This window comes from Citrus sinensis, chromosome 2 (assembly GCF_022201045.2).
Source record: "Citrus sinensis cultivar Valencia sweet orange chromosome 2, DVS_A1.0, whole genome shotgun sequence".
NCBI lineage: Eukaryota > Viridiplantae > Streptophyta > Magnoliopsida > Sapindales > Rutaceae > Citrus > Citrus sinensis.
In genome coordinates, this window is record NC_068557.1 from 24,009,906 (window position 1) to 24,081,994 (window position 72,089).

The 72,089-nt window shown below is 33.4% G+C and overlaps 4 protein-coding genes and 2 pseudogenes across 8 annotated transcripts in view; 4 read left to right on the plus strand and 2 right to left on the minus strand.

The window, feature by feature from the left end:
* Positions 1-3,661: 3,661 nt before the first annotated feature.
* Positions 3,662-7,166, minus strand: LOC102624942 (cullin-1-like; annotated as a pseudogene).
* LOC102626360 (1-aminocyclopropane-1-carboxylate oxidase homolog 4-like) lies at positions 6,830-9,251 on the minus strand (annotated as a pseudogene).
* A 22,561-nt stretch (positions 9,252-31,812) lies between these two features.
* Positions 31,813-36,157, plus strand: LOC102626070 (ubiquitin-conjugating enzyme E2 variant 1B-like). The gene is made up of 5 exons (XM_006469176.4): positions 31,813-31,978; positions 34,925-35,064; positions 35,346-35,471; positions 35,558-35,684; positions 35,930-36,157. The coding sequence occupies exons 1-5, from the start codon at positions 31,951-31,953 to the stop codon at positions 35,986-35,988; spliced, it is 480 nt and encodes a 159-aa protein (XP_006469239.1). The 5' UTR covers positions 31,813-31,950; the 3' UTR covers positions 35,989-36,157.
* A 9,000-nt stretch (positions 36,158-45,157) lies between these two features.
* On the plus strand, positions 45,158-48,247 carry LOC102625577 (probable peroxygenase 4). Of its 2 annotated transcripts, none has more exons than XM_006469174.4 (7): positions 45,158-45,483; positions 45,615-45,719; positions 45,885-45,970; positions 46,823-46,917; positions 47,453-47,578; positions 47,707-47,853; positions 48,007-48,247. In XM_006469174.4, the coding sequence occupies exons 1-7, from the start codon at positions 45,435-45,437 to the stop codon at positions 48,017-48,019; spliced, it is 621 nt and encodes a 206-aa protein (XP_006469237.1). In that variant the 5' UTR covers positions 45,158-45,434; the 3' UTR covers positions 48,020-48,247. The 2 variants fall into 2 exon arrangements, with proteins under 2 accessions (XP_006469237.1, XP_006469238.1); XM_006469175.4 differs by having other exon boundaries at positions 45,159-45,483; positions 48,010-48,247.
* Positions 48,248-55,864: 7,617 nt separating this feature from the next.
* LOC102625312 (plasmodesmata-located protein 6) lies at positions 55,865-59,006 on the plus strand. Its single transcript, XM_006469173.4, has 3 exons — positions 55,865-56,791; positions 58,264-58,392; positions 58,483-59,006. Exons 1-3 carry the CDS (start codon positions 56,062-56,064, stop codon positions 58,491-58,493), a joined length of 870 nt encoding a protein of 289 aa, XP_006469236.1. The 5' UTR covers positions 55,865-56,061; the 3' UTR covers positions 58,494-59,006.
* A 12,529-nt stretch (positions 59,007-71,535) lies between these two features.
* The window catches only part of LOC102624835 (uncharacterized), a 3,723-nt gene continuing 3,169 nt past the window's right edge, over positions 71,536-72,089 (plus strand). For 3 of the 4 annotated variants that reach the window (XR_008051990.1, XM_052434351.1, XM_052434361.1), the window contains exon 1: positions 71,536-71,752. The gene's annotated coding sequence lies outside the window, so the exon portion shown is untranslated. The other variant, XM_015527327.3, reaches the window with a different exon arrangement.

The following is a 72,089-nucleotide window of genomic DNA, read 5'->3' on the forward strand; positions in this document are numbered from 1 at the left end:
GGTAGCAGATGCACTTAGTCGACGAACATCTTTATTGACACAGATGCATAATCAAGTTCTCGGATTTGACACATTTCGAGAGTTATATGCTTCTGATCCTTACTTTGCTCCTATATTAGAAGACGTTGTTGCAGGGTTTCGCTCAGATTATCATTTACATGATGAATTCCTTTTCAAGAGTAATTAGTTGTGTGTTCCTGACTCCAGTTTGAGATTGAAAATCATTTCAGAGTTACATAACGAAGGGCGCATGGGTCGTGACAAAACTCTGGCTCTAATCGCCAACACTTATTTTTGGCCTACTATGAGGCGTGAAGTCTATCACTATGTCGAGACTCTTCGCATTTGTCAAGTTTCCAAGGGCGCAGCAACTAATGCTGGGTTATATATGCCGCTGCCGATTCCAACACAACCTTGGGCTAACATTAGCATGGATTTTGTTTTGGGATTACCCCGCACTCAGAGGGGTATGGGTTCAATATTTGTTGTTGTTGATCGATTCTCAAAAATGGCTCACTTCATTGCTTGCAAGAAGACTACAGACGTTTTGACTGTTGCTCGCCTATTCTTCAAAGAAGTCTATCGATTGCACGGTTTACCAAGTTCTATAGTATCTGACCGGGATACACGATTTCTTAGCCATTTTTGGAAGACATTATGGAAGTTGACTAATACTCGCCTGAATTTTAGTAGTGCTTACCACCCACAAACAGATGGTCAAACTGAAGTTGTCAACCGCTCTTTAGGAAACCATCTACGTAGTCTAGTTGGCGATAACTTGAAGATGTGGGATCAGAAGTTATATCAAGTCGAGTTTACTTATAACCGTGCAGTTAAGTGTAGTACTGGTTTAAGCCCTTTTCAGGTGAATTACGGATATAATCCACGAGCTCCTATCGACTTGGCTCCAGTTCCAGATTTAGTTCGCAAAAGCGGTAAAGCAGAAGACTTTATTGAGCATCTTCAGAAGATTCATGAAACTACGCAAGAGTCTTTGAAGCAGACGACCGAAGGTTATAAAATTATGGCGGACAAAAAGCGTCGACCTTTAGAATTGCAAGTAGGAGATCTTGTTTGGGCTATCCTAACTAAAGATAGATTCTCAGTTGGTGAGTACAACAAGCTTTCTGCCAGGAAAATTGGCCCTTTGGAGATTATCGAGAAGATAAATCCTAATGCATACAGATTAAAGCTTCCTAGTCATATCTGCACCGCAGATGTCTTTAATGTCAAGCATCTTATTCCTTACAGAGGTGATCATGATGAAGATGTTATTGCTGACAATCCGAATTCGAGGGCCAATTCTCTTCACCCTGGGGGGAATGATGAAGAGTAGGAATTCATATTATACTAGGATTAGTTTCCTTATTAACTAAAGTTTAAGACTTTTAAATTCCTTTCTAATTTAGAATTTTGTTTCCCTTTCAATTTAGGATTTTATTTTACTTCATGAATTAGGATAATTACTACTACTATAAATAGCTCCCTCTTGTATCCTTTGAGGGCAGAGAATTTTGAGTTCAATAATATTTCAATTTTTAAATTTTTTTGTGAGTATTTGAACAGTTAATTCTCGGTATTCTGTGGGATCAACGAGTCTTAACCCCTAAGTTCGCGGTATTCTTTTGAATCAACGTGAATTTAGTTGTTCTTCTATTCCGGTATTCTCTAGAATCAACGGAATATTTTGAATATTAAACTTCCACTGCATCAGTCTATCACAAGGATGGCATTATAATGTATTTCCTTGTATTTGTTGATGATTTAATTATTATTGGAGTTTCTCTACTTTAGTTGCACATTTCATTTAGATTCTCTCCTCCCGATTTTCGGTCAAAGATATGGGCTCTTCATTATTTTTTGGGTGTGGAAGTTCTCTCAACCAAGAATGATCTTTTCCTAGCTAACAAAAATATATTCGAGATATCATTGAGCGTACAAAAATGGATGGGGCTAAAATCAATATTACAGATGCTATTGAATATCGCTGTGTGATTGGATCACTTCAATATTTATCTTTGACTCGACCAGATATCTCTTATGCTGTGAACAAACTTTCACAGTTCATGCACTCTCCCTCACAGACTCACTGGGCTGCCATAAAAATTTTATTGCGGTATCTCAAACATACACTCCATCATGGTCTCTTTTTGCATCGACAATCTCCATTAATTCTTCTTGGTTTTTTCTGATTTTGATTGGGCTATAAATCGTGATGATCACACCTCTACCACAGCCTTTGTTTTATATCTTGGTAAAAATCCAATCTCTTGGTGCTCGAAGAAGCAACGTACTGTACCTCACTCCTTCACTGAAGCCGAATATTGGGTTGTAGCTTCTACTACTGTTGAAGTTAATTGGGTTCAATCTCTTTTAAAAGAATTGCACGTCACACTACCCTCCCCTCCAGCCAGATATTGTGATAATGTTGGTGCCACTTATGTTTGTGCAAATCGAGTATTTTATTCTCGAATGAAACACATTGCTATTGATTATCACTTTGTTCGTGATCAAATGTCTAAAGGCCTTCTATGTGTGTTTAATATTTCCACAAAAGATCAACTAGCTGATGCTCTCACTAAACCACTTTCTTCCCAATGCTTTGATTTTTTGCGGTCTAAGATTGGCGTTCTTGATGGAAGCTCAATCTTGCAGGGGCGTATTAAGGATGAATTCTTACCCAACATATCTCAATAATTAAGGTCAAACATATGGTCCCCGTGATGGAATCAAATCTTTATAGTCTCCATGATTATCACCAACATATCCCAATGATTATGGTCTCCATAATTATTGGCTTTGACTTATTAATTTTCAGCTTGTATATTGATCATTATTACGTAAATAGCTCCTGGAATATAGCTTGTCTATAGTCAAACTTTTCTTTTTTAATTTACTTCACTCGTGTATATATAATGATGAAAAACCATTGAATAAAATTGAATGCTTTTCATTATTCCTTTATCTTTGTCAACATATCCCAATGATTATGGTCTCTATAGTTATTGTCTTTGACTTATTAATTTTCAGCTTTTATATTGATCATTATTACGTAAATAGCTCCTGGAATATAACTTGTCTATAGTCAAACTTTCTTTTTTTATTTACTTCACAAGTGTATATATAATGAGGGAAACCTGTGGTGCAATTGTGGTATCGTGCCACAGTTACATCCAGCTGTTGGATGTCAGTGGATTCCACCAATCCAAGTGCATCTAACAGCTGGATGCAACTGTGGCACGGTACCATAGTTACACCGTAGCTTGATCCTATATAATGATGAAAAACTATTGAATAAAATTGAAACTTTTCATTATTCTTTTATTTTTTACAATGGTGGAGTCAGATTGTCAAGATAGGGTCAAGTTGGTAAACAACAAAAACGGTAGTAGAGTAGAGATCATGTGGGTGATTTCAAAAATCCAAAATTAAAGTAAGGACTTCCAGAATATTAGTTTCCATTACACCCCCAGATTATGTAATGATTATGCCATGCCCATTCCTTAGCTACGTTAGTCTTTACGGAGTAATGAAACTGTTGTACGGCTAGAACCTCCGCCAGCTGAAGTCGAATCTGTATTCTCAACTTTGATTAATGAAATCGTCACTTTCCTTCAAAACAAAAAAAAAAGAAGAAGAAAGAAGAATAGGTTTCCGAAGAATGTAACAATATTATACTAAAACTCAATCTTTATTCCTTTATTATTACTATGACCAAAGTTTTTTCTTTTCTAAAAATAAATTTAAAAAAAGAAAAGCGAAAGATACGAACCATTATCCATGGAATTTGTCCAGTTCTGGTGGTAAAATTAGGCCAAGCACTTAAAAGTGTTTGGGTTTTCCGGGTACCTCTCTAGATAATCTTGACTGATAAGACCTTCGATCCGCTTCTTGAATGCTTTAACGGCAGGCTTGAACATGCGACCCAACAGTTCAACACACTCTGACACCAACTGCTGATGACCCAAAACTTTCCGACTCTTCATTACACGCACGGATGCGGCATCAATAGCATATCATCTGTCTTTGTCTACATCTTCAACAAATTTCTTCCTTTTATCAACTGGTGGGAGAGGGATCTTGATCCCCTCATTCTGTCTGTGAACTTAGAGTTCAACTCAAAGTAGTCAGACCGCGAGATGCTCTTCGTATCTGGCTCCTTGATAAGAATCTTATAGTATAAGATTGATAGTGAATGGAGCAATCTAACCAAGTCATCATGAGTCAAGTTCAACTGAGTAATGACCTGTGAATAGCTCAATCTATTAGAAGCATTAAAAAGATCCAGAATTGCAGCGTGATAGGTTGATATAATCAGTTCAATGTTTTTTAGCTCAAACTTGGCATTGATGTGGCATTGACCCAGCGAGTAAATCCATGAAAGCTTCCTGTGCTTTGTTTTTGTTTCGTAAAATCGCTTGAAAACTTCTACACACTTGATCATCTGTGAAGGAAGGTTGAAAATCGCTTGCAAACTTCTATATACTTGATCATCTGTGAAGGACGGTTGAGATCAGAGGATTTGTAACTTGGCCAGAATCCTGTGGCGAGAACAGTAACAGATAGATCAATCCCAGCGTGTGCATTCTTGTTATATCTGAGATATTTTTCAAAGCCGGTTTGATTTTTTCTTGCCAAAGTTCCTCCATCTTCGATGTATTCAGTTTTGTGAGAATACTCCTTTCATGTCATCATTACGACTCCTATCAAAAAGTAGCCGCCGGGCAAGCTTTTTCCTGTAGAATTCGGCAAAAAGATCTTTATCACTGATGTACACAAGCACCTTAACAACCTTCTCCAATGTTTCTTCAAGATGTTTTATTGCAAAATATCTTGAAAGCTTCTTTGAGTGCCTTGTGGAACAAGCTATGGTCCATGAAACAATTAGTCACATATTCCATATAATTGTCGTGGGGACCTGCTCCTGCTTGTTCTTTGCAGCATCTTCAGCCTGTTGTACCAATACGGTACCTGCAGCAGTAACATGCTGTCTGAATGCATCAGCCACTGTTCCAAGCCTTTACGTATTGTACGGTAAAACCTGTACATCCTAGAAAGATCATCCACCTTATTGCTCTTTTTCAAGTAGCGGAGTTGCATAAACAACCAACAACTCATGCTGCAGATTGCTCTTTTTCAACAACGCTCCGCATCCAGATTGCTTTTTTTCAAGTAGCTGAGTTGCATAAACAACCAACAACTCATGCTGCACTTTCTCCACCAATTTCTCCTCGCCATTTGATTGCAGGTAACGAGACACTCTGTCTCGTTCTTTCTTCAAGCATTCCTCAGCCTTTCGCATGTAATCCGGACACGGATCTTTAAGAATCCAGTTCGTTGATATACGAGAATAGTAAGAACTGGTATCCTGAAGCATGCGTTCCACAAAATCTATAACTATCCATCGACCTCTCCCCCTTTCCCATCACAACAAAGATATCCAATACATTCGCCAACAATGCTCTGTCAACCTGTTCCCTCTCGCGTTCATCAATTACTGCATCTTTGGCTTTATGCTTTAAAGCATCATAAACCAGATCCCGAAAGCAAGCAAGTCCAAATTCATCAAAGCCTGGAATGTTTCTTCGTTTCTTCGAGCAATGTGGTAGCGTTAATGGAAGAGCAATATTTCTTCGGATCTTTTCACAAGATCCCTCAGCATATACTCATCATGCTTCACCCTCAGAGATGGCAATGCCTTGGAAGATACTTATTCTTCAAGTACTTGCTTGTAATTATCATGCAGCTACCCAGAATTGTTATTAGGAATGTTCTGGGAGCACATATTGTAGATTGTAATGTGAAGAGCCATGTATTCCTCAGAACTAAAGGGTGGCTCCCTTAATCCTTCCAAAATTCTCTTTAATTTTCTGATCCCCTTGTGGATATACTCCCATCCTTCATTAAATTCGATTATCCGGCGCTGCACCATGTGGATGAATGAGGGAGAGCGCTAATTCTAAACCTTAAAGAGAAAGCCTTAACTTACGACTTTCGTCTAACTTAATTCAAACTCTCTTGTCACCTTGAGAGCTCACTTAGTGAAACTTATGAGAAGATAAATTGATCAATCATCGACGTTAACGTTAGTGTCTCTCTATAGGATTCCTACCTTGCGGAGAAAAGAAAACGAGTTGAATAAGTAATTCTAAATAAACTAAAACACGAATTTATTATCCTAATTAAGGAAAAAGAAAGGAGACTAACAAGCAACATAAATATAAGTTAACAACTAATCAATTCTTATGTAGATTCTTTGATAACTTTGCAAAAAATTTAGTTAGGTACTTAGAAAATCAAGTAACATATGAGATTCATTTTTTAAATACAATAATGATGATTTATATATGTTCGTAAATAGGTACTATTGATGGACAATCTTGTGATCTACTCAATGGTGGAATCTTTGTGGGCATAGGAAGCTTGGTGGGGGAGCACGCGCCAACCAATTGTGCTGTGGAAACGGCTGCCTCACGGTGCAAGACCACCTATACGCATCCTGTTCCGTTCAAGGGCTACTTTTGTCTATAGTTTTTGAGTATATAAGAGTTAGTATATAATAAACTTTGTCTATGGTTATTAGTATATAAGAGTTAGGTTTTACCGCTATAAGTAAAAAATTACCTAATTCTTTTTAATACTGTCTTGTCACATGCGGACAGCGTATGCTCACTAGTGCTTGAGGTAGTATGTTGATATGTTGAGGTAGTATGTTAATATATTCATTATTAATTAATATATTACAACACTTATTATAAAGTGACACGCATCAATTGGAATACAAATGATATATCTCAGGCTCTCAGCTATATAAGCATAGTACTCCCCATGAATAAAAAAATATTTCTCACTAAAGATTTTGTAAACACACCCATATAAATAGTATGTCATAGTAAACAATCAAGCTTGCTTATAAAAGCATAACAACAAAAATCTGCCTGTGTAACCATGAAAATAAATTCTAAGGCATTTCATGTCGTTATTTTCAAACTAATTACAAAAAATTACAATAATAAAAAATTGGATAGCCTGTTTAACATAAATACAAAACGGTAAACTTTCATGTCATTACAGACTACAGAGATACAAAGCATACTAACAGGAGTGAGAGACAATACCAACAAATCTTCAAACAATAACCCGACAAACAGAACATGAAAAACCATGAGATAAAGAGGGCAATTCTGTGGTGCCTACAGAGTATGAAGAATAAAAAGGAAGCTCAGTTTCCAATTTGTACTGCTTCTGGTCATTCTTTGGAAATTATCCTTGAATAGATAGACAATGGTTTGCAATGAGAAAAATTACCTCTGAATATTGTATATCTTAAATATCTCACAATCAGATTTATAATTTATTAATGTCCATCTACTTACTGTGCATCTGGTAGCCTATAGTAATTTACCAATGATTTTCCATCTAATTCTTTTGTGAAAACCCTTCTCAAATAGTCAGTAAGTGTGAACTGCTTAAAACGAGTTGGCTTCTCTGGTGATATTAGCTCTGGAAATGGTCCATACAACCTATCCCTGTTGGTTGGGTTGAAGAAAACAGCAGCTGAGATTCGTGGTTCCTGGAATGAATTAGCCAACACTCGATGCTCCACGCTTATATATTCATCGTTAGACATAATCTGAAAAACAATGATAAAGTAAAATTTCTGGTATAAAAATTGCACAAGCAGTTGTTTAAATGATCTCCATTGTCACGAATCCATTAAAGTTGATTACAAGAATCCAGTAGCCTCATTAGCCATTCAGTATCAGCAGATAAAACCAGGATAAAGCAGAGCTTATGCAGTTAGCAAATAGTTCATCTCTTTGGGGGGGAATTTAAAGTATCAAAAAGTTAGAAGTTCATAAAAGACAGAATAGTCGCCCATGCCAAGGCTTCGGTTCAGATATGTGGAATTCGAGTTGAAACTGCAGACCAATAACTCTATATAATCCTAGAAGACCAATAAGAAAGGTTCTCTGCTAAAGATAAGTTCTTGTTTCATTCACAGATATTTCAAAATTTTGAACCTAACCAAACAACAAAACAGATACAAACACTACTAATAGCCCTCATGATTTCACCCCCTTTACTTCACCCATTTGGTGGTGACAAGCCACTATTCCATCCTTTCTAGGTCTATCTCAAAGAAAATCATCAAACAGGTCAGAGGAATCCATCATATAGAACTGAAAAAGGAAAAAAAAACTAATAATTTACCTGAAGTATAGCCCCAATATTAATAACAAGTGCTCCAGGGACAGGTTTAATGTCCACCCATTCGGCACCGCACTTAACCTGCAGCCCACCGCGATGATCCTGCAGCAAGATTGTCAACGCTCCGGGGTCTGTATGAGACGTGATTCCACCGTCAGATCAGACTGTGGACAATACGGGTAGTAATGAGCCACCATCACCTTGGAATCCAAAAACGTCAACTCTTTCAACCTCTCTTTCTCTACTCCCAAACCTTCACACAACAGCCCCATCAACAGCTCACCCAGTTTTGTCACATGTTGGTTCCACTCCACCACCTCATGTCTACAGATTTCAGGAATTTCATCGAGCTCTGGTAAGGTTGGACCGAGCCTTACCTGCAGAGTGTCCCTGTTAAAATAACCAGTTAACAAATGCATTGCTTTAATCTTCATAATAAAATAGTGAATTTCAACAAATGGAAGGAATAGTTGGTTGTTTAAGGATTTTATTGCCCTATGGGTACCTCCAGCTAGCAGCTTTAGACTGAAACAAATCAACGTTAGAGAAGAAGGATACTCCGGTCTTCATATCTCTCCGATAAAACCTCGCCTTGACCTCCGTGGGCTGTTCATGAAACCCTTTGATCGCCCCAATCACACGCTCCAAAACCTCAACTCCAATCCCATGATTAACAATCTGAAAAAACCCCAATTCCCGCGAAGTACGTGCAATCTTTTCCACAATCGTCGGTCGCAGCAGGTCAGAGTCAACGCCCGACAAATCGACAATGGGAACGACATCTGGGTCGGGTTGGGTGGTGGAATTGGGGCGTCTAATGTCTGATAGTGTGTCGGGTGAGTGGATGAAGAAGCGGGGGATGGTGGTGACGCCGGAGTCGACTAGACCTTTGACTCCGATTTTGGAGTCGTCGAATTGTTTGACTTCTGTGGCTCTGTCGCATGATTCTGTTTTCGCGGCCATTGCTTCTACCCGCGGCCGTTAAGTTGTCGTTTGTTGCCGTTAGTGACTTTTCTGACACTTTGGACACAATTGATCGTTTTAGTTTTCTAACTCTCAATTTTTTTTTTTTAAAAAGCGATTATTTACATTAAAGTCCTCGTTTGTTTAGTAAAAGACTCAAATTAAATGAAATTATGGATGTACAAGGCTATACGTGAGCAAACATTGTGTTTCATTCTTTTTTCTTTTTTTCAAATAAACTAACATTTCATTCACCATAATTGAAATTCTGCACATCATCACATCTAGTATAGACATAAAATTATACAAACAATATCAATAGATATCTATAACAAGTACACAATTGGTTAAATTAATATATTTCTATACTGAAGAACAAGAGGAAAAAAATGGTGTACTAAAGATACTTGAATGACGTTTCTCTTCCAACGAAAAAGAAACACCCAATAGTGCACCATTCACCAGATAAAGCTCTTTCATAATTCCCTTCATCTTTAGATTTGATTCTCTAATTTGTACGGGAACAAATTTGCTACCTTCACCCATTTGTTATAGCATGAAATCCTCTAACTCTGAAGATATGAATATACAAAACTAGAAAATAAACATACCGTAATCTACAAGAACATTAGAGATCAAAATTTGAGTGTGAAGTATATACACACACCAGATCAAATTTTGGGTGTGAAAGATAAACACACACCAAATCAAGATCTGAGTGTGCAAAAAGAAGGCTGGAGAAGAGGAGAGACATAGGGATGGGTTCAAAGGAGTTCTTAAACATAGTGTTTGGATGGTTAAAACATTACCGGCCATATACACCTGAACAGGATTATGGCCTCCTTATTACCAAAGCAATTCTCGAAGGGAGTTGCAATCATCACAACCTACTCGAATACACGAGAACTGCTAAGGGGCTCGCGAGGAGAAGCCAAGATCAGGTCTTTACAAAGACTTGGTCAAAGGTCAACCAGAGGGTAACCCTAAAAATATTGGGCATGATGCCCACACCTAGACAGTTACAACATCGACCCCCAACCGTCTTGTAATTGACGCATTTTCCCACGGTCCACTCTACATGTTCAGTCTACCCATGAACATCCATGAATGAAGAAGGACACGGTACATTCGGCTGTTTATAAAAGCCGGCAAATTCAAATCGAGGGAGGACACTCTTTAGAAACTAAGGGGAAACTCTATCTCTTTGATTCCGGAGCTTTTGATCTTAAATTATTTCTTTCTTGTGGGCATAATCATTTCTCTTAAACTATAATCTTTACTTAAAATAGCTATTCTTAAGCCATAGTGTTGAGATGATTAATCAACAGCAGCAGAGCAATGGTTGAGATTCACTTGACTAGGATTGATGAGCTGGACAGTTGAGCTGGACAAATCAGTTAGTTCGTTATTGTTGTTTTAGCTTAACCAATGTTTAATTGACAGCTGCTAAGAAGTTGTTATTTGCTGTTAATGAATAATATAAGTTGATGAATGTGTGTGTGTAATAAAATAATTCGAGATCAATAAAGCTCTCTTATTCAGTTTATTTTCTTTCTCCTTTTCTGTCACTTTCCTGCTAGCCAAACACATTGTATGCTTAAGATCAGTAAATTCTAAGTCATAGAGATTTGTGGCACAAGTTTTTTCAGAAGCCCGAAAACTGACTTAAGCGTCGAAGGGTTTTCGCTGGAAAAACATCCGGCACCTGCTGATTGTTTGTTATGATTGTCGGCGTAAGCTGTGTGGGGAGTACATGGTTGTCAAAATTTGCTCCACTGAAACAACAGCAAGCAATTCTGCGCCCCATCAAAACAAATTCAAGTGTTGATACGACAACTTGATCGCCACAACGAACTCGACCGAATTTGTGCATCAACACATAGTGTTATTTTGTAAGAGATTTATGGCAAATAGGTCCTCTAAAATTGGTGGGATAACACCACCACTAGTACATCGAATTTTATCAGAACTCTTGTAAGATCAGTACTAAAATAAGTGATTTCTTAAAAAATCTTCATGTGCACTTGTCTTTTAAAAAAAGAACATTTAAAATTGATTTTCTTTTAATTGGCAGGTTTAGTAGCCCAATAGGAGTATATGCATCCTGAAAGCTAAGTAGATTGGAGAATTAAACAAAAAAAAAAAGGTGAGTTTTATTTTTTTTTAAATTAAAGAATAAACCATGGTTACCAGAAAAAGGAAAATTTACAATAAAAAACCTACAATATCATCCTTTTCATGAAACAAGTACTCTAAACAAATGTTGAAGAAATCTACCTTTAATTAGAGGGAAATACTTTGTGTCTTTTACTCAAAGTTGAGAAATTAAGGTGAGAAGCACCTAATTCAAAAAAGCATCACTTAAATCTTGTTTGTGATATAAAAGATAACAAATTTCAATTAATCATTTCAACAAGCACGGGAGAGATGGTTCAATTTTCCCCGTTAGCGTGGGCAAAAATTTCTTGAATTCGAGTGTAGATACAACTAATTAAAAGTCTAGGTCGTGAATTAGGCTTTTTACTACACACACACACTTTTAGGCAAATACTAAGTTACATTTAGCTGTAACTTATACCACTCACACTTTTTTTTGTTACAAAAGGGCTCTCAACAGAGAGCTAAGAAGAAACTAAACGGGGATAAGCTACCCCTTACAGGGGCTTAACACCTTCGAGAGGAATCATAAACATGTGGAGACCCAACAAAAAAGAGGTAGCAAGATTAGCCATGCGATCTGCAGCATAGTTGGCCTCATGGTAAATATGGTTAATGCGAACATGCCAATACGCTTCAAAAGCTCCTTTTTGGACCAAATAAACGAAGAAATTCATTTTTCAAATGATAAGAGGTAGCTACCATCTGATATACACAAACAATATCCACCTCCACTTGAAGCCAGCGTATGCTAGACTGCCAAGCCATGTTCAACCCCTGATATAGTCCTCATAGCTCAGCCATTGTAGCAGAACAGGAACCAATATTCATACAAAACCCCTTGACCAACCTTTCATTGTAATCCCTAATTAAACCACCAACTGAGGACACCCCTAATTGTTTGCAAGCCTCATCAGTGTTTAGCTTACACCAAGGCCACACCGGTGCAGACCACCCAAACCATTTTTCAATCTTTTGGCGACCAGGCATTAAGGATGAATTAAACAAGTGTTGAATCTCTTCAGCTCTGCCCATGACATCATTGAACAAATCAGTTCTACCCAATGTAAAGTGCTTGATAATAAATTGATTCCTCCAAAACCAAAGTCCCCAAATTGCTACCCCGAAAAAACAACTCCATTTCAAACCATTCTGCAAGGCCCATTGACTTTCAAGATTCCTACAGATCCAAAGAACAAGGTTCCAGAAGCCTTTAGTAGCCATGCAATCTCTAAGAACATGTAGTATGTCTTCCATAGGAGCACCACATCGATCACACACACAACTACTAGACAAATGCCTCCTCGATAATTCTTTTTTTTTTTTAGCCAACCATGTAACACCAGCCAAATAAAGATCCTTACGCTATGGGGACCCTGCCAACGCCACGCTAGGTCCTAGATTCAGTCTGCGACTAGGTATCGGTGAGAGCTAATGGCATGTTATGCAGATTTCACCGAAAAATCACCATTCTTTGAACTAGCCCAATAAACACAATCATGTCCACGCTGAGCTAAAGGGGGAACACTGGATGCAATACGGAGAATGATGTTACGAGGAAGATAGTGTTAAAAAAGATCCCACCGCCAGCTACCATTATTGTCAATGAAATCAGCCACCACACCTGAAATAATGTTGTCGAGAATCGGAAGTATCGCCTCAGAGATTATCGGTTTTTCCTTTAACATCCAAAGATCCAACCAAAACCGGACTTTAGTACCATCCCCTATATTCCAAGTCACCGTGAGAGAATGTCTGTCCATACCTTTTTAAGTAATGGCCACAAGTGGGAGCCATGTCTACCCGGTAATTCAGTAGGTAGGGTTGACAAATTTACCCCATATTTAGTCGTCAGCACCTGAGCCCAAAGACTAGACGGAGAGGAAATACTGCCCCACCCCACCTTTATAAGCAGAGACTTGTTCATCCTGTCCAAATTTTTAAAACCTAAACTACCATTAATTTTAGGCTGGCAAATAGTATTCCAACTGATCATGCTTAACTTTTGGGAACTTACAGCACCACTCCATATGAATCTCTTACATGCTCGATCAATCTTAGACTTCACCCCATTAGGAAGGTTGGTTGTTTGCATGGCATAAATAGGCAGCTTGCAGGACTGATTGAGCTAGAGTAATTCGGCCAGCAAGAGAAAGATGGGAAGTATTCCAACCAGAAAGCCTTCTATCCACTTTATCAATGATTTCTTGGTAGGTATGCTTTTGTTACTCGATAGTGGAGTAATGGCATACCGAGATATTTTCCAAGATCCTGGGTAATTATAAAGCCAATCATACTCCCAATACGGATCCTCTCCCTTTCCATAATGGTCTTGGAAAAAAATACTTTGGTTTTGGTCCTATTAACCATCGCCTCGGAGCTATTATAAAAACTTTCTAGGACTTCATTAATCACCCTAGCTTGATTAGGATCCACTTCTGCAAGTAACAAAAGATCATTAGCAAAAAATAAGTGAATATACCACTCACACTTTTAACCAAATGCTAAGTTACATTTAACTGTAACTTACACCACTTACATAAATTACGCAAGCCCCACTATTGTGTTACTGTTCTTATGTTATGAGTAAGTTACAGCGAATATAACTTAACGGGCTCCATACTTTTATAGGTTTCAAAAGGCCATGGCCAATTGGCCATTCCTGGAATAGTCTCTACTTCGAGAGTCCATCATCCGGTCCATTGACACACACACCCCTTTACCCATCGCGAGTAAGAAAAAATATTGAATAACTTATTATTATTATTGTTTTTTGGGAGAACAGTTGGATAACTATTCAAAAATGTTGTTTCGAATTATCATAGTATTTCCTAACAAACTAAGATGTACTTTCCAAGGTTTTATACTGTATATATACTTGGTCAGAAATAATAACTGATGAATATTTTTTCACTAGAATTGAAACCGATTACACGTACATTCCTCGCAAGATTAAAACAATTGAATTAAATGCATCTTTGCAGGCTTCTTCTACTCGTCGGTGACCGTCATCATCACCGACAGATGAAGTCGCCAGTTCTTCAAAAATTAAATGGCAAATATGGACAGGATCACCTTAATTCTGCTAGCAAATAGTAAAATATTAACTTCAGATATCCAGCCTACTGATTACTAAATGCCATCTCATCATGTAAGTTGGTACGTGCTTTAATGAAGAAGAAGAAGAAGAAGATATTGAAATATTTAATACCATTTGCTGATGCATGTATACGTTAATTAACCAACTACTACCTTATATGGTGTTGTCATAAATTGCTTTAATTACCTCGCGGGGTAAGATTACCTTCCATCAAAATTTTTCTTCTTCATTCATTGTGCTGGAAACCCACATATTTCTTCAATGAATTATGGAGTTTACATCTGACTTGCAGTTTGAAATTAGTTTTAATTGAACAAATTAAAAACAAAGATTTTTCTTTCTTTCTTTCTTTCTTTCTTTTTCTTTCCCCCCTAAAATCGTGCAGTGCCTAATTAGAGTTAGCTAGATGGGCTGTAATTCATTAACTGCAAATTCGCATTAACATCCACACCTAAAACTTCTCATATAAACAGTTTCATTTTAAATTTAATATTTTGTACATAAGTACCCAAAAACCATCCCAGGTATGATTATAATTTTGTCAGTGTAATTACATCGTATCGAATATCTTGCCTTTCTAACTCATGCACATGCATTGTTCTAGATCACGCTCTATGTTTTTTTTTTCCCCTTTTTTTCCCCTCTTCTTCTTCATTTTTTCCACAAATCCTGGAGGAGGTTTTATAGGGTGGAGATTGCCAAATTGCCCTCTATTATAATCAATCTATATAATTTACCTTTTACTGTTTTTATAATAATCAATAACCCCCTGACAACATAAGTTTATAATATTACTCTTATTTTCAAATACCATTTTATTCATATTTATTATAAATTAAATAAATCACATGAATAAAATTAAAATAAAAAATTAAGTATTAAAAATAAGAAATATATGTTTTAATGTAAAAAAAATTAATAATAAAAATATTTTTCTTGTACTTTTTATTTTATAAACATTTTCTTATAATAAATGTATAAGAAAATTATTATAAAATGTTAAAAAAATTATTATAAGAAAACTTGAATGATAAATAAAAAATTATTATAAAATAACTAATAAAATATTTTTCTTGTACTTTTTACACTTAATTTTAAAATTTATAAAATATTTATTAAAAGAAAATATTTACAAAATAAAAAGTACATGAAAAAATTTATTATTAATTTTTTTGTTCACATCAAAACATATATTTCTTATTTTTAATACTTAAATTTTTTATTTAATTTCTATTCATATGATTTATTTAATTTATAATAAATATAAATAAAAGTGTATTTGAAAAGAAGAGTAATATTATAAATTTATGCTGTCAGGAAATTATTGGCTATTATAAAAATAGCAAAAGAATAAATGGTATATATTGATTAAAATAGGGGGAAATTGACAATCTCCCTTTTATAGAGAATTGAGAATTAATTAAAATTGAAGAGTAATAATTAAATTAACTCAAACATGTGATTAGGGATGGCAAAAATCCCCATGGGGACGGGTACCCTCGGGGATTTTCCCCATTCGGGGAGGTAATGTGGATAATTTCATACCCAATTTCTTATTCGGGGAAGGGACGAGGAAATTGTTTTACCCAATTTTTTATTCGGGGAGGGGACGGGGATGAGGTGGAATCCCCATCCCCTACCCATTTCCCCATTTTAATTTTTAATTTTATTTTAATTTTTTAAAATTACTAGTAAATAAATAATGAAATTTAAATTATAAAATTATAAATATTGGTAAAAATAAAAAATATCAAAATATTTATATTATTAAACTTTTAGGCCTAATTAACTAATTAAAGTTCTAAATTTTTATTTAGGACATTAAAAAGACCAAGTAGATTCTATTAGCCCAAAATTTTTTAATTTTAATATTCTTTAAATATTTTAAACTTAAATCTATTTTTTATTTATTTTTAGATGTTATAATTGCCCACAACGAATCACAATTTTAATATCTAATTTAATCTAATCTAATATTTGCTCTTGATTTGCTCCGATTTAACTATTGTGTTGCAAAGGGAATAGTCCACATTTATAAAGTGCCCACGCCACATTGCAAAAGTTAATTTTGAATTTAAATTCGATTTTATTTGTAACAATTTTGTATTAGACTATTAATTTGTTCATGATAGTTTCTAAAAGAAGTTTGTATCCCTTGCATGCTGCGCTACTTACTAATTTAATGTATGTGACTTTTGTAATAAATATTAATGTAAGATATATTTCGAACTTTACTTTTATTTGAATTTTTTATTTTAATATGATTAACTCAAAATCAAAAAAAAAATGTATTAGTTATTTGGGAATCGGGAATCCCCTGTTATTATTCGAGGGGATGAGTATTCTCTCGAGTAATTCTGACGGGGACGGGGACATACGCAAAATATCAATGATGGGTACGGGGAGATTGGTCCCCTCCCCTCCCTTCCCCATTGCCATCCCTACACGTGAATATAAGGCTTCAGAAGCCTACCTTTGTTGTGAATAATTAATTAGACCGTTAATTAATAATTTTAGAGAACATGTTCTGAAATCTGGAAACAACATTTTCCGACACATGCAGTGGGTGTTAATGCTTGTGTCTCAAGAGTTATCACAATAATTAAGCTTTCGTATTCAAAAACTATGCTTGAGTCTTAAACTGATCTTTAATAATTTTATCATTTAACGAAAGTGATTGACATTATCCTACACAAAATGTTTTATCTTTTTCAAATCTGTTAGTTTTAGATAATGTTGGTGGTCATAAATAGAGTTAAATTTTATCTATTACTAGTTTAACTTTGAACCTTAATTAAGGATCTTATCTTTTCTTTTCGGAAGGAAATATATAATTTTTTTAATGGATACATATCAGTTAGTTTATTTAGTAAAATCTCTTGTATTAAAATAAGAGATAAGTAAAAAGGGAATTAGGTTGTCCTTTTATATATTACTTTCATGTTGTGATGAAAGTAATTTTACACTCTTACTTTCCACTTCTCTTGTACATGAATAATACTGTGTTTATTAAGTTTGGATATTTAATTGAAATATTCATTGATGTGTCACTAATTATTTAATGTCAAGTATATATATTGTATTAATTAATTTTATTATTAATTATTAACTTATTATTTTTACAACACACACTGTAGATAACGTATAAGATACTACATCATTAAATATTTCGATTAGGTATCCAAAGTAGTGAATAAACATAACATTACTCGTTGCAATATCTAACAGAAGCTTACAAAGAGCTGCATGCATGTACTCTTATACTATTGTTTTTGGAAAGAAATATTGCATGTTGCCTTCGTATATTTATTTATTTCCCTTAAAAATGATTTTATAAGATCAAATATCACATATTTTACCATCATATTTCAATAGGACGACCTTGCGGATTTGGAGTGATATTAATTTGTGGAGTAGTTATAAGTGGTAGGTGAGGTAGGTGTAGAAATAACAAGAAGCAAATTATGCAACTCAACTGCAGCAGAAAAGGGAGATGAGGAAAATTTAGTGTAAAGACTAAAGAGTGCTGAAAAATACTCTCAGTACCTGATAGTGATGATATGTTATAATATCATTTTGGTGTAGGGAGTAAATGGCAGCAGATTTTTGTCATTAATGTCACGTATCAATAATATTATAATTAATGTAACCAAAACAATTATGTGAAATTAGTGTAGTGGATATTATTAATTGTTTCCTATATATTCTAGGCCCCGCCTACAAAATTATTCCTTCAAAAATCAATTTAGCTAACTAAGAAATTGCTTGTGTTGAGCATTTCAGGGAACAAACAAATTAACTTGAAATTGGGTATATAATTAGGTGAAGAGATTGGGAATACCAGGTGGAAGTAATCTTATGTTAATTGAATGAAATGAATGTTACCTTATGAATATTAAATACTCATACGCTTATAATATTGGATACAAAATTTTCATCAAATTGATGTGGCACTAATATAAATTCACCACTTTGATGAGAAATGATAAGACTCAATAATTAACTAATCACATGTTTCAATAAGATAATGCTAGATCATAGATCTACCATATCAATTAATTTTGGGATTAAAACTTTGTACTTCAACTTTTTATAAGACTAATTCACCCTGTTTTAGGTCCAGGCATCCGAGCTGCTTCATAACATAATTGCGCAGTGGAATAAGTTAATATTCAAATTTTTTATTTATATTTATAATAAGGAAACATGATCAAAGAAAGCACTTCAGCTAGCTAGCTGTATATGTCCTCTTATATTCTTTTAATGATAGAGACGTCAGATACTGAGATTCTGTCTTGAAGGGGAAAAAAAAAACATGAAAAAGACCGTAGGCATCAAACGACTCCATGCATCAAAAAGTGTACACATATATATTCTTCATCTATCTCTAGTTTCATGAGATTTTTCATAAAAGTACTTCTCAGGTTTCTTGCGCATAATAACTAACGGTGAGATGATGATTTCGCAGGAGAAGTATGCAGTGGTGCCGCCATGGGTGATTGCAATGTACAAGACCATGTTCTTTCGCAATTGCATGGTTCATCCAAATACAAAGAAGAACGAGCAAGATCGCTTCTGCATCGACTGTCTTTGTTCTTTTTGCTCTCATTGTATTCCTGCTCACACACGCCACAAGCACGTTAAGGTAATTAAGGTCTCTCTTTTCTTTAAGGTCTTTTTGGCTTTACAGAGAAATCTTTGTAATGCTAATTTTGAATGTTAATATATTTGCTGATTTGTCGTGATTTTTTCGGTACCATAGATTCGTAGGTATGTCTACAATGATGTGATCAATCGGCATGATTTGTGCAAGCTCTTCGACTGTTCTGGCATACAGGTTCGGTTATCGTTTTTACTGATAATTTCACTATCTTTTACAACTTAATTTATTGTCTGTTCATTCTCATTCTATTTTAATTAGTGGTATACAACAATTGACTAACATGAGTTCTTGAACTTTCATTAGTTTCTTTGAAAGTGAGACACTGGCAATATTTGTTTTGTTCATTCTACTTTGATTTTGAAGATATTAGAACCAATTAATGAACCAATTGAAATACTCAAAGTTGATCTATACACAAGGAATTTTTGTTATAGTCCATATATGTGCTCGTCTAAATCATTTCAAATTCTCAATCCCAATATAATTTACTTCTGTTAAAATTAACATCTTTCGGAGGGAAAACTGATCTTCATCCTAATTCAGAACATGTATTATTGATGTTTTCATGTGCTTGAAACTGTGATGGCAATGGAAATTGCAACTCTTTTTTTTTTTTTTTCCTGTCTTTGGTTGTTTCCCAAGAACCCAACCGAAGCATATACAGCTTTACCCCACGCTCCTTTTATGAAGATACTCCACCCAAATTAATACACACCAGTCAAATTATTTATGTCGTACCTACCATCAATGTATATCTACGGTACAATCTTATGAAAATTTAAAAGTTTGATTAATTACATTAATCTTTGAAGTACGTATACAGTTTATCAAACTGCGTATGCCTCATACTAAACAGTTACGGAAATCTTCTTCTTGGAATTCTTTTTCCATGGCCATAAATGATAGGAATTGTTAGGCCAGCGATTTTATTATGCATGTGAACAGTTATAATACACCTAGGTAAAATATTACTCTTGCTGAATTGCTTCTCGGAGATAAATTAATGCTTGATCTATGGGTTTGTTCCGAGCTAACATTATTCCAGTTCTTGTCAATAAATGTATCAAAGTTATTATTTTTTTTTCAGACTTATCATACAAATAAAACCAAAGTATTATTCTTGAAGCAAAGGAATCACCATCAACAGCAGCAGCAGCAGCAGCAACCAATTAATTCTAAGGATTATAGTTGCATCATTTGTGACAGAAACCTGCAAGATAATTCACTATATTGCAGTATTGCATGCAAGGTCAGTATCTTTGCTACGTAACTTTATGTATTCTAGCTATTAACTTAATTATTTGAAGCAGAATAGCTTTTTTATTGTTCTAATGGATAATAAATTTTATAATTAGAAATTGATAAGGTGCAGTTGGTTTCGATCAGTTTTTTTAGCACAAATTAATAAGCATATATAATGTAATTTCTCATTTTTCTCGTTTAATTTGAGTTTCAAAGTATTAGATTAATTCCAATAACATCTTTTTATCATTGTTGTTATGACAGGTTGTAGCAATTTTTGGAGATAGACACACAGAGCAAATGAGCGATAATCATAACAAATATAATAAAGTTATAAACGGTGCTATCAAACGTGAAGACTTGATGGAGCAAAATCGAAAACGTCGACGTAGGAAAGGTCTCCCACTAAGGGCCCCAATATCCTGATATTTTTCACCCTTAATTCTGTGAGGTCAATCTGTATTTTCATTATGTATTTGTAATTATATGTGGATCTGGTATACTGCTTTGTGTTCTTGCATAGATTATGGTTTGTTATTTAGTGGGAACTAGTTTAATTTTGGGTCTTCATTGTACTAGTGTGATAAATAATATTATGTAATTAAATTTCATTTGATTCTTCAAAATCAATAGTTAAAAAATAGAGGGGAAAAAAGATAATAACGCTCAGTAGTGAAAAAAAAAATATTATAACACCCAGTACTGAAAAAAGGATAATAACACTATGTAATTTGACAAAATAATTAAAGGGACTCTTATTTTAAGAAATGGGTACACAGGATTTTTGGATAATTATATCCGAATATAATTGGATCACTATAATCTGAAAGTGAACGCTATACATTTCGGATTATGATTGACATTTTAACATGGAATTTAAATGTCAAGAAGAAACGATATTTTACTCATTCTTCGAAGCTTTAGAATTCTAATTTCAAGTAACACTTATCTCAATTGAATAACGATAACAAAATTTTGATTTTGAATAAATAAATAGTATTTGTCATTTTATCTCATCTCGAATTGAAATTTTGATTTTGAATAAATAAAAAAATAATACTTCTTGTCTTGCACTTGCTCATAAGTAGAGATGGCTAATGGGCTGGGCCGGCACTAAAGTAAGGCTCATGCGTGCTCGTGCTCATATCGTGCCTAATTTTTTTTTTTTTTGCTTAGGCCTGGCTCGGCACATGTGTCATGCACACACATGCCGTGTAGTGGGTCATGCCTAAGAAAAAAAGCCTACTAAGCTTTTTTTTTTTTTTTAAGAGTGCATACTAATCTATTGGCATACTTTTTTCAAGTTTATATATTTTTCTTAGGTTTATACCTTTATTCAAATTTAATAGAATCGAAAATTTAACACTCAAGTCCATATTTAATAATAATAAACTAATAATAGTAAGAAAATATAATATTAATTATTAAGTTTGACCATTAGAATTTTTTAATATTTAATAATAATAAATTTTCTTAAGGGTTAACTTAATTGTTAATTTGGACTTACATAGAGTTATAGATTATAATTCACAATAATATTAATGCATATTTATAAAATCATGATATTTATAATTTTATTCATTAAAATCATGATATCAATTATTTATTTAATAAATTATAAATATAAATCAATTGTAGTATTTTTTTAAACTAAGAATTAAATGAATTAAAAAAATTCAACTTCAAGTTATTTGTAAAATCATAAAGTTTTAAGTTTACTTTCATTAAAAAAATAAAACTTGCTTATTGCAGGCTTTTTCATCGTGCTGTGATTAGTCCATCTCTAATTGTGCTGTGTTTTTAAAACTTGTGTGCCTAAAATTCTAAACCCGGACCAGTCCACGTGCGCGTCGTGCCGCGTGCCCCACCGAAATGTGCTTGTGTCGTGCCGTGCTGTACGGGCACGACATGTGCGTCCAACCCATTGGTCATCTCTACTCATAAGTTTTAAGTCAAAAGTGCACACTAGATTCACCGAAAAAAAAAAAGATCAGATTTTTTATTTGACAGCAGGATAATGGAAATTAAGAATAAATAAAATAAAAAGAAAGAGTGAAATAAATAGGGGTATAAATGAGATGATAGGAAGAAGAAAAAGTGTATATAAGAGAGAAAATTTTTAATATACATTTGTTATTATTATTATTATTATTATTATTATTATTATTATTATTATTATTATTATTTTGTTTTTAGGATGAGGTTATTTGAACCTATCAAATTTTTTTAACACCATCTTTTTAATTAAGAATTTTTTTGTTAAAATAATTTTTAATAAAATGCATGAATGGAGGTTATGATTTACTAAGAGAGGTAAAAAAAAAAAAAGAATCCACAAAAGAGTGAAATTGAGAGTTTAATTTGCAGAATGTGAGAGCACGGAGAGACTATACAATCACGAGTAGTTAGAGAAAGAGATTAGTGATAAGTAATTTTGAGATTTTTAAATTTTAAATTTTAAATAATAAATTTATTTTTTAAATGGATATAAAAATGAATGCACTAGGTTCATATAGCTTTATCCTTTGCTATATTCCTAAATTTTATTCATTTTTATTTTGTCCGACTAAAGTACATTTACTTTCGGAGAGATTGTTTTAACTGTGAAACAAAATTCACTTTGGTGGTATTTGTGAAAAGTTATGAGGAAGTGAGATGGGAAGGAAAAAACAGGGGTAACAGGTAATTTTCCTATAAACTTATTAAAAGTTTTTTTTTTAATACTTCAAACATTGAACCAAAGTACTTTAACGTTTATTTTTTGTAAAAAAAAATTCAAATAGCTTAATGAAACATCAATCATCCAAATTAGAAAAATTATAATATTTCTAAAAATATTTTTAGAATTGCATTAGATAATTAATTAGAAACGTTTTTGAAACATTTATTACATTTATATAACATAAAACCAACAATAATAAGAAAATTTATCAAAACATCATTACACTAAATGATAATACAATTCAATTCAAATTTTATTAAGTCTTAAAATTAATCTATAGTTGAAAATAACATAATGTTAATTAATAATACAATTAACATACAACAAAATATTACGAGATTTAATGTTATTTAATTCAAATTTATTTATTTAAATAATATGTAGTAATATAATTAAAATAAAATTTAGTTATAAAACGTAAATCGTGCTTTTTGCAATCCTTTTCACGTATCATACTATAGTCCATCTTAAATCGCATTGTGCTATAAAGCTTGCATACCTAAAAATTTAGGCCTTACCCGACCAACATATGTGTCGTGTCATACGTCATGCCTTGATGAAGCGTGCTTGTCTTATTTCATACTATACGGATATGTGCCATGGTTGTGCCAAGCCTCATACTGGCAGGCCCATTGGCCATCTCTAATATTGATGGTGATTGCTAGTTAGTTTCTCTAATGTGATCAAATTTTGTATCCAATTACTAGAGTTATGCCTCACGTATATCAACTATTAAAAACAAAGATTAAGAAACAAAAATACAAACAAACTATCATTTTCAAATGGGAGATATTTCTATATCATAATTTGTGTAAATCCACCCGTCTCAAAAAAGTACTTACAAAAAATTCAAATTATTTTTAAAAGCTAAATTAACAAAAGGTTTAAATAATTAATCAATTAAATCTTCTTATTTACATAAGTCTCTTGACTATCGTTGATTATTAATTTTTTTTGGGTGACATTATTTGAACCGATGAAAGTACTCTTCACACCCATTATTTTAATAAAATTATAATACTACAAAACCCTTGGAAAAAATTATTGTTGAGGACAAAATAAAACAATCAATAATAAAATAACAATTCTCTCTTTTTTTAATTCAATAAAATAATACTTCTCTTTGCAAATTGGACCACTAAATTTTACACTCACTTTACATAAGCTCTAATTCATTTTTTTTCTCCATAGGGATCTTGACAAAACTCAATTTTTTCATGAAAAATGAATTTTCAATAATCAGAATCTAAAGAAAGAAAAAAAATACAAAAGTTAATATACATAAAAAAAAATCCAAACAAGTGTAAATTTAAGAAATTAGAAACACTTTAGATAATATATTTTCGTTCTCATCTATGAACCTAAATTAAACGGATGAGAGTTTGCCACCAAAACAATTCCAGGTAGCACTATAACAGTAGAGCGGAGTTGAAAATGAATATTTAATGGTTAGAATAATTTTTAATTTTAATCTTAAATCTTAGACCTTATTTAATATTGAGGTGTTGTATTTTTTAAGATATACCTACTGTGAAAAAAAAGTTGTAACTATAAAATAAAAGTTAATAGTATGTGGTAAAAATAATTTTGACAAAATTAGTAAAAATAGATTTTTTATTATATAAATGTAGAATCAAATCAATTTAGTTTTTAAATTACAGCAATTAGTATTTACTATAAACTTTAGTGCTTCATCTTAAAAGTTATAGCTATCCAATCTTAATCCCAAACAAGACCTTAGTCTACAAGAATTCCTAGAGATTGGTAAAGGAAGAACTTAAATGGTTAAACATGTCGTTGAGATGAATAAAAAGTAAAGAAAAATGATAATGAATGCGGGTGGAGAAAAAATAAATTATAGCGAGCAGAAAAATAAGACGTGAGGAAAAGAGGATATACATTTTAATTGAGGTTATTTTTGGGATTATAGAGGGTGTACATAGTAAAAGTTAAAATCTTAAATTTTAATGATGGGTTTGTTAAGAATGTGGATTTTGAGAGAAAAATTATGGATTCAAATAACTTCATCCTATTATTTTAAAATAGTTTAATTTAATTATTTTACACCCATAAATAAAATAACAAAATTGTCTAAATCATGTGTTCTTGCACAATAATTTTAAATAATTAATGAGGACTCAATTGGTTAATCATTTAAATTTCTTTTTATTTGAAATTATTAAAATAACATGAATTTTTTATAATTATTTTTTTAAAAGTAGGGTGGATTTATACAATTTGAGGGATGAAAGTATTGTCACCCACATTTTTCTTTTCAAATTACTAAAAATTGACAAAACAAACATAAAAGATTGTTTTCCTTACTATATCTCTAGCAACTTTTTAGTTACACACACATACACATACCTACATACATACAAACACACACACAAAACATAGTTTTTTCTCTAATGTGAGTGCCTTTTAAGCTATACAATTTAATATAGTCATCTTTTAATGTTACATTAAAAAATAATTCTATTAAGCTGTACGGCTTAAAAACTATCTGCATTAAAACAAAAATGGAGAGTGCCTACACCTGAGAACAATTTTACATATGTGCCAAAAAATTTCTTGCCACTACCATATCGTATTCATCTCTACTTGGTGACAAATAAAGCATAGGTACCTTGTTTGATTTTTCAAAGATTTCATAAAACTAACTTTCTAGAGACCCCCAATAACCAATTCTCGCATAAATTGCTAAGAATCCAATAAATCCAACATTAATTCCTTCAAACATGTCAATTGGGCAAATGCAGCCATAGTGACTAGGATGGATATCTCGTATCTAAAAACTAGTAATTCGCCATATCAATGATCTCGGGCCCAAATAACTCAATTTTCTCCCACAAACTATTTGTGTCAATGGATTTTAGTTCGATCCAAAACTTGGAATAAAGGAGGTACTCCGAAAAAAGAATCATAAGTGGTTGTTAAAGGAGTTGAAATTACCAAATTTTGAAGAGTTGGCATCAATATACATATACATATACATACACATACATACGTACATACATACATGTGTGTGTGTGTGTGTGTGCGCGCGCGCGCGCAATTAGTCTCATGTGCAGGTGCCCTTATTTTTTTAATGTGAACATATTGTTAAGCCGTGCAGTTTAATAGAGTTATTTTTTAATGCATTATAAAATCATGCAATTTAATAGCATTAAAATCTGACTCGATTAAACTACATGGCTTAAAAATATCTCTGCATAAAAAAATAAAAAAAAGGTGCCCACATTGGAGTAGGCTTGCAAAACCCAGGGTCTTGGCCGGGACTAGCCTGAATGGGTAAAATAGCTATTGAAACCCTGATTCATGCCTCGATTTTTCACATGTGAGTCGAGTAAAGTCCGGCACCTCCCGGGCTTGGGTTTATAAGTTGGGCTTCCCTTGCCCACATATTCAAAGTAAATTGAAAAAAAGAAAATAAAAAGAACCAAACCATAACAGTGCAAATTTTACACAAATAATATTTAAAAATTGTTTCAATCTACTTTCTACTACCTAAATTCATTCAATCTCTATTAAAAATTTAAATTCAACAGCACAATAATCACCAAATAAATCTAAATAGTTGTAACATCTAACATATCATAGTTCATAATCATGATATATACTAATTACAAATATAACATATGAAAATCCCAAAATATTTAACAACTGATAAAATAATTCTTAAAAGAGCTAAAAATTAATTCATCATTTTTTTGAAAAGTTGGAAAAAGTCAATACCTCGTGGTTGTGATAGCGGAGCGATGGTGGCTGAGAAGGTGACAATGGAGCCTGCAGTTGTGATAGTGGCATAATCGGCTGCTGTAAACGTGGTAATAGGTTGAGAAGATGAGTTGTGACAGTGATGAATTGATGATAGAGAATGGAGAGAAGTCGTACGCAAGGCCAACAACTGAAAGTGAGAAAAGATAACGTCGATATGCAAAGGGAGGTTTGTGGAGGCGCGACGTGGTGGCTGTTGGCTTAGAGTGTTGGAGTTGTGGTAGCGGCCGCATATGTGTTGCGTGCTTGTTTCAGTGTGTATTAGAGATTTACAGTTTATTTTGAATTTTTGGTGCCATACCCAAACTCATGCAAACATATTTAGGTTTTCATTTTCAATAACCAAGACTGGATTTATTAGTGCAGATAGTCTAGGTTTTACCCAGACTGCATTGGTTGGATTCAGATCAAACAAATATTATTGCCACCTCTACATTAGAGAATGATTGTGTGTGTGTGTGTGTATGTTGTGTGCGTGTGCATCTTTTATTTAAAGAAAATGATAGTTGCCTTGAGTCAAACCCCGAAAATTAAACAAAACGACGTCATTTGTTTTTTTTTTCTTTTTGCTTCTCCATAAAACGTTGCCGTTTGACCCAAGCAAAAGCAAGATAGAACGTCTTCCTTTTTGTTTCACCAGGGAACAATAGAACCCAAATGCTCTTCCTCTTTGTTACTATCTAACACCCGAACAATAGATCAAGCAACATTTTGTTCATTTTGTTAGCCGAAAATAGTATATTCCCTTTCCCTCCTCGACCGAGGTCCAACCATACGAGAATATATTCCCTTTCCTTATACGACTGAGGTCTAGCCATTTGTGATCCACCATAATCTGTTGCTGAAATTTCTTAAGTCAAATGCTGACTCACAGCCACGGTCACCGTCAATGCTTGCAACCAATCACGTGCATCCCACATTAAACTCACGAAGCGGTACAATTATTACAGCCTGAGGTAATGCTTTGATCTTTAGCTTTTCTAGGTTATGGTAAAATGGGGACAATTTGGCTGATCTAGGTTAGCACAGTTATCGCGTAGAAATATAATTGCTTTGCAAGTGCTGAATTTTGATAGCTATTGTCATTCCCATTTTATTTAATTTTTTGATGAAATAAAATGTTAAGAAAATAAGTGTGTTAAATTGCAATTGATCTTCCTTTTTCCCTTCCGCACTTTATTTGGGTGCTTAATGATGTAAATTTATAGCATATATGCCCAATAATTATAAGATTTTGAAGCTCCTTCGTAGAGAAATTGCTAATGTTGAGGATGAATGATAATGAAAATGAGATTTTGCTCCGGAAAAAACCATGTATAGATTTTTCTGAGAGGAATAATGTATGATGAATGATTCTGTGGAAAAAAAAATGCATGATGAATGATTATGTGGAAACCTTTTTTATGCTTTTTCATTGGAGCTTGAAAATATGTACATTGCAATTTGTGCTGAATTGCTCTGCAAGTGACTGAAGCATTTTGTGGTGAATTGCTCTATAAGTGACTTCTACATTTTGTGCTAAATTGCTCTGCATTTTGTGTTGAATTGCTTGAAATATGTTTCCCGTTTTATTGCCTGCATTTTGTGTTGAATTGCTTGAAATATGTTTCTCGTTTTATTGCATTTCCTATTTTATTGCCTATCAAGTAAATAGCATTATCATAATGAATTTGTTGCATATATCCAATTCAAATGAATACAACCCTGTTCTGGTTTTCTTTTCATGCTTTTCATATGATTTGATTCAAGGATGACTAAACCTTTTTTTCAAGGATCTTGCAATTAAAATTTGAATTGGGTAATTTTTTTGGGATTATTAATTATAATTGTTTATATTTTTGGACAGTTTCTTCCCTTTGGCATTATTAACTGTAATTGTTTCTCTTTTTGGACAGTTTCTTCTCTTTGGCATTGTTAATTATAATTGTTTCCCTTTTTGGGCAGTTTCTTCCCAACGGTCTATTAATCACAAACAATGCCATTCAACACAAGTGAGAATCGAACCTCATTGCAAATGTGTAACGAATGCAGTGATCAGATGGAGTTGTTAACATCACGCACAACAAAATTTCCAAATCGCACATTTTGAATTTGTATAGGATATAAGAACTTTCAATAGACAGAAGATCGTAAACCTAGTAAAGAGAAAATAGACTTGTTAGCGGATGAGGTTAGGAAGTTAGCCTTGGAGATTGAGTATTTGTCCGTTAAATTTCAATTATTGCATAAAGAACTTGAGCATATACAAGAACATGAAGTGTAGAGGCGATTGTTGGACGACAAACTTCGAAAGAGAGAGGACCACAATATGATTTTATTAAAACAACCATGATTGTTGTATTATGTTTTCTATTCAAGTATTGTTTTTAAGTTGTTTCAATTTGTACTATGTGACTGGAAAAGACTTGTAGAATTTGACCACGATATATAATAGCATTTTCATGTTAAATATAAGTTTTCGAGTTGTTTGAATTAATTCACAATATTATGAAATTAGAATTTAACCCAACGAATACTTCTCAAAATTATACTATAGCCCAAATCATTTCAATATTTTTCAAATAGATCCATTTTCATAATTTTGAAAATAGACTTATGAACTTGAAAATTTCAAAAATGTCGAAATACACATACATCAAGTTACATTAGCTTTACAATAATACATAAAACATAAGCTAACTTTGTTGATTCATCAAGCCAATTTCAATGAACTTCGATCATATGTTTGGTTTATTAGTTGAAAACTCCCCTCGACTAGCATCCTCAAAATTTTGTTGCGGAAAATGTTATAAGTTTACATGATGGACTCCACTGTAATTCATTCAAGATTGATAGTAAGGGGAAAAGGCATGATCTAGGGGTGCTTGCTGTGCTAACCATTGTACAAAAAGAAATAAATATAAATTATCATACATATGACAATGAATGGAAATAACAAATAAAAAAAATTACCATAGTCATACTGCTTTCTTATCAAACATATGACAATGAATGAAAATAACAAATAAAAAAAATTACCATAGTCATACTGCTCTCTTATGTTGGGATTGTAGTAGCCACATGAGAAGATAAATCATATATCTCCAAGTCCTAGAAATGCAATTAACACACATTTAAAATATATATTAAATTAATTAAAAATGAATGTATTAAAGTAATTGCCTCTACAGTTATGCTTATCGAAACATTATTCGACTTCTGTTTTGGCCTCTTAAATTGTTTTTGCTTTCTTTAACAAGGTGGACGATCTTTACACTGAGTTACTACTGAATTCTATATGATTTCGGTACAACTTCTTGATCCACCATCAATGGTTGTATCGTCACCCTCACATTAAACATTCAGAGATACATCCTTCATTACTTTCTCAATCCAACCCATAATATTTTTATGACTTTCTTCATTTTTTGAAACTACTTCAGCAACATCATAAAAAGCAGTGCACTCTTCTTTATATCGCTGATGTTTAATACTCGAACTTCGTGCATCATAACTAACTTTGACTTTACTATAAAATCTTTGCACATCTTTCCTCTATCTTTGTAGGATATACTTTTCAAGTAGTAATTGTAGACGGTTACGTGACAACACTGTGATAGCGTGTCTGCAAAGAATGCATTTATATTCAAACATTGAACACACACAACGAATTTCACTCTCGTCTTTTGCAAAAATGACTTTAAAAGTATTTTCTCTACTTTTTTCGTTGTTTTCAATAACTTCATATTCTGATCCCCCACAACTGAAAACCTCACAATATATCTTATTTATCAACTCTTGCTAAAATTCTTGAAACTTGGAAATAGTGTATATTTCTTCAACTTGTTTCTGTATTGCAAAACTAGTAGGACATGACATCTGTTGGCTAAAACACATAGCATCCGCTTTCCATTCTTTCTCAATTTTACTTTCCATTGATTTCTCATATTTCTCCACAAATTGTTTCAAAGTTGTTTTTGAGTTAACATACCCATTAAGAAAGCATTTATACTCTCATTACGCTGAGTGGTTGACATTCCAGCCCAAAAAGTAATTTTCACGAAACATGAAACCTAACGATTTCTTTCCTCATATAAACTATTTAACCACGGATTATTACCAAGATCATATTATTAAAAATAAAAATAATTAATAATAACTAAAATAATAAAGTTAATAAAATTTAATAATAATAATTATTATTATTAATGACATTTAAAATAATAAAATTATTTGTAATTTGAATAAGAGTAATTTAGGAAATATGAAAAAATTAGAAAGATAGAAAAGTAAATTTATATTTTATTCTTATTCTCACATTTTCATTCCCAACCCCCCATGGGAATGTGATTCCCATTCTTTATTCCCAAATTGTGTGGGATCCATACAATTTATTCTCATTCCCAAATTCAATTTTGTCAAGTAAACAGAGCTTTAATTCTCACTCCTCCATTCTCATTCCTTATTTTAAGAAGTAAACACACCATAAATATTTGTAAGTATATCCAATCCATTTTGAGTTCAGATAAATAATTAGACAACTTTATTGTACCTTGAATTTCAATAAATTGTCTTGTAATTGGAAAAAAAAATGTAGTCTTTGTTGTTTACCAAAAAAAATAAATAAGCCTATAATTCTCAAAAATCATAATTTATGTCCTCTCACATTTCCTATTTTTACTTAGTAACATATAAATACAAAGTAATTTGAAAATAAGATAACCCTTTATTTTATTAAAATAAAAGATAAATAAAAAATTTACATTTTAATATAATGTATTTTATATCATTAAGTATTGAATTTTGTATTTTTTTATTATATAATTACTCTACAAATAAATATCTGATTGTAATATATGTAAGTGTTTATAAAAATGTAGCATAAAGCCACAGAGGAATATCATCCCAAGAAAAAATAGCATAAATAAATAAACAACCGACCCATGCAAAACAGTCAAAACTCAAAACAGACCATCACAAAGCGAAAGGCTGTGATTTGCAAGTTCACATGAACCACCATAGACCGCCTAACACGAAATTATTTCCCTCTCTCGTCAGTACTTTTTTATCTTCATCGCCAGTTGCGTTAGTTGTTAACAGAACCCTTACTCACTCTAATTTTTTTCTCAGAAAATGGGCTCTGAAGGATCATCAGTCGTCGGTAAGTCTCCATCTTCGATTATATTCGTATTTCGATTCCAATTGGTTAGAATTTCAATGTTGCCGGAGCTCTGTTTGAGGATTTCCTAAATTTTTTTTAGGTTTTTTTAGCTACGATCTTGTTCATTTATTCTTTTATTTTTGTATATATTGAAATTTTTGTTGGATCCTTAGCTTATGGAGGTCTTTCTGTTTATTGTGTTTTTGTTTGTGAATTTCTTTGGATTAATTATGGCATATTACCTAACAAAATTCGTAATATATACTCTAATTGTAGAATGATTTTGTCATATATTAAAAAAGTTAATGTGCGTTTAATGTGGATAGTGTACATACCTTATACGTTCATGATGAAACTGACCTTGTGGTGATTTCATTTGATGTTACAAACAGGTGCCATAATGTTCTTGGATTTTAAAAAGTTATATATATTATATATAGCTGACTTGACTTGCTGTGACATCTTGCACCTGCATTTATTTGCATGTTATATGTTATATATTTCTATCTAATACTTATAATCCCTCTTAGATTCACATTGTTGAGTCATGGCTATTCCTACATATATTATATATAACATTTTTATAGGAAGCTGATCAAGTGGGCGAGATCACTTTTGAAGAGCGATAGTCCACGTGGAGGACAATGGGAGCCAAAATGCCAAGAGCCTTGTTGCTGTCATTGTCATCCACGAGGGGATTTCACTCTCTATTGGGAAGAAAAAAAAAAAGCTAAATCACCCGCTTGGTGTGGTTGGGTATGGTCTTATAGATTTAGGCCTTGTTTGGTATTAAGGTGCTATGTCTTTTTAAGATACAAGCCTGCAACTGTCAGCTGCTGTGAAAAATAAAAGCCGTAACTATAAAATAAAAGTTGATAGTATGTAGTAAATATTTATTTTAAATAATAATTTTGACAAAAATAGTAAAGATATTATAAGTTTTTCATCATACAAGTAGTGGATCAAGTCAACTTAGCTCTCAAGCCACAGCAGTTAGTGTTTACCAAACACTTTAGTCAAAATCATAACTGCCCAATCTTAACACCAGACAGGGCTGAAGTCTAAATCATCTTAGTGTAGGGAGGTGGAGTTGTGAAAGAATATTCTTCCTATTTCTTACTTGGCTAGTTACTGCTTCTGATGTGGGAGAACACCCTAGGCTAGTTGCCGCTTTCAGTGACAGAAAATCGATGATGTAATATCAATAAGACGTTCAATTTGATTCTTGAACGGCTGGCTCCAGAGATGGCATAGTTTAGGCCCATGCTAAATTTAGTCATGATTGTATAATATAACAATAGGAGGCATCACAAAAAGCTTTGGCACTACAATTTGACTACCTAATGTAGTGCACCTACAAGCTGTTAGTATTATTTGGGCTTTAATCGCGACCTTCGAACTACCAGCGAAAAAGAGTGAATTCATGCTTCTCGTTCCTAGGCATCCATTGCTAGCAGCGCATGGTACATAGGATTCTTAAGAGGTTCAAACATCAAAGCACTATTTCTCTCCTACAAATGGCATCCCTCCCTTACATAGGCACAATACAATGTCTCACTCTCAGAGGTGGTCCTTGAGTTCATTTCCTTTTGGTTTAATATGGTATCAATAGCAATAGCAGTTTTTCCAGTTTCAGTCCCTGATTATAAGTTCACGTTAACCATGGCCTATAGGAAAGAGACCATCTACCGCTTTTAAGCCTGTTTGGGCTTCCTTGATGTAGTAACACTTTTTCAGATTCTTGGTTGATCATGATACTACTGAGACCAGTACAGCGGGCAGCAGCTGTAGTGTAGCTGAGAAAATGCCTTCCAATTTGGAAATGAATGCCAGCAAATAAGATTCATGGGATCTTAGGGCTAGTGCCCACTGACCTATATCAGCATCATTTTTTTACAGCGCAGCTAACTAGAGCCAGCTGCTTTTAAACACATATAGCCATTAGGATAGCACACCTGCTGTTTCTTATCATTTGAAGTTCATGATAACATATTGGAATGCTTAGATAATTGCTAGTTCAGTTAGTATTTAAGCTTTAGACATTTTTCCGTCTCAGGTTCTTAACGTTTTTCATAATTAAGTAATCAAATAAAGTGGCTTAGAAGCAACTTAGTAGATATAATCATGAAGGAAAATTCTCTGTAGTTATATATATGTTATGTTTTGTTGACTGAATTGAAACCTGAGTGTGTTATCAGAGTTGGTAACAACTCCTTGAACCTGCTCTTCCTCTCATACACCTGAATATCTTCTGTGTCTTCAAGAGTAAGTTCTCTTTCTCTTTAGAATATTAATATTGTCTTCACTGAAATTCTCTACTACTACTAATCCATTTTGTCACCGAAATCCACGTTTTCCCTCTGTTCTTCAACAACACCTCTATTTTTTTTGTTCTCTCGGTTCCCACTGCTTCCCTAGGAATATAGCCTCTTAGTCTCCCCTTACTCTAAAGGGAGGGTTACCAAATTGTTGTTGGACCGGTGGATTTGAAACTTTGAACTCTGCCTTTAAATTTTCTCTTTACTTTATTGTAGCCTCCTTGCCACCTTGAACTTTGGCCAAGTCCTGTCTACTCTCACTCTGAAATTTTGGTCTCTGATACAAGTTTCATTGCATGCAATGTTTATTATTAAACAGATGACATTTCTTTTTTAAGAATTGTTATTGAAGATGTGCCAGTGTCCCTAAGCTGCAGAAACAATTTTAGGTTTTTTCTGAATTGTTTTAACACATTGTTTGTCATTGTATCACTGCTTCAACTGAACCACTCTGTGATTTTTATGTAAACTGTGTAGTGTAGTTGACATTTCAGTTCTTTACAATCTTTCTTTGCAAATATATGGTGATTTTTATTTTGGAAGACTTCTCCTTACTAGCAATTGTTGATTTTAAATTCCATGTATTATTAGTTGCAATAGGTGTGACTGAAATTATGGATATCTGCAGTGCCTAGGAATTTCAGATTATTGGAAGAGCTTGAGAGGGGGGAAAAGGGAATTGGTGATGGAACTGTCAGCTATGGAATGGATGATGCTGATGACATATTAATGCAATCATGGACTGGGACAATTATAGGTCCCCCTAATGTATGTTCAATCTTGCTTTGTAGCTACACATCCTAAAGTTGTTTCTTCTGCACTTGGATGTTTTCAGAAACCTTTTTCTTCCCTTATGCATGGCCTGATTTTTTGTTGAGCTTTTGATACTTTGAGCTGTCTTGATCTATAATTGTATAACGCACCTTGTTGACACCTTGTTGACTTTGTGTTTTTTTATAATTTAACATTCTTTTTCTGTTATTAGTATCCCATCTTGATCTTATTTTTGGAGAGGAAAATTTATTCTGTCTATTGATTCTGCATATCAGACTGTTCATGAAGGACGTATCTACCAGTTGAAACTTTTCTGTGGCACGGATTATCCGGACAATCCACCAAGTGTAAGGTTTCAGACCCGGATAAACATGACCTGTGTCAATCAGGAGACAGGAATGGTAAGTGATGTTACTCTTCAAGGCATTGATGTTATATGCTTGCAATATGGTTGAAACTGATAAACTAATGGGTAAATAAATAAAAGGTTGAACCAAGTCTTTTCCCTATGCTTGCCAATTGGCAAAGGGAGTATACAATGGAGGACATATTGACTCAACTGAAGAAAGAAATGATGTCTCCACAAAACTGGAAGCTTGCTCAACCTCCTGAAGGTGTGCCAACTTTGAATTATTGCCTTCTATTTGTTGAACATCTTTATATATCAGCTTTATGCAGTATTTAATTTGTTAATGTGAACTAATTCTCTCAACCCCACCACCCCCATTAAAAAAAGGTAAGTAAGGGAAAACAGGACAGCCTGGTGGGGGCTGAAGAAACAAAGATAATTGATATATACATATCTACATGCACAAAAGAATTAATGTATATCTTCAAGCTTACAAAATTGCATTTGCAGGTAATGAAGATGCAAGGATGGATCACAAGGGGTTGGTGCTGAAGTGTTGTATCCTGTAAGCCAACTGAGATATGTACGAACATGGTAATGTATGTATATAATTATATGAATTAGATTATTCCAACTGCTGCTGGTTTAGTTCCCATGAAATATATATTCATGTCTGAGAAAGTTGTCTTTACTTCCATCAAATGGTGGCTAAATAAAAATGTACCCTCTGTGAATCAACGATGTGCCCAAAATCTTGTGATTTGTTGTGCCTGAATCAATACTTTTGCGTGGAGTAACAAGACTTTTGACTTTTGTCTCCAAAACATTTGAGAATGTAACCAAGCTTGCGTGTCCTGATGGATTTTTATTCTCTTCCTCTTGTTTCTTTGATCTTGCGATTTAAGATGTAATATAGAAAGTTTAAATGATATGATGACAGTCGTGTGCTGTTGGTACTAGTTTGTAACTTGTAAGCAACCAATTAATCTCCCTTCTATTCAATTTTTTGGAATCACAAGCAAGTATGGTTGCCTGGCAATTCAGGGGCTTTAATCTCCCAATTCGGGCAGTCTTCTTTTTTTATAAGTGTGGGATTCAAGCTAAAGATAGAACAATAATGGATGAAGGATAATGGCAGTGAACAATTAATTTGATTTTCAAGTTGTGGATGATTAGTTGAAGGTATCATACTATTACAATATTAGCTTTTAGGGCAAAACTATGGTGCAACTGTGGTACCATATCACAGTTGCACCAAGCCATTGGATCCAGTCTATAGTTGTTACCATAGCTGGATTCAATGACTGGGTGTAGCTCTGGTATGGTACTACAGTTGCACCATAGCTGGACCCTAGCTTTTATTTCGAACAAAGTGGTGGAAGTAGCCGAAGATCATATGAAATCAATAAAATCGATTTCTTGGGCAAGGGCTAAATTAACTGGGATTGTATTTTGAGAATGATGAATATTTATTTTGACGGATTGGCGCCGTTTAAACATTTCATGTATATTTAATTAAGAAAAAAAATATCGAAGGTAATTGGTGGATGTGGGAACGGAGATATCACTATTTGAACCACTACTACGTCTCGTTTACATTTTATTTTTAGGTTTTGTTTGGTATTAAAATATTATATTTTAAAAATTATATTTGTGTGGTTTAATGGTCCTTTTCGACTTATTTTTGCAAGACTTAAAAGTAGTTTTTTAAAAAATTAAAAATTAAATTTAGTGTTTGGTAAATCTTTTTAAAAATCACATTTTACAAAGTCACCCTATTCTATAGTAAGTTTTGAAAAGTATAAAAGTAGTTTTTTAAAATTTTGATTTTAAAATTTAGTTTTATACTTAATATGATTTCATATATATTTCCATATATATTATAAAATTTTAAAATCATCCTTATTAATTAGGAAATAAAATCATTAATTTTAAATTGATTATTATTATTACTAATTATATTGAGATGACAAAATAAAAAAAATAAAACTAATAATATAAATATTATTTTCATTATTTATAATATATACACAATAAAAAAATTTATATACAAGTTTAAAAATGTGTAAATAAATTTTGTTCAATATTATGTCTAATTTAGTTATTTATATTTTATTTAATATATTATTGCTTTTAAAACTCGTAACAGTTTTAAAAATAAATTTTATTAAATGACTAATTGATTCTCTTCACAACTGATTATTTTTATATCACATCTAATAATAATTATTTTAAAGTAAAAACTATGACTACAAAATAAAAGTTGTTAGTTTATTGTAAGCATAACTTTGAAAATTATAAACATAACTTTTAAATATAATTTTTTACAAAAGTAGTAATAATATTGTAGGCTTTCATCACACAATTGCTAGATTAAATTAATTTAAAATTTAAATTATAACGGCAGTTTGTTTTTATTAAATACTTTAGTATTTGTAGCTTTACCCTACAACTGCTCGACAATACTACCAAACACAGCCTTAATGATTCCATGCGCCACACGTTGAGCAACTCGAAGCCCCTCCAAATTCGCATGGCCTTGTTGTAAAGCAACAAAGCATCGTATTCGCCTGGCAAAACTTCAACAAAAAAATACAAAAAATGTGGTAGTTCTGGAACCGTGTATGAGTATGACATTATAAAGAGATTCGAAGGGACCTCCAATTTGGCGTGAAAGTCTTTCTTTCAATCAAACATCCAATCTTTTACAAATTTCAATTTTTTTTTCAAGTATATTCAATGATAGATTATTAAAATCCAAATGACTTATTTTAAAAAAATAAATAAATTAGTTTGTTGAAAATAATTGGTAGAAAAAATGTTCATTACAAATCGTCCTCCCATTTCGCTATCCAAACCAAGCTGCCAAGCCCATGCCATTCATCATCAATGATGCACACATATGCCCAATTTCGTTTTGTTTAATTGATAACTATTGTATAAGATAATACTTTATATTGCATGCAGTTATGTCAATTTTAAGTTTCAGACAAGGCCCCATATCGCTGTTGAGCCGACTGCGACTACAAGCCTCGAGACTCGAGCTTAATGGTTCTTGACTTTTGACGTGCAAAACGGAGAATCCAAGCCCTAGCCTGTGATTAATTTATTTGTTGAGACCTTGAGATAAAATGTTGACGTATTTTTTGGTAGGTAACATTTTGTTGCGTTTATTTATTTTATTTTTCAAATTAAATAATCAAATATGAGTGTTTTCTAACTAAAGATCCTTAATTATATTAAAATCAAGAATATATTAAAAGATAAAATATATATATACTACAGTACAAAATATATTACGGTGTGTTTTCTTATGTTTTAGCTTTCTTTAATTTTAATATGATCAGAAATTCTTGATTATAATATTTCTATATTAAATAATAAATATACATATATATAGAAAACAACAAAAAGAAAATAGATAAAAGTAGATTTCAATTAAGAAAAACATAGATTTAGTGAGGATGCCACTAAAATTAAAAAAAAAATTATAAATTTCAATATATTGGAGATCATGTTTTTTTTTTGTCTGTTAATGTGTTAAAATTTATGTTTTTTTTTTAATCTTTGAGTGGCATTTTTATTTTACTTCATTTATATATATATATATGCACATATAGTGGATGTCCACCGCGAGCGCCTACGTCTTCTTGAAAATGCAGATTTTTATTTCTAGTAGTTGGATAAATGGAACGGTTGCAGACATTTTAGAGAAGCACATATGTGGGTCTCATCTTTAATATTCTTAATTTTTTTTTCTTTTTTTAGAGAGAAAAAGCAAAATCACGTGATAATTTACTTAATTTCCCTTCTCTTTCACTGGATTTACGTAACACCCTAGGCAAATCTTACATCAGCAAAGCAGGGGAGAGATGTTGGGTTTATAAGGGTGATCCACACCTTAATTGGCAAGATGTGTTTTAAGGTGTGTGGACGCCCCAAAAACAAACTCATGCGGGCCTTATTAAGGCTCAAAACGGACAATATCTTGTCAGGTCTGGGTTGGGTCATGACATTATGATATTAGAGTGACTCAGTGTGTTCTCTTGAGCGATGGTGGGGCAAACCTCAATGAGAACGTTGAGTCCCTAAGGGGGGTGTATGTAACACCGTAGATAAATCCCACATCAGTAAAGTAAGGGAGAGATGTTTGGTTTATAAGGGATGATCCACAGCTTAATTGGCAAGACACGTTTTGAGGTGTATGGACACCCCAGAAACAAACGCGTGCGAGCCTTGTTAAGGCTCAAAGTGGACAGTATCTTGCCAGGTATGTGTTGGGTCATGACAATTTAAAACGTCAAAACAAAAGGAGCTAAAATCTCCATAGGTTTATATGAATTTAATGTCTCTAGATTTAGTTGCTTGGGTTGACTTGCTACCAAGTTGATTATAGGCTGATTCGGTACAAAATCATGATATGAACTTGTTTAATTTTTGTAAATTTGCTACTATTTTGTTATGCTATATGCAGTAATGTTATTCGTACCTTTTTTTTTTCCCCACTATTATGTTATTAGGTAAGACGTACGATAACATGGAATTTATGAGTTGTGGCTTCAATGTCAGAATCAAGTTGATGGATGTAAGGGAAATTCAAACGTGGATAAGTGTTGAAAGAGTGGACAAAGACATGCAAACCAATTATCAAATTGTTAAGAACCAAAATGCATTCGGCATTGCTTTTCTTTCATTGATGTATCTTGGTGATAACCAGTGTGTTGTTTAAATTATTGAGTTAAAGACTTGTACTTCTTGATCTTGAAAATATGATAACTTATTTCCATTTAAAAAGTGTAGATTGATTTTGGAATTATGTACTTTATTTTAGAATGGATCCAGAGTTTGCAAATGGTCATAATAATCTTAATTTTTACAAACAAAAAGTGCAAAAAATGCACACCAATCAAACAACAACAAAGTGCAACAACACACACAAAATTCTGCAGCAGTTTGATATCCATCAAAGGTTTGTATTCTGTATTAATTTGACATCCACTAAATAAAAATCCATCGCCCTGTGACAGTAAGTTAAATTTTAAAAAAAATAATAATAATCCTATTCCAAACAAGAGACATTATTAAATTCATATAAATTCAATATAACAAATTGCAAAATCAAACTTTTAACAATATAGTGACAACCTTTGCCGAAACAAATAGAAAAGAAGAAAAAATCGAAATTTGGAAACTTGCAAAGAAGATGGAAGGTGGTTGATGGCTTCCTTGGAGGAGTGGTTGATTGTCTTCATAGGAGCTTTTCGTTTTGGCTTCGTCGGAGTGCTTTGATTTGGCTTCTTTCGAGTGCTTCGTCGGATCTATGGAGATTTTAGCTCCATTCATTTAAATTTTTGTTTTAACGTTTTAAATCTAGTGAAAGAAAAGGAAAATGAAGCAATATCAAGTGATTTTCCTTCTTCTCTCTAATTAAAAAAATAATAATAATTAAGAATACTGAAGATTGGATCCATATTTGTGGTTCTCTGAAGTATTTGCAAATTGCAACCGTTCCATTTATTCAACAGCCAGAAATCAAAATCCACATTTTTGAGGAAGACATGGGCGCCTATGAATACACGTAGAGAATTTGTTAAATTTGAAATTAAAGTCTAGGACAGATTTACCAAACGGTTGTAGCTCAGTTGGCGGCGCAGGCTGGATAAGTGGGAAGAACTCTCGGGTTCGATCCCTACTAAACACACCATTTGGAAAGGGTAAAGAGTCTTAACTGTGACTACACCCCGAATTCGGATTAGTCGGGGCCCAATGCAGTCGCCGGAAATCGGGTGGTTTAAACCAAAAAAAAAAAAAAAGTCTGGGACAAATTTACAACTTCTTAAATTGAATTTTATAATGTTATAAATTAATTTATGACACCGTAAATCTATTTTTGTCTTTTAATATATCTATATATATAATAATTTTTTTATTCATGCGATTGACCTAATTAGGGATTGGATTTTACGGTGAACCTAATACAAAATCTTCAGCTAAATCTCCATTACTATCCTCACTTCAACATGTTAGAAAAGAAATTGACAAAAAGATTGAAGAAGAAGTTGCAGTAGGCAGGAGTGAAAGAAGAAAAAATTTGGAGAGAGATGATGAGGATATTAGGTGGTCTTTGGATGGAATGAGAGGATGGAGGAGAAGAAAGTAATTTGAATTTCTTTTTTATTTCCGTTATTTGGTTGGACAATGTATAAGAATTTAATTTCTATTAAATTTTAGTATATATCATAGAGTAATGATACAGCCACAAACTCTTGTACAAATTTATTTTGTACAAACTGATGTGGCATTAATTCATTGGTTGAATGAAAATATAAATTAATAAAAACAAATCATGTGGGCCAAGTAATATTTAATTCAACCAATGAATTAATGCCACATCAGTTTGTACAAAATAAGTTTGTACAAGAGTTTGTGGCTGTATCATTACTCATATATCATAATATAGAGTTTGAATTCTTCAAAATTCCACACTAAGAAGTGAGGAATTCAAATTCCCTTTCTGTTGGAAACTAAACTAAAGCTTCTAAAATTACCCCTTAAACGTTTTAGCTTGTTTTATGTTATAAAATAATTATTATTATAATTTTATTTTATCAATTTAATATTACAGATAATTTATATTATTTATATTTAATATTGATTTAAATAGCTTAACAAAAATAAATTTATTTACTTAATTAATATGAAAATATACAAATATATATTTCACAATCATCGAACCGTCGGATCGCTGCCGTTACTGGCACATGCAATCTCATCACCAATACCTTAGACTCGCCGGCCAACAAACAATATTAATACGTGATTAGTCAACAAATAAATGTATGTTGTTCAAATCTGGTTAAAATTATTTAGAAAGGTTTTATTAACTTCCACAGATTCGGAAAATTTTCATCTAAAAGTCCATCTTTGATTATTTTCATGTCATTCAAGAGTCCTATATACTAAACTACGGTGTCGTAATGGCCAGTAGTGACGTCGGATGCAGTGTATGGCAGCTCTATTTTTCTTTTTTTTTTTTTAATTTTTCAATGAAATTTTAAAATTATAATATATTGATGAGAATATTATTTTATATTATTATTTATTTAAAAACAAATTAAATTAATTATAATTACTTAAATTAATAGTAAAATAAAATCATGTTAAAAATTTTAAATAAATTTTAATTATAAATAAAAGTATGTTATATAAAATAATTTTTATTAGTTATATAAAATAATTTTTATTAGTTTTTTAAAATGAGTTTTTATTAATTATTTATGTAAATAACTTAAATAAATTTGCTGGTTAATTTGTTGAATTATATTTATGATAAATATTGAAAATTAAACAATTAAGGTTAAATTAAAAATTAGAATTTTTTTATTAAATATAATTCTATAACAGACCAAACATTAGAAAAATATTTCACTCTATAACAACTCTTTACTTCAATTTGCATTTGGTAAAGAGCAGACGTTGGAAGAGAGTCGCCGTCGCTTTATTTTATTTATATATAAAAATAAAATAATAATTATTGTGAATATTATTATTACATAGTATTTGCTTGCGAGTGTGAACACAACCAACGTCGGGGTCAAATAATAATAGAGGTATCCGGTGCGATAAGCATCAGATATGATAGTGGCAGTGACGTAAAAGCATGTGTGTACAGAGGGACTTTAAGAGCAAGCAGCTGTCAAATCTCTTTCTTTATTTTACTTCTTTTGCTAATTTGCTTGCGTTTCCATTTCAGCAGCAACTTTCAATTAATTAATTTCTGTTCAGTGCTTTGTCTTTTTTCTCCTAATATTATAATGATTCTAAATCTTTTTGAATATATTATTATTCTGCTTTTATTATTTTATACTAGTTAATACCATCTAAATTAATTTTCTTTTTTTTAAGCACACCATATGATGCTTGAGACTCGAAGCCAAAATCTCATTTTAAGAAGGCTATCCATTACTTAATGGAACTAAATTTTGGTTTCAAAATCTTATTTTAAGAAGATACGTAATATTGAGACTTAAATATTGGGATCCATAACAATATTATAAATATAAATATCTTTTTTAAAGAACATAATTATAAACTTTTAAGAGTTCCAATCTAGTGCACGATTGCACATGTGCCCAGTGTTCACTGGGGGAGTTGTGGGCCACAAAATATATCTCCACCAATGATAAATCACCACATGCACAGTCGCACACTATAAGGTGTGCGACTACACGCACTTGATCGAAATCTAACTTTTAAAAGGTATTTTTATTGGACAAAATTAATCAACCGTTCAAAGTTAACATAATACGTTAATAAATAGAATACTTGAATTTGATGCATAGCACTACTCTTATGTTTATAATAGGATAAATTTAAGTATTTCATAATATTTGGGTAAAAATAAATTTGCCTTTTTAGTTTTAATTTTTTTATTTTTTTTGTTATGCTCATTTAAGTCACTTAAAAGAAACAAACAATTTTCTCAACTTGACATATTCTTTGTATGGAAGTAGGGATGGCAATTTCTGGGTCTGGGTTTGACCGTTCCGAATCTGGACCCGAACACACAATTATCATTACCAGACCCGCATTTAAACTTAATTTTTTCAAACTGAGTCCGGTCCGGGTTCAACCCGGAAAAATCCGGATTTTCGGATTCCGGGTTTTAAACCCAGCTTTACTTAAGTTTGGTATCACAATTATGGTACTCTTGACTAGATTCCACAAGGCCCAACCCCATTTGTAGTTGACCAATTTCCTCATCAATGGTGTTGTTGCCTCCCATTGAAAGACTTAAAGAGGAGAAAGTGAGAGATTCCCGCTTGAAGAGACAGAGCTCTTGGTACCAGAATTTATATTGTGGATCTGGTCATACACTCCATTAGCATTAGACCATGCGTCAATGAATACCCTTGGAACCAAATATGGGTCAGTAAAAATAGGGCAATCGTTGCTCTGTTGAGCTTCTTCAGCACTAAAGCTCGCAAAGGAATTCAAATTCAGAGGCTCTTCTGGGCGATAATGTTAATTAATAATAACAGAAGAAGCAGAGTTATTAATCAGATGATGCCATTATGTACTTAAGTTGCTGGAAAAAAAGGAAAAAAATGAAACGAACTCAGCCGCGATTGAGATGGATTTCAACCCCTTTTGTTGGTCGCGATAGAGTGAGAGATGAGACGAGTGATGAAACGAACATAGCCGCACCGTGAAGGTGATGACAGTCGTGCCGTAAAGATAGCCACACCGCGAAGGATCTGATATGAAAGAAGAGAAATTACAGGAGAGTTGAAGAGAGAGTGAGAGATTGAGAGAGGATTTGATTGACACTAGGATTTCTTTTTATTTATATTTAATAATTTTAAAAAAAAATTAATATTAAAATAAATAATATCTGGATCCGGGTTCCGGATTTACTGGTTCACCTGAACCCCGATCTGGATTCAGACCCGCAAGTATGCGGGTTCTCAAAAATTCATCCGGATTCTGCATAAAAATTGTTCTGGGGTGGGTTGAACCCGGATCAAATTTATCGGGTTCAGTCCGGATCCGGATTTAGTTGCCATCCTATATGGAAGTGAGTGTGCCTCCGTGGCGTAAAATAATAAATAATTAAAAAAAAAAGAAAAAAGTTCCAGGTTTTTTGGCGGAATGGAAAGAACAGATGTCAATAGACTCAATACCATAGCTGTTGGTTAACGTTATATATAAGGCGCGTGTTGTATTAATCGACTCACCTTTATGCCCTTTATAATTTATATAGACGTTTCATTTCTCTCTCCCTTGCAAAAATTAATTATTGCACAAAAACAGAATCCAAATTCATAAGCAAATAAACAAGCCTGAGCAGCTTCACTTTAGTTTATTGCCAACTTATCGTGTCACTTTACCTGTATTTTTAAAACAGAAACCGAAACCGAAACCCCCATTAACGTCTCATTTTATCAAAACAAACTCTCTCTTTCTCTCTTTTCTTTGTCCAGTTTGATCGGCCTCTCTGCACGCTTCTTCTGTCATGGCTTCCCTTGCTCCTGCTGTTTCTTCATCAAAAACTAACCAACAAGGTACATACATATATATATATATATATATATATATTTATTGGTCTAGAGCTGTGCATATTTTGTTAAAATTAATTCTTATTAAGTAATATAAAATATGGGTTTTTTTAAAAATTTTTTATTAATATTTGCAGAAGATGGAAAATTTATTCCGAGCAATGAGAACGTTTTGCAGAAGCATGTAGCTTTCTTTGACAGAAATCACGACGGAATCGTATACCCTTGGGAGACCTTCAAAGGTGCTTTTCTTCTTCTTCACTTGACTAATTCTATATTCTAATTCTGCTCTGTCTCTCTCTCTCTCTCTCTAAATAGGCTTATTTTATTTCTTATATGAAATTTGATTTTATTTAAATTCCTTTAAAATGGGATTTTCATTTGTTTTAAATTAAATAATCGTATAGGTTTCCGTGCAATTGGATGCGGCATCCCCTTGTCCACCGGTGCTGCCCTCTTCATCAATATGGGTCTCAGCTCTAAAACTCGCCCTGTAAGTCTTTGAAATATCCGATATTTCATTTTTCTGATATTTCTATATTCATGAAAGCCCGTTAACTGTTAAGTGCAAGTCATACTAATATTTGTGTACTCAAAAACCAAAACTTATAACCAAAGTCCAAAACGTCGTCACTTGTCAACCACCAAACTCACGTGTTACTTTCTATAAGGTCAATTATTTCGGGCCCCATTTAACCAATCAGGCATCGAAATTGACTCCAAATTTGATGGGTGCCATTCATTATAAATTGAATATATCCAGGACTAGGGGATTATACTTATACCTTAACCAAAACATTATGCGTTAAGTGATTTCATTAGTATGATGTTGGAGCTAAGGTGTTAATCTATCGATCCTAGTGTCAGCTCATTGTTACTGTTTTTCAAATTAGGAGTACATTTTAGGATTTTTTGTTCACAACTTCAGATGATTTGTTTTAGATTCCCTTACCTAAATTTGGTCCATTATTTATGTAAATCATTATTATTTCTTGTTTCAAAGGAATGGAGTGGTGTTAAATTTCATGAATGTGGTAGTATATACAGGACAATAAAAATGGGTCAATCAAATATTTAATTTGAGTGCATCCAGGAATTTAAAATGAAAAGAAAAAGTAAAGAGAAAGGGTTATCACCAGAAAAGCGCCTGGGACTAAACTTCTTGCTTAGGCTTTAAGATAGAGCGACAACTTTAGCTCACAAAACACTTGTGACTAATTGAGGGGTTTTGACAGCTTACCAGAAATTATTTTGAACCTTAAAAACTATTCTCTAAAGTAGCCTATTCGTTCCCAAGTTTCTAGATTACTGTATAATTAATTGATCTGGTTTTTTGGTTGTGTAGGGAAAATTTCCTTCTTTACTCTTCCCAATTGAGATTAAAAATATTCACAAAAGCAAACATGGCAGCGATTCTGGCGTGTATGACTCTGAAGGAAGGTATAACTATGAGTTTGCTTTTAAATATTGTTTCTTACAAGGGAAAGAGTCGGCTAAAAGTAGTGAAGCATCTACACATTTTAATATTATTCAATTTTCTTGTTGTTAAGGTTTGCTATTCTTTATTATTTTATTCATCTTGCAGTTATACGTGCATCAGTATCATGCCGTGCTCCATAGGGTAGCCTTAGTCTCAAGACTTGATTCTCTTTTGAGTTTTGTCCAAGTAAACCCATGATAACGATTGGAAGTTAATAGTAAATGAATAGATCTTGTTCAAAGATGAATGTTAAAACCAATTACAGAAGATACTGGGTTAGGGCCAAATCCTTTTTGATTTGTCAAGTTAGCCAGAACATATTTTCAACCTTAAAAAACACCATAGTTCATTTCAAGTTAATGTGAATTCTTATGCTCTTTGACAGATCATAGATTGTGTGAATGAATAAAATACTTGTTATTGCTCATTACACTTGGATTATTTTGGTTATGTTGATTCTCAAATCATTTCATTTACAACAAATGTTTTTCATAGGTTTGTTCCTTCAAAGTTTGAAGAAATTTTCACCAAGCATGCATGTACGCAACCAAATGCTTTGACATCGGATGAGCTGATGGGAATGCTTAAAGCTAACAGAGAACCCAAGGATTACGGAGGATGGTTGGTTTTTTTCTTCCTCTTTATTCTGTAAACTTACTCTGTTTCGAATTTTCGTCAATCAATTTGACGAAATCAGATAGTGAGGATCGCATTGTACAAGAATTTAAAGATGTTGAAACCATTTGCAGGGTTGCTGCCTACTCTGAATGGAAGATATTGTATGTCCTTTGCAAGGACAAGAACGGTTTGCTGCGTAAAGACACGGTCAGGGCTGTTTATGATGGTAGCCTGTTTGAACATATGGAGAAGGAACATGAATCAGCCAAGAAGAAAGCGTAAATGAACTGACTGGCATTTGATAGTCATTGAATTTTCTTTTTCCTAATTAATAAACTTGTATAAGAATTGTGTGTGGACAGAAAGAAAGTGATATCAGATTCTTTTTTTTTTTTTTATTCTTTTTCTCTCTCTTTTCCTCTTTCCTGCAGTAGTGCTGTATAAAGTACATGACCATTTACACAGTGATCGGGCACACCTGGTGGCTGGTCCAGATTTGGAAGATTTCAAGTAAATCAAATTCAGTTTAATAATTATATACAGTATTCTTCTGTGTGTATGTAGCGAGTGTAATACAAGTACAATTAGTGTCCTGTATCTTGATGATTTGTTGGATAATTGAATTCGTCCCTCTTCATTGCTCTTTGAAATTGAAAGAATGGCTTATTGAGATGATTGTGAAAAAAGATACATATGAATTGCATCAGTGTGATGCGGATTTGAGAATGCTTCCGTTCTTCAATATATGCGATGGTTGCTAAAGTTAGTTACTGCTAATTTGATACTAGAATTCGTATAACGATGCTTACACTTCAAGGGGGTTTGTAAAATATGATGATTATCTAACGAAATGAAAATTGAAAGACAAGTCAATATAAGTGATTTTAGTGAAGCTCACGTCACGTTCACGATTTAATTGAGGAATAGATTTGCATATACTAAATCTAAGTTTAATTATCCATATCTATTTTCACATTCATGATATTATTTTTGAAAAACGCTTTTGAAATTGAGTTACCAATTTGAGCATTCAATAGTCTATTAGTCCGCAGATATTCAAAATATACAATTCAAGTAGACAAGTCGAAAAGAAGATGGTTGAATCAAAATAGTTTTTTTTTAAATTTCTATTTCGGTCAATATAAATAGTTTATCATATTCCATGAAAACACTATAGGTTATACGATGATATATCTGGTGTGAAAGTAGGCTATTGAAAAATAGGTGGGTTCCAAGTCTATACCTAAATACTTGTTACTTCTTGGATTGTCATTTCTATCTTACTAGGTTCAGCCTTTATAGCCGTTCGGTATTGACAAACCGTTCCTACTGGACCATAGCCACCGGAATGAATACAATGGCTCAAAGCTGATTCGATTACTTTTGGACCCAATTCAATTGGGCTCCATTTCTCTGGCCCAAATATTATTGGGTTTTGCAGCTCCACAGCTTGAGTAATGATATTGAAGCCCCTACGGATATCTCTTCAACCCCCATTTTTAATAAAAATCCAAAACTACCCTTATTAAAATTAAATAGAAGTTATTTATTTTTAACTTTCAAAGCTAAAGCAAACAACATAGTTAACATCATTTTTTTTTCGGTCCAATATCAGCTACATAAATTTGGTCACCAAATTTCACTCTTTCCTGCCACTAACAGTATGCCTTTTTCAAATTCTAATACTACCACAATTTTGGTGTAAGTCATTACCATTCAAGTTATAGTTTATACTTAATTCGTTCATGAAGATAGGCATCATCCACCATTGTCGCTCTTAGTCTTCACCTAGACCTAGCCACAACAGCATCCAATGACCTTCGAACTAACCACTCCAGTCACTAACATTTGTTGTCGCTGCTGTTTCTGATCCTCCTCGCCATCTTCCATTCGTGAAAGTTGAATTAAAAGCTTTTTTCATGAGCGAAAATGACAATTTCTGCATCAAAAGCCAATCACTTTTAAACAAAATGATGTCAAAATTGAACTCATCAAGTTTGAATTGCCTTCTTCACCATTTTTTCCCCCTAAAATTGGATAGCATCTAATGCAACAAAATGATAATGGTGGATTGGCAATGTCTAGAGAGAAGAAAAAAATAAATAATTTTTTTTTTAATTTTAATAAGGATAATTTTGGAATTTTATTAAAAATGGGGGCTAAAAAGATATCTTGAGGGGGTCAAATATCATTACTCCCACAGCTTATGTAGTAGTCTCTGTGCAGAAACACGATCCAAGCCCAAAATCAACTAAACATCTCGCCAATATGAAATTGAAAAGAAACCATGACATCCAGAAAATTCTGTGTCACTAACAAATCTTTGCAAGCAAAATTGACCACCTTTTACAAAAGTAAAACGGCTGTTCATATGCGATCGGTTAATTGAGGGCATATCATTCTTCAAATCAAAATAAGACATTTTTCACAGTTTTACAAGCTCTACCAGTCTACCTGGTACAATGTTATTTGACTTTTTCTTTTTTCTCAACCCTGACATGTGTGCAGTAATCAGAGTTTTTAACACAACGCAAATTTTTTATGGCTTTCTCGTTTAGTGATAGCTATAATAATTATCCTTTGTTGAAAATTTTGATATATAGCTGGTTTTAGCGAATTAAAACATTACAGATTCCAATTATATATATCATCTTTTCGAAGATTAGTCCCTCACGTTTGTGAACTCCAATTATATTCCAACATATGTTGCACATTCGACCTATATATATCGTCAATTTTTTTAACAAAGGTGGTGGTATAAATAATTGGTGGGGGTGGAACATTTTTATCATTATATGTATGTTGATGGAGATGGGCAAGCCCTAAGCAAAGCGGCCAGCTCAAGCTCTCTTTCTCGCTCGACACAGCACGATCCAACACCAACCAAATAATAACCCTAAAATTAAAATCCCTAACTATTGAGAAAAAATTAAAGCAGAGGGCTATGTGGAGCTCGTACATAACCTTATCTACACAGCACAATGACAACATTTGGTCGGACGTTGAGCCATAATTTTGAAAATGCTGTAGGGCACATAAAATCAAAAAGAAAAAAAGAAAAACCAAAACCAAAACTCTCCATGAGTCCACGAACGTAAATATATATAAAAAGAGAAACCATAAAGCTAAAAAGACATTATTAATTAGCTATTGAATATGACCTTCCTTTTTTATCTTCAATCTCTTTCTTTCTTTTATTATCTTTGCTTTAATTTTATTGATGGCTCTTTGATGGATGTAGCCACTTACTTATGCTGTTTCTTCTTCGCGACAAAACCACTCAAGTCTCCGGTCTTCGATCACGAGTTCAAGCTAGTTTGCATGTTTGATGTTTGCGTGTCCTACGGAGTCTTTTTCAGTCATCAACTCATCATAATGGACAAATTAAAGCATTATAATGGTTACCAACGGGCTTTTGGTCCAATGGGAGAAACCTTGCACTTACAATATTGAGTGCAAGAGTTCGAGACTCCATAAGAGCTTTATGGGGGTTAATCTCTCCCTTACGAAATGTGAGTGGAGTAGACACTCTTCGAATATTAGAGAGAGCTCCCTTACGAAATGTGAATGGAGTAGACACCCCTCGAATATTAGAGAGGGTTTAAAATATCTGGGCAAGTACTTCAGTGTGTCAATATATGGCGGTGGTCCTAGGGTTTAAAATATCTGGGCAGGTACTTCAATGTGTCAATATATGGCGGTGGTCCTAGGGTTTAAAATATCTGGGCAGGTATTTCAGTATGTTAATGTATAGCGGTGGTCCCAGTTATATAGTATGATATTAATGTATAGTGGTGGTCCCAGTTATATAGTATGATATTAATTGTAATGTGTGATATAATATCAGTAATATTTGTGTATAACAGATTTAAAAAAAAAAAGAAGCATTATAATGGTTATTTAAGTTTCATTTGCCTCGATCAATTTTTCGTGAGTTTTGGGGCAATCTTAATCAAACCCTTGTTTAAGTTTACCGAATGTTTTCATGAAGCCTGTTTGAAAAGAAAAAAAATGGAAAAAAAAAATTATGATAAGTCTGTTTAAACACTCCATCATTCTTTAAGAGATATCGGTCCCACTCTGGTCATGGACGAAACAGAGGTAATTTTAAAAAAAATTAAGTAAATATATGAGTAGTAAAAGTGAGAAATATTAGGGACTTAAAGGTCATTCCACTCCCTTCTGTAAATCAGTTGAAGCAAAGAAGATGTTTCCATGCTCTTTCATTTATCGCATCAATGTACCAAATGTAAGGTTTTATCTAAGGAAATTTTGTACAATATATATATTTAGCATAAAATTCACGTTGATCGTATTGTATGAATTATGCAGTCATACACAATTCTAAAACTAATTCAAACGTAGCAATATAACAAATACATCGATTGTTTAATCATTTCAATTCATTAAGAAGGGAATCTTGGCTAATCATTTGGACAATATATTATAATATTTCATTTATCAAATAAAAAGGAAATTGCGTGGTAATGGCAATCAGACATGGGAGGTCAATTGAATTAGGTAGATTGAAGATTGATAAAGATTTGCTTTTAAAAAAGGCTCATTAGAGTCCAATTCGAGAGCTGTTTATTGTGTAAAAATAAAGAAGTGCTTCCTTCTACCTCCGTGTATACAAATAAAAATAATATTTAAAAAAAAGGCTTTATAAAGTAATGGAATTGATAGTTTTGTGACACAGAATTAAAATGAGTCGATACAATTGTGACCTATTTTCGAAGTTTCTACCACTATAATAAATTATTGGAATGGAATAAGACATTAAATTTTATATTATAAGCCATGTTTTATTTTTTACCCGACATTCGAATATATAAAGATAGAAATATTAATTTTGAGGCTACGCCTAGATTAAAATGTTATTTATTTATATAATATCTAAAAAATTGTATACACTTTCTGATTTATCCGGGTTCTAATGATGAAAGTCAAAATTGGTTGATGATTTAAAAAAAAAAAAACTTGGAAACTTGTCTTTGTCGATTTCTTTCTTTTTTTCGATTTATTTTGACCAGAAATCATACTCTATTTTCTTATTTTGTTGTTTTAAAACATGTTTCCTTTAATGTTTGTTCTTTTATTTAGATTAAGTTTGTACCAATTTTATCACTAAGGAGTATAAACGTTAATTTTTCCTGGTTTCAAAAAGTCGTTTTCATTTGGTAGGTCCAAAGTCATAATTTGTACACCTACCAAGAAGTTTCTGAAAATTTTGTCTATAAAATGGCTTAGGATCTTTTCTTTCTTTCTTTTTTTCCCCTCCCCTTACTTTATGCTTATCCTTGACTTCATAATTTAGTAAAAACAAGAAAAATTTTTTTACTTAATTGTAAATAAAATTAAAAAATAAATATAAAACTCAATTTTAGCCACTTATTAAATAAGAAGAGGTAAGGAAGATAAAAAAGAAGATAAGAAAAAGATCGTTAACCTTACAGTATATAAAGTATTTACTTTATCATTTAGATCGATTTATTGATTTTTAATTTTTGACGCCTTATTTAGAATGTATTTTTGGGTTAACATTTGATATATGTATAAAGAGGGAGAATGATATTTCAGAATGCTTTTAAGAATTTGTTTTTACAATTTTAGTTTTATAATATCTATTTCATTCTTAGATAGAAGAAATAAATTACTGACGAGTAAATATGATTTTTTATTAAATAAATTAACTACTTTTGACTTGTTCAAGTCTCGAATAATCAATTTGTACATCAAAATGTCATGTTTATCCTTTAACAATGAATTTTTACTGTTGTGTACATATTAAAAAAATTTAATGGATTGAAATGGTAAAAACAAATTTTAAGAAAGTTTAAAGTATCACTTTATCCAATAAAAAGGAATACAAATTGATTTTAACATATTGATACAGTAATAATAGACATCTCAAAATATATCTCAAAATCTTATCCAAAATTACACTGTATGTGATGTGTCATCCATGAAATGATTGATAAAGATTTTTGTAAGTTACAAATGAATTAATTATATTATCTCATTGACCACTTGAGGACTGTCACGTTGTTTGAAATAAAATTTTAGAATATTTATCACTATTTGATATTTATGTTATCTTCAAACTTTTAGATGACTTTAAATTTTAATAATGAGCTAAAACAAAATACAGTCAAACAAAAAAATTAAATTAATTTGAACACAAAATGAAATTAGTAAATCTCTAACTCATGCATCAAATAATTAAAAAAATAAAAACCTATGGAATTTAAACCTGACTGATAAGTCGAATGGACAAAAAGCCAAAAAAAAAAAAAGATGAATCGACATAAACTTGTTCGATGCATCATAAAATAAAATTTAAAAATAAAAACTAGAGTCCATTCAATGAGTAGTTAAGCAATTCGACGTTATTTTAATTACATTTCCATCTAACAACAATACAATCATAAATTCGAATAAAAAAGACATTTATATCATCTAACTGCATGACTCATTAAATAACAAATTTATGTAGTTTCTAAATTTATTATGTAGTTTGATGATCGTATTAGCTGTCTCAAAATAAATAAATAATGAGCTCAAAATTCAATTGATATATTTATTAAAAGGATTATTTTTCAAAGGGTTTTGTTAACAAATTTAGATTCAGTGCTGAGCTGACCTTTTGACTAACTTTTTTAAAATATACAATTGATAATTATTAGATAAAAATATAAAACTAAGTAAATCTTAACCATATATTGTTATACATGCATGTGTAGCAAAAGATTATGAAGAGTTGAAAATAGATTAACTCAGCACTAAATCCAATTCCTATGTTAACATAACCCTTTCATTAACCCAAAAAAAAAACAAAAAAAATCATATTCATAAGAGTTTAATCTAAAAAGAGGAAAGAAAACAGTACTTGATAGCTTCAATATATATCTGTTAATAAATTTGTAGTGTTTGCAAGACTCTCACCAAAATTTGTGATATTTTTTCTTTATAACATACGACAGTCTTATAACACACGCTAACACAATTCATTTTCAATTAGTCCACTTGAGATGGAAAGCTCTTACTAGAAACAAATTCGATCATCAGCCAATGAGAACCAAGAGAGCCTGTATATATAAAGATGATGCATCAGGCTGGCCCGATTTTGATTGATTTAGAAAATTTAAACTGAAATAACGAAAATAAAATGTATGTGTGATTGAATTAAGTAAATTAACGTCATAATCAACTGCACACAATAACAGATGGCTCGTCTAGGGGCGGACCATAAACTGAGTTAATCAGTGCGGTCAACTGTTGGCTATAATTGACTTTTACTAAGCTTCCGGTATGCTTGACTTTGGAGACTTTTTCTAGAAATGATCAAAATGTGATTACGAAGAAAAATGAGAGCCACCCCTCGAGTAGTGTGTGTTTGTGAGGGTAAATTTCTCTGTTGAGAAGTCTAATCTAACAGCCTGGTCTTAAAAGATTTGAAAAACCCATGCCACATAATTCATAATAATATTTAGGAACAGTCTCAGTAGATGTTTCATTCATTACAAGTGTTTGGCCGATATTAGTTTAATTTGTTACAAAAATTTTGAAAAAGACGCATCGAATTTGATTGATAAAAATTCATTCTTCCAAATTTTAGTGTAAAATTTATATACGTATAACGAATTTTTTGTCTTCTGTTATAGGAAAGAAACAAAGATATGCAAAAGGCCTTTCTACTTATATGAAATTAAATTTTCAGCCCCTAATTAGTGTTATATATATATATATATATATATATTTTTAAAGAAAAAAAGGTACGGAGGTTCTAAATATACTATAGTAGAATGAAGATGTTCTTAGCTCAAAACTATGAAATTCAATTTTTATCTTATTAATTTCATTAACCCCCTTAAAGTCTTGCAAAAACACTGAAACAATTGATTTCAAAATTACCAAAACTTTTTTTTTTTATGATTGTTGTACAAAATGCGGACATTCACTCACATTCAGTTTTTATTATAAAACAACAGTGATTTTTTAAAAATACACATACAGATGAGAGAATGACTCATCCATCGTTATCTTTCCCATAATTTTATAAATGTTCGATATATACAAACCTTCCCCCTACGATAAGGTCGTCAGTGAACATCAACAAAATCACTATCTATCTTTCAAGCCAAATTTAAAAAAAGAAAAAAAAAACTCGTAGGGATGAATTTAAATTCTCCTTTTATAAAGCCTGCCACGTAATTTTTTAAAACAAATTCATAAAAAAACAAAAAAGAAATTAAAAACAATCATAAAAGGCAACGTAGTAGATGATACACATATATCAAGTAACACACTCCCTTTACGTAAATTCTCCTTAAAGCAAAGACCCTCTAGCTCTGCAAAAAGCTTTTCTATTCGCAATCACAAATATAAAGTCTCAAGCAAATTAAGCCATCACTTTCTTCATCTTCATCATATATCATCAAAGGTCTCACTCACTCACTCACTCACTCATCATCTTCTTCACAGACATGGCTTCAACCCAAACACCTTCGCTGATTCTTCTTCTTCTTCTTCTTCTCACTACTCTCTCAATTCTCACAACCCCTTCATCTTCATCCACCGAGACCTTCGTTTTCGGCGGCTGCTCCCAGCAAAAGTACACTCCCGGCTCAGCTTACGAAAACAGCGTCAACTCGATGCTCACTTCCCTTGTCAACTCAGCCATGTTCAGTTCCTACAACAACTTCACCATCCAGGGCCAGCAAACCCTCTACGGCCTCTTCCAATGCCGCGGCGACCTCTCCACCGCCGACTGCGGCCGCTGCGTCGCCCACGCCGTGAGTCAACTCGGCACCCTTTGCCTCGACTCCTGCGGTGGCGTCTTGCAGCTCGATGGCTGCTTCGTTAAATATGATAATATTTCGTTTCTGGGCGTCGAGGACAAGACTGTGGTTGTTAAAAAATGTGGGCCGTTGATCGGGTATGACTCCGATGCGTCGACCCGGCGTGATGCTGTTTTGGGTTATTTAGGGTCGAGTGATGGGTCCTATAAGCCGTACAGAGTTGGTGGGTCCGGGGACGTCACCGGTGTGGCACAGTGCGTAGGTGATTTGAGTGCGAGCGAGTGCCAGGATTGTTTGTCCGACGCCATCGGACGGCTGAAAACGGACTGTGGGGCCGCCAAGTGGGGTGACATGTTCTTGGCCAAGTGCTACGCGCGCTACTCGGAAGGTGGTGACCACTCGCACGGTGGAAAGGGTAAGCGGTTTGCGTTTCGCCACCTGGTGTGGTGGTCGTTTCTGGTTTTTGGTTTAATCAATTTAGTGTTGGTTTTATGAAAATTATTATCACTAATGATTTTACTTGAGTGTAAATTACCTTTTCTTGGTTTTGATTGGCATGGTCAGTTTTTATTTTTATTTTCTTTTTTTAACATTTTTGTGTGTGAAGGAAACCTAAAGTAATTGTCCCCAACTAATTAGTGACTTTGTTTTATGTATTATATGATCTAATTGAATTTGTTGGTATGATTCATTATTTCATTTCTGTACTTGTCTAGGGAGAATATGGTATATTTCTCATTCTATTCTATTTTTATCGATATTTTTTTAAATTCCAGGTTAGTGATATATCAATTTATAGATCAGAATCGATGAGATTTTTCTTTTTCTTTTTTCTTTTTCTAGTACAGTACAAAGAGATTTTCAATATTCACCTCCTCTCTAGGGTTAATTGTATTAGGTTAAGAAGATTCGGGATTTTGGTTGATTTTGTCAAAAGTTGCATGATAGGTTTGAGAGTCATCCATTGAAATCTATTTTGCTGAATATTCTCAAGATTATTCAAGGTGGTATATGTGGCAATTAATTATTACGTGATCAAAAAGTGGAAAGGGGATCATGAACTGTAATTAGGTGTGATTTAGAGCTTGGCTCAGAGTAGGTTCTATCTGACCATTTGGTATTTGAAAAGTGTCAAATGACTATCTTGTAAAACAAATTAACAAGTCCGGCAACCTGTAAGGCACTTTAAAAAAACAATTTATAAGGTCCCACTTTGAATTAACGTCTTTAGGTCAAAATGAAGGAAGAATCCAATGCTAAGGATGAAGGCTTATATATAATTTTTTTAGATAATAACAATTAGTTTATATTCATAAACCACAATTAGGAATTTATTAGGACCAAACTATATTAGGACATATCTCCTTCAATTAACATTTTTAAAAAGGTATCTACCTTCACTAAATTATAAAAATATAGTAGGAGTCGCTCTCTCGACATTGTGAATAAAACCGTAGGTTTTTGCCAGAGTGGTAATGATCGGTGCAGGCCTTGTACACAAATTTTTATGTTCTAATTGTTTGAAATTTTTCAAAGGGTGATAAACCAAAAAGCCTTACTAAGTTTTTATCACTTAATTATAGTGAAATCAAAGTTACTACAGCCTTCCAATCAAATTAAATGACCCCAAGTCCCCAGTGTGGTGATTAATTGATCACATTAACTGAGAGATAATAAAAACACCAAGAAGTTTTCATGAATGAGCATTAGTTCAATAGTTACTTCCAACTACAAAGCATTCAATCACTCAAATCATAAAATAATTGAGTAATTATGCTTGTTACTTTTTCAATTAGTTGTATAATGATAATGTGGGATGCTGGCTAATTGATTGTTTGCTCTGTTGCTTTTTTTTTGGGGGGGGGGGGGTGTGGGGGATTTACGCAGATAATGATGATGATAACGATGAGGAGATCGAGAAGACACTCGCAATACTAATTGGAATGATTGCTGGAATTGCCCTACTAGTTATATTTCTTTCTTCCATTAGAAGATTGTGTGATGGGAAAGGAAAAGGTATAGCCACTATTTGATCTTGTTCTCCTTTTTGCAAATTAAATTGTTAATGGTCTCATTATGTGCGTTAATTATCTGTTTATTTTGCAGGTGGTAAATGAAACAATTTGTGAATATGTACTTGATCAGAAACTACTCTTCTTCCTCTTGATGGTAAACTAATTGGTTCTCTTTCATTTGGTGGTCCTACTGCTTCACTTTTGCTTGCCCTCCACTTTTGCTTTTCCTCCTTTTTCTTTTTAAGTTTCTTTGTTATTTTCCTGTAAAGAAGACTTGAAAGGGCATATAGAAAAGAAAGCAAAGATGTTCATGGAAACAGGTACCTTGAAACAAGTGAAACAAAAGTTGCAATAAGGTCATGAAAAGCCTAAAGATTCTTCCCACAGTCACCCACAGCCACATAGCCATGTAAACTTGTCTCTAATTATTTGTACTAATAGTTGGATCACTTTTGTTGTAGAGGTTCTGTTTGTGATGTTGTAGCTAGTGCCTTTTTCTGGTGTTAATGGAGCTTTTGCTAACCTAAGTTACATAGTTGGCTAAGTTTCATTTCATCCAAAAGCTAAATCATGGTTTCATTTTATGTCAATTCAAATTGAGTTCACTTTGTTTTATTCTTGTACCAAACTCTACTAGCATTTTATCTCACTCTTTCTTTTCTGTCTACTAATAATTCTGATCTTTTTAGCTATGAAATTTTGTTCTCAATTGCAACAAGATATGACTAGATATAAATCATTGGTAAATTTAAGTGCTTTTTGTCTTTCAAATTAAGTGGGCGGACTTGATTTTTCGCTTGTGGTGTCATAGACTTTAATTGCTATTTCTTTTGCCCATATTTTTTTAAATTATAAGGTACGGTCAATGGAGTAACGTTGATAGCTTGATATTAATATATTGTGAATTTTTTATTGCCCTCTTTTAAACTACCATCAGAATATTTAATTAGCTACTTGGTTCAACATCATTATCTTAATTTTTGAAGCAAATTTAGAGTAATTAGCCACGTAATCAATCAAGTCTGTCAAAGGCTTATATTCTCTTACTAGAAGAGACTTGATCACGTTAATTATTACTTGATCTGAATTTTTACCCAGGTAAGTAGAAATTTATAGCAAAAGACATGCACGATACTTGATGTTTAAAATATACTCCTCCTAAACTATGCTACAATATAATTGATTTAAATTAGTATCAACGGACATCTGATGTAAATATAAATACACATTTGATTGCATTGTAACACGTCAATATTCAATAACTAAATAAATAAATATCTACTGATTATGCTGTCAATCATCGAGACAATATTCTCTTCATTAGAATATGTACATATATGAGCATGAAATGACAATTTGTTAGTAAATTAATGGAGACAATATGAATGAATTTAAGGGCCGATGATGAGAGCCATGATAATAGTTAGTAGCTATTATTCTCGAACATTGCCAAATCTTCTCTCTCATCCATAATCCATTTCTTTTTCGTTTTGCTTTTTAAGCTTAGCATGATGTTTCCATTTCTGTCCCAATCTAGTCCTTGCCCCCATTAACTTTTTGTTTTTCCATATTTTAATGCTGCTATCATTTGTACCATTAATCACTTTAAATCTCTTTTCTTAATCATGGTTAAATTTGTATTGATAACAAATGTCTGTACGCGTCACAAATTGATTGATTTGTTAAATATAGACAAAGCAATATGGGGTGTAAATATCGTGTCCGAGGCTCCTAGCACAAAAAGACACAATAATTAAAGAGATTTTAAAGAAGTGGTAGGAGGCAGGATAAAGTTTCTGAAGAAGATTAGAAAAATTATGGCAATTAAATATTAAAGATAAGCTAGAGAATCTACATCAAAATTTTCGAATGGAGGAGACACCTAATTTTAACCTTACACATAAATCTGTCAAATTTGCCACACTCAACCTTTTGTCCCTTCTTATTTGTCAATTTGTTAAGCCAAATTCTTGTGCAAAACAATCATTCAGAATCACCTTCTGGAATTCTTAGGTTTTTGATTTCCTAACTTAAATAATGCTGGTTTGAACTTTATTATTATTATTATTATTTTGGGAAAGTGAACTGGTATGTTTCACCTAGCCTCAGAATTAATAGATGGTCCATTTTTTGTCAAGAAAATGGTAGTTTTACTGTAGAATATATATTTGCCGAAGTCAGCAAAAGAAAAAAAAGAAGTTGACAAATAATTGCTCAAACATACAGTGACCAAGAAGCTATATTCTCTCCGACTTTAGACTTTAAATACTTATATTTCACCCTTGCGTTTAAAATTATAACAGAAAAATTAAAATCCTTTTGGAACTAGACATGTGCAGTATCATAAATAGATCTACAAACAGCGAATCACGGAAGTGAATGCCAAAGCCGTTAAGTAAAAAAACATCAAAGTGGGTGATCTTGTGCTCAGGGTAGCTGACCATCTGACAAAAGGCCTATCAACTCCAACTAAATTCTCACCACCATGGGAATGACAAGTTATAGTCCAGAAACCCATGACAATAGTTACTATTAGTTCTCCACTGATGAAGGACAAATCCTCCAGGACCCTATTAATGGGAAATGGCTCCAGCGATACATGTGTGTGTGTGTGTGTATAATGTAAAGGCGGAGTAGAATGCTTAGGCAAAAGAAAAGGTATATTATAACCCTAAGTCATTCGCCGCACAGAAAGCCCTAAACAAAGATTTACCTAGAAAGGATGCATTTTTCATATGTTTTCACAGGATTGTACATGTTCTCTAACACAAGAATACCCTCATGAAGGATGTCAACGTATATTTACAATTCATACGTTGTTTCCTATATTTCCCAGACATACAGAAGCTTGCACTATTTGCAAATGTCCTCATTACTGCATTTTCTCATGAAATGACTGCTCCAAGGGTAGATGCACAACCTATTATATGTTGGAAAGCCTCAAAAAGGGATGCTCACATATTGGAGTTATGTGAAAGCTAGGAAAACCTCATGAAAATTTTCGACAACTTAGGTTGTTGAGTTAAACTATTTACCTTGCAGGAATTCAAAGTCAAGAAAGAAGATCCTTAAGAGATGAAAACAGAGAAGCAAAAGAATCAAGAGATTTCATTAAGCAATGTCACTGGGAGCCTAAAATTTTCCTTGTAAAGGAAAATTTTAAGGGCATTCTAAGCTCAAGCTAATACAAAAGTTAGATGAACGGATTATGGGTTAAAAATATTTTAGCCTATATCTCCAAAAGAAGTAAGTATCTTACATTGAAAATATTTTACAAACTATTTGTTATCCTAACCATGCTAGATCATTTATGCTACTTGTGAAGCCAGTTAGTTAATTCTGTTAAGAGGTTAAGTGGCGAGCTGAGTCAGCATTGGTGGGGCCAGGGTTAGTTAAGTTTGATGCTACTAACAGCTGGATGAAATCAGAGCTATAAAATGTGGCTCAAGGCTGATCAGCAGAGTGACTTGATTCATGATTTCGAGAGGCTTAGGGTGAGAGATAGAAAATACTTTGTAAGAGAGATTTAATCCTTGTCATCAATTGTCTCTTGTTAATCAATCTGTTCAATAAAACTTCAAGCCCAAGAGGGTTCTTCAGCCGTGGATGTAGGTACCTTCGGTACTGAACCACGTAATCCTTTTTTCTGTGTTTCTTCCTCTTGCTTCCTCTGTTCTTAGTTCTTTAGGTTTTCTTGGTTGAGTTACTGTTTCTTTATTGTTTGATAATTGTTCTTGAGGAGTTAGTTTGATTCATTTGGTTAATCTTAGAGTCGAGATTTCACTGTTAATCTCAACAAACTGGTATCAGAGCCCTTAAAACTCTCAACTCTGGTTCTGGAATGGCTTCTACAAGGTATGATATAGAAAAGTTCAATGGAGAAAATGACTTCTATCTGTGGAGTCTCAAGATGCGTGCAATCTTGATACAACAAGGGCTTGATGCTGCTCTGGATTTTGAAGAAGATCAGATCAGTAAAAGGGAGAAAGCAGAGGGGTCCTCAGGTTCAGGTGGAAACATGAGGACCATCAACAACAAAGCTCACAGCACCATCATCTTGCATCTTTCCGATGAAGTGCTGAGAGAGGTAGCAAAAGAAAGATCTGCAGCAGGCCTCTGGACAAAACTAGAAGAGATGTTCTTGAAAAAATCTCTGGCAAAAAGGCTCTACATGAAAAGAAGACTGTACACGTTCTCCATGAAGGAGGGAACAACCATGAAAGATCATCTTGATGAATTCAACAAGTTGATTATGGACCTGGAGAACGTGAGCATCAATCTTGAAAATGAGGACAGAGCTCTTATACTGTTAAGCTCCCTTCCAGACTCATATGAGCATTTCGTTGATACTCTATTGTATGGGAGACAAACCCTTACTTTAAAGGATGTGAAAAGTGCACTGGAATCAAAAGATTTGAAGAAAAGAGCTGAAGGAAAAGATCAAGGGATGGGAGAAATCTTGATGGCTAAATCAAAAGCTGACAAGAAGAAGAAACATGAGAAGAAAGGAAGCAACCAAAAGGAAAACACTGATAAGAAAAAGAAGAAAAGGAAATGATACTTCTGTCAGAAAGAAGGGCATTATATCAAGGACTGTTTTGAAAAGAAGAAACTTGAAAAGATCCAGAAGGAGACATCAGCTATAGCATCTGAGGATGAAGAAGATTCAGATGGTGCTGATGTACTTATTGCTGCCGAGAAGCAACCCACTGAAGAATGGATCCTAGACTCAGGCTGCTCTTTCCACATGACCCCAAATAAGCAGCTCTTCAAGACTTTTGAGAAAGTTGAAACAGGTAAAGTTTTACTTGGTAATAACTTAGCCTGTAAGGTTGCTGGAATTGGGACAGTTGCCATTACTATGCATGATGGGGTAGAAAGAGATTTAAGGAATGTTAGATACATACCAGAGCTTAAAAGAAATCTAATCTCCTTAGGAGAAGTTGATCAATCTGGTTGTAGTATAAAAGCTGAAAATGGTGAGCTACAGGTTATTAAGAATGGCAGAGTTACAATGAAAGGGGTGAGAAGAAATGGTCTTTATGTTCTAGTAAGATCCTCTTCCACACCAGGAATAATGGCCTCTATTAGTAAGGATAAAACTAAACTATGGCATATGAGATTAGAACATATGAGTGAGAAAGGATTAAGAGAGCTAAATAAACAAGGAGTAATTGGTTTTGATCAAATCACCTCACTTGAATTCTGTGAAAAGTGTGTGTTTGGCAAAGCAACCAGACAAAAGTTTGGCACTGGCAAGAAGGAAACCAAACACTCACTGGACTACATCCATTCAGACTTATGGGGGCCTTCACAAGTTCCATCACATGGTAGAGCTAGATACTTCATGACTCTGATTGATGACTACACCAGAAAAGTTTGGGTTTATGTCCTAAAACAGAAAGGGGAAGCACTAATGAAGTTCAAAGAATGGATGACATTAATTGAGAATCAGACTGAGAGGAAAGTGAAAAGGCTAAGGACTGACAATGGCCTGGAATACTGCAGCAAGGAGTTTGATAGCTACTGTAAAGAGAAAGGAATTGTAAGACACAAAACAATAAGGCACACACCCCAGCAAAATGGCCTTGCTGAGAGGATGAACAGGACCTTGGTAGAAAAGGTCAGGTGTATGCTGTTTAGTGCCAATTTATCAAAACACTTCTGGGCTGATGCTGTCACTACAGCAGCATATCTAATCAACAGAAGCCCCTCTACAGCATTGAACTTCAAAACCCCACAAGAAGCTTGGTCTGGTAAAACTCCTGATCTTAGTAACCTTAGGATATTTGGCTCACCTGCATATGCTCACATCAACTAGGGAAAACTTGAGCCTAGGGCAATCAAAGGTATCTTTATTGGTTATCCTTAGGGAGTCAAAGGATATAGGATCTGGTGTTATGATGGGAAACCCTCAAGAGTAATAGTGAGCAGAGATGTCATTTTCTATGAAGATACCATGCTGCATCAGAAGGTTGAAACTGAAATGTCAGCTCCTGAGCAAAATATTAGCCAAGAACCTAACTTGGAGGTGGAGCCTGCTAATGACAAGAGCAAATCTCATGACAGTAGAACCAGCTCCTCAGAACAAGAGACTTATCAGCTGGCAAGAGACAGAGAAAGGAGATTTATCAGAATGCCTAAGAGATTTGGCATAGTTGATCTAATATCCTATGCACTCACAATGGCTGAAGATGTTATTGGGGAAGAACCTAGTAGCTACAAACAAGCCATGAACAGCAGAGACAAGTCAAATTGGTTATCAGCTATGAGAGAAGAAATGGCATCACTGAAGAAAAATGACACCTGGATTATGGTAGAAAAACCTAAGGAAAGAAAATTGGTGGGCTGCAAATGGATCTTCAAGCTAAAGGAAGGGGTTGCTGGGGTTGAACCTCCAAGGTATAAAGCAAGGCTGGTTGCTAAGGGTTTTACACAAAGGGAAGGGTTAGATTACAGTGAAGTATTTTCCCCTGTTGTAAAGTACAGCTCAATTAGGGTGTTGCTTGCCATCACTGCCTATTTTGATCTAGAATTAGACCAGCTAGATGTCAAGACAGCTTTCCTTCATGGCAACCTAGAGGAAGAAATATACATGGAACAACCAGAGGGTTTCATTCAGAAGGGATTAGAAGACAAGGTTTGCTTGCTTAAAAGGAGTCTATATGGCTTAAAGCAATCCCCTCGACAGTGGTATCTAAGGTTTGACCAGTTTATGGTGGCTATTCAAGGAGTCAGTATGACAATTGTGTATATTGTAAGCTTTTACCTTCTGGAGATGGGATTTATTTACTCCTCTATGTGGATGACATGCTCATAGCATGCAAACACAGAGAAGAAATAGAGAAACTTAAGTCTGAGTTAAGATATGATTTTGAAATGAAAGACTTAGGCTCTGCAAGCAAGATCTTAGGTATGCAGGTCAAGAGAGATAGATCTGCTAAAACTCTATTCCTCACACAGGCTGGATATATTAAAAAGGTTTTGAACAAGTTTGGAATGGTGGATGTTAAAGAAGTTTCTACTCCCTTAGCCACTCATTTCAAATTATCAAAACAGCAGGAGCCATCTGGTGATGCTGATATTGAGTATATGAAGAAGGTTCCTTACTCCAGTGTAGTTGGAAGCATTATGTATGCTATGGTTTGCACTAGACCTGACATTGCTTATAGTGTAGGCCTGATTAGCAGATTTATGGGGAACCCAGGGAAGACTCACTGGAATGCTGCAAAATGGACTCTCAGGTATCTGAAGGGGGCATCTGAATCTGGTATTTTGTTTGGAGGGAATGATGGTATCACAAGTAAAATCATTGGTTATGTGGACTCTGACTTTGCTGGTGACTTGGACAAAAGAAGGTCAACTACTGGTTTTGTTTTTACATTATATGGTGGAGCTGTGAGTTGGAAAGCCTCACTGCAGCCTGTGGTTGCTTTATCAACAACTGAGGCTGAGTACATTGCACTTGCTGAAGCTGTAAAAGAAGCTAAGTGGCTCAGTGGAATAGTATCAGAACTGGGACTGAATCAAGATACAATTCCTATATGTTGTGATAGCTCAAGTGCAATTCAGCTGAGCAAGAATTCCAAGTATCATGAAAGAACCAAGCATGTAGATATAAGGCTGCATTTCATAAGGGAAGAGATTGAAAGGGGTGCAGTAGATGTCGTTAAAATATCTACAGAAGACAATCCAGCAGATGCATTGACAAAACCATTACCAACAATCAAGTTCAAGAACTCTCTGAGCTTGATTGGAGTTAGATGCTTGTAAGTCAAGCATGGCAACAAACTGAAGCAGAGTTGGGTTGAAGCTGGAACAGAATGAACTAAGGTGGAGATTTGTGAAGCCAGTTAGTTAATTCTGTTAAGAGGTTAAGTGGCGAGCTGAGTCAGCATTGGTGGGGCCAGGGTTAGTTAAGTTTGATGCTACTAACAGCTGGATGAAATCAGAGCTATAAAAGGTGGCTCAAGGCTGATCAGCAGAGTGACTTGATTCATGATTTCGAGAGGCTTAGGGTGAGAGATAGAAAATACTTTGTAAGAGAGATTTAATCCTTGTCATCAATTGTCTCTTGTTAATCAATCTGTTCAATAAAACTTCAAGCCCAAGAGGGTTCTTCAGCCGTGGATGTAGGTACTGAACCTTCGGTACTGAACCACGTAATCCTTTTTTCTGTGTTTCTTCCTCTTGCTTCCTCTGTTCTTAGTTCTTTAGGTTTTCTTGGTTGAGTTACTGTTTCTTTATTGTTTGATAATTGTTCTTGAGGAGTTAGTTTGATTCATTTGGTTAATCTTGGAGTCGAGATTTCACTGTTAATCTCAACACTACTATTAAAAAAAAAAAGTAGCATCATGTCGTAATTTGTAAGCATTTTTCTATTGTTAATACGTATCATTATGAAACATTCATTTTATTCAGCGTTAGTACATAAAAGAAAAAAAGAAAAAAACAAGAAGAGTTTAAAGTCACAGGTGAAGATTCAATCTACTGTTTTACGCTTTTTGCTTCTATCTTCATCATTTTTGCCATCATCATCCTTTTTCTTGCCCTTATCATCTTTTTTTCTCACTATCATCATCCTTTTTCTTTTATCACCATCCTTCTCCCCCTTATTACTATTATTCTTCACATATCACAAGAATGGACTCCTTTTCGACTGAAATAGAATTGAGTTTAAAAAATTTCATATTAAATGGTCTACAATCCACCTGATTCTGTTGTGTGGCTTAAGGATTAAGGTCTGAAAGCTTATTCTTTTTATCACCATCCTTCTTCCCCTTATCACTGTTATTCTTCCTGTGTCACAAGAATGGACACTGAAATAGAATTGAGCTTGAAAAAATTCATATTAAATGGTCTACAATCTACCTGATTCTGTTGTGTGGTTTAAGGAGTAATGTCCAAAAGAAAATTCAAGCATTGGTATGACCCAAATAAGCGCTTATCACGACTTTGACTTTTGTTGTTGCTTAATAGTGGATTTTGGACGCTGAATATTGTGAATAATTATTGTATTATGAAAATGCACACTAGGAAAATTGCTATATTGCTTAATTGCTATATTGGCTAACATAGTGCCCAAGTTTTCTAATTACAATACAATTTCCTTTCCTTAATAATGAGATTGAAATAATTATAGGACTTTTGCTCTGCTTCTTGTTAAGAGGAGGATAATTCTCAAATAAATTTGTTAAGAGGAGGATAATTCTCATTATCCTCAAATAAATTTACTTTGAAATTTAATTCTTTGGTTCTTCTATTATGTTTTCCTCCTCAATTTTATTAATCAAATTACATCTTCAAGACTCAAATGATATCATTATCAGTTCCTCATTCCATGAATTTTAATAAATTATTCCTTCATTAGAAAAATCTCAAATTTTGCTTAGAGTATGCTAACATGTATGGTTCTCATTAATAAAATTATCATAGCCTGATTCCATCTTAAACAACTTAAAACAATTTTCATTGTAGACCTTAATAAACATGTCAAACAATTTTTTGCTATGACCTCACTGAATTCAAAAACTCAAAACAATTTATCCTTAATCATAAAATTATGAAACTTTAATCATAAAATTATCAAACTTTCCAGAAATATACTAGACATATATAGGAAACAATTCTCTAAATTTCATAACTTTTGAAGAAGTCTAGGTATGGTAAAATAGTTTCACAACTCATGTGTTGTGCTGAAATAAACTTTTTTTAGTGTAATAAACTTGATTTCAAAAAATCATTATAAATTCAATTCTTATCCAATTCTATTGAAACAAGTTTCAAAAGATTTCTTTGAATGTGTAGTATATCATATAAAAATTTCAAATTCAACATCATTTGTATTAATTATTACAAATTTCGTACAACCCTCTTTCAGCATAAATTTCTGTAAAGTCATAGGTAGCCAATGTTTCTTATCTAACCATGCTCAAAATATTAAAGTCACTTAATGAAATACTATCGAGATTTAGGATCTGGTACCATATATATTTTAATAAATCCCAAATCTTAAAAGTATTTTTATAGGTAATATCATAAGTAATAGATTTGGCGTACCTTATTTGAACCAATAATCAAACCTCATAAACTGGTCTTAAAATTGTTGGGATTATGAGTCAATATTGCTTCTCCACGATGTTGGAACTATTACAGACACTGTTCACACACTGTTCATGAGCATTGTTCATGTTACTATTCATAAATATCGTTCATAGATAATATTTATGACATTGTTCACTAGGCACTATTTATGACATTGTTCATCCAACATCAATCATAAATTCGTCAAGGCATGCACAATGCATTGTCCTTAAGATCAATTTTTGCTCCTTTATGAAGATTTTCTAGTGCAATAAGGACACATAATACGAATTAATCTCCAAAATTCAATGACGATACTGTTGTAAGGTTGCACTCTAAACAACAATTTAGAACAACAAAAATCATGAAGGAACATAAGATAGAAAGAGAGGTAATAGAGGTCGTTATACTTTGTAGGTTTTTTTTATGTCTCCTTTATATAAAGAAACCCTTCATAATCATTTTTTCTAATTCAATTTGAATTAATTACCCACTTTTCTTACTTAATTTGAATTAGTTATCTATGTGTGTAATGATTTAATTCAATTTGAATAATCCAAATCACATCTAGATTTGACTTATTTATTCCTAATTTATAATTAAATCAAATATATGACTAATTTCAAATCAAACATAAAAGTGATTGCTCTCACTTCTCTCCAATGTGAGAAATTAGTATTTTGAAATACAATAAAATTCCAACATAGTAAACCCGTAATGGCAGATTCAATTCATCGTGAACAATCTATAAATTGGGTTGACGAATCATTAAAAAACGATGATGCCAGCGGTGTGGATATATTCTATAAATTGGATTGATGATGAAATAAGGAAATTGGAGAGTAATCACAGTGAGGATGTAGAAAGTATCACTTCAGTGATAATTCTTATTCAAACGATCGATGATGCAGTTCTATGTGCTGATGAGGGTACTTCACTCGGCCAGTTCTATGTGCTGATGAGGATACTTCACCTGATGATGATTTTGATGTGAATTTAGATAAATATAGTTTTCAAAGAATGGGTAGAGAGTTAAGAGCACAAAGGTTGATGAAGAAATTATATTAAAAGCTAGTCAAGTGTTCTCCACTATAGACGAATTTCGATGTGCTCTCAAGAACTTTGCAAGAATAAGCCACAATCCATACTTTATTATGTGCATGGGAAAGATGCAAGTGGAGAATTCATGCTTAATTGATGATAGATAATATTTGTTTCATGATTAAGACGATCAAGGGTGGAATGTTGGAAATCCTAAGACAAACAGCAAGAGGATGGCTGAAAAATTATTTGATAAAATATAGTCAGATCCTAGGACTACCTCATGTGTCTTCTATATATAGCTTTTGAGTTATTAAGAATATTTGATATTGCTAGAAATAGAAGAAGACTATACAAGTCGGCTAAGAAATGAATATTGAAATCGTGTGAGGCTGATTAATCATATGCTCCACTGAATGATTATGCCAATATCTTACTTATGACTAAAATGATGCAACAATAAAGATTAGATAAGAATTGGTTGGAAATGAGAATAAATTCAAGAAAATGTTTATCAGTTTCTAAGCTCAACATGGTTCAGATGCATGGTTGCCACTATTGAAGACATTTTTCTAGAGGCATTTTAATTTATGTTGTTGCCTTAGACTTAAATAATGTTGTCCCCCCCCCCCCCCTTTTTCTTTGTGCATATGTGAGGTTGAATTGATGGAGAGATGGACATGGTTGATGAAATTGTTGAAATTATATATGGATATCCATAATGATATTGCTTATAGAGAGAAAGTAAAAAAGTAAAATTTCAATAGTCGATATTCTTACAATGTTAATATTCCTTCTCTCAATCCGCATCTTAATGGCAATTATGTCTGTTTGCAGTTGATTTTGGGTCAATGAATAAAAAACCACAAAACCAAGCTAAGAACAACAAATTTGTTTTTTGTTAGGGAGCGGGGTGCCTCGCTTCTTCAGCACGTGTGGGCTGTTTAGGCTTTTTGTGGAGTGGAGGAGGATTGAGATGGCGGTGGATATGGAAGGGGTCTGACTTCAGGCGCGGAGGGCTGGTGAAACTCGCCTCAAACCTGCGAAACAACCAAAAAAGAGGTCAGAGGTGGAGCCGGGGGTGGCCGGCGACCACACTCCGACGCTCAAGTCAAAGTTGGGTTATCTCAGGTTAGAGAGCTTGTAAGCTCTCGGTAATGAAGGTTCTGAGATTGAAAAAACCATAGTTTTCCTGGTGTGTGTGTGTGTGTTAACTTAATTGATAAAAATTAAACCTGAGTATTTATATGGTGTACCCTGGTCGCCGTGCCACCTGACGTTATTTTAGTGGCATTCCCTGCTGTCATGTCAGGAGTATTCTTATTTTCATGCGTATGGCAGCTTAGGCATTTCAAAAATATGCGTAGAGAGCAAGTTTGTGGTGTATTCACATGTTGGGGATAATGGAATGATCCCGCGTACCTCTGCAATTCCGTTGTAATTTTGCAGGTGTAGCAGGAAAAGCTGGTGGTCCCAACTGTCATAATATCAAACTTTTGGCGAATTCGCTGGCGTGACAGGCAGTTGTCTCCTCTTTTGTGGCACAAGATTTTCCCACCGATTCCTTATTTTTTGACACATATTAAACCAATCTTTTTTAGATTCGGGGCCCACATATCCCTTTACATTTTTACAAAGACTTTTTATATCCTTACATGGTGTACCCGAGGTACCCCCGGAGTACCTATGGTAGCCAAGGTACCTAGGGTACTTGGGGTACCCAAGGTAAGCTAATTTCTTAAATATCGACATGTGGCGCTTCATCATTGGCCTCATGTTTCTTTCCCAAACAACACCCCCTAGTTTCTTTATGGCGAATGTAATTGAGGCACAAGAAACTCTTGAAGGAACTGTGCGTGACACATGGCGGTATTTACCTTTTTTTTAACACTGAACTGATGCATGTCTTCACGTCTCTCTAGCTTTTCTTAGAGAAGTGGTAACCGCCTGACACATTATTTAAATTTGAAAATACCCCTCTGCAAAATTATTTGACCTCTCACTTTATGAAGTACGATTTGTCAGGTTTAATTAAAACATGTTCCACTCTTTTTAAATTACCACTTTATTTTGAAAATCCCAAATAATCTCCCATCAAGTTTAATTGCTGCCAGTGGCTTCTTCTTGCTCCCTGGCTTTTCATTTTTTTCTTTAGCTTTATTTCTTATTCTTTTTGGCTTCGTCTTTTTCTTCAGTTTCTCATCTTCTCCTGGGCTCCATTATCATTCCACAAACAGGTAAAAGAATCTTCCTTTACTTCTCTTTTTCCTTTCTTCTTCTCGGCCCACCATCATTCTTTCTTTCTCTTTTTGCTTTTTTTAAGCCTTTTCACGTCACCTTTTTCATGGTTTCTTTCTTCTTTTCCGTTTCTTTCTCTTTTCTTCTTTCGGTCAATTCTTCTTTTCCTATTTTTTTCTTCTTTTTTTTCTTTCTCTTTTTCCTTCCATCTAGGCTGCACTTCTTTTTGCGTGTTTCTGTTGGGCTCTTGGTGGTTGCTGCGACAGTCTCCGATGCCCAATTTGTCCGACGCATAGCCGCGTCTCGCGGCTTCCGGCAGGGTCTCTTTCCGACGGG

What these genes read in the sequence shown, in the direction of transcription:
- LOC102625577 (XM_006469174.4), top strand. Translation starts at nt 45,435, where the DNA reads ATGGCTTCCCTTGCTCCTGCTGTTTCTTCATCAAAAACTAACCAACAA. An exon ending in TCAGCTCTAAAACTCGCCCT is followed by an intron (nt 45,971 to 46,822) that starts GTAAGTCTTTGA and finishes TTGGTTGTGTAG; the next exon opens with GGAAAATTTCCTTCTTTACT. An exon ending in GTGTATGACTCTGAAGGAAG is followed by an intron (nt 46,918 to 47,452) that starts GTATAACTATGA and finishes TGTTTTTCATAG; the next exon opens with GTTTGTTCCTTCAAAGTTTG.
- LOC102626070 (XM_006469176.4), top strand. Translation starts at nt 31,951, where the DNA reads ATGGGCTCTGAAGGATCATCAGTCGTCG. An exon ending in TCAATCAGGAGACAGGAATG is followed by an intron (nt 35,472 to 35,557) that starts GTAAGTGATGTT and finishes AATAAATAAAAG; the next exon opens with GTTGAACCAAGTCTTTTCCC. An exon ending in GCTTGCTCAACCTCCTGAAG is followed by an intron (nt 35,685 to 35,929) that starts GTGTGCCAACTT and finishes TTGCATTTGCAG; the next exon opens with GTAATGAAGATGCAAGGATG.
- LOC102625312 (XM_006469173.4), top strand. Translation starts at nt 56,062, where the DNA reads ATGGCTTCAACCCAAACACCTTCGCTGATTCTTCTTCTTCTTCTTCTT. An exon ending in CCACTCGCACGGTGGAAAGG is followed by an intron (nt 56,792 to 58,263) that starts GTAAGCGGTTTG and finishes GGATTTACGCAG; the next exon opens with ATAATGATGATGATAACGAT.